This window comes from Castor canadensis, chromosome 5 (genome assembly GCF_047511655.1).
Source record: "Castor canadensis chromosome 5, mCasCan1.hap1v2, whole genome shotgun sequence".
NCBI lineage: Eukaryota > Metazoa > Chordata > Mammalia > Rodentia > Castoridae > Castor > Castor canadensis.
The window spans coordinates 155,562,404-155,634,139 of NC_133390.1; the positions used below are offsets into that span (position 1 = coordinate 155,562,404).

Genomic DNA, 71,736 nt, shown 5'->3' on the forward strand with positions numbered 1-71,736 from the left:
CTGAGTCTATAATCCTTCATCCATCTTAAAATTTTTTTAAATGCAAGATTAAAACAACCAGTTAGGACATCTGGAGAATTCCAAGGATAGCATGCAGAACAGGACAAAACAGGCTAGGAGTATAGCTCAGTAGGAGAGCCCTGCTTAGGGTGTTGAAGGTCCAAGGTTTGATCCCTAACACCCCTCCTCCAAATCTTCATTGTATTACAAATGTATGAACCAACCTCACTGAAAGGGGTAGAGGAGAATGTGCATGGAAATGAATGCACTAAAGGGCCCAAGAAAGCATATGTGAGTCCACTGCCAGTTTCCCACAAGGGTAAGGGTTAACACTTTCAATATTGCTGTGCACGAATACTGAAATTGAATAAGTAAATAGCTGATGAATGATGGGAACCAGGTTTACCACTTTAGATACAGGAGGAGGTGGAGACTAGAATGACTGAGGCCTAATGAATTAGAATTGTAAATATGAATGTGAGCTGAGCACAGAGTTTCCTACCTCTAATCCCAGCACTCTGAGAACCATATGACTGGGCAACATATTGGGAACCTGTCTCAAGTAAATAAATATAAATAAATACTCATGTTCATATGGAATTATAGATATGATGATAGGGCTGGTGACGGCTCAAGTGGCAGAGCACCTACATAGTAAGTGCACGGCTATGAGTTCAAACCCCAGTACTACCAAAATAAATAAATAAATAAAATAAAATCTCTCTCTGTATAGAAATAGATAGATAGATGCATATAGATATAAAGATAGAGCTGGCGCCGCTGGCTCACACCTATAATCCTAGCTACTCAGGAGACAGAGGTCAGGAGGATCAAGGTTCGAAGGCAGCCTGGCCAAATAGTGCATAAGACCCTATCACAAAAACATCCTTCACAAAAAAGGATTGGTGGAGGGGTTCAAGGTGTAGGCCTTGAGGTCAAGCCCCAGCACTGTAAAAAAAAAAAAAAAAAAAAAAAGATAGATAGATAGATGTGGTGCGTGTATGATGCACAGGTTAGTATATATAGATCTATTTCTTTGTTCTGTCAGTGGGGAAGTCTTAAAAGAAACGACACTCCAGTAGCAATGAATACACTTATGTGCCCAAATCTTGGTTTCACTATTATTCTCAAACACAGAATTGGATCTCTTGAGATGACTGGTTCTAAGGGCTGGGTATGAGGCTCAAGCCATAGGAGCACCTGCCTTAGGAAGTGCTAGGCCTTGAGTTCAGATCCCAGCACCACCCAGCTGGTTCTAGGACTGAGGCAGGAAATATTCAAGATGAGCCTGGGTCACTTTATAGTTCCAGAAAATAAGGAAGTGCTTCAAAATACAAGAACCCCCCCCATAAAGATGGAGTATGTAAAGGGACACACAAGCCAACCGCAAGCTCCCAAAGACTAACTCTAAAACAATCTGAGCAACAAAATTAAGTAGTAAAAGCTCACACTTAAAATATGAAACAATGATCTATGAGTCCATATTGACGTAAATGACTGAATAAATGAGAAGAGACAAATCTTCAGTGCAAATAAATTCCAAATCATTATGTAGATACTCCCCTCAAAGAATGGAGCATAACTCCCTACTTGTTAAGTGTAGGCTAAGCATAGTGACTTCCTTCCAGAGGTGCAGTATGACCCTAGGAGCCAGTGACTCACACCTGTAATCTAGCTACTCAGGACACAGAGATCAGGAGGATCAAGGTTCGAAGCCAGACCTATCTCAAAAATACCCATTACAAAAAGGGCTGGCAGAGTGGCTTAAGGTGAAGACTCAGTGTTCAAGCCCCAGTACTGCAAAAAAAAAAAAAAAAAAAAAAGGGGGTGGGGGGAAGCAAAAGAAGAGTCATTTTACATTGGATAAAACCGATAGGCACTAACTACCTCAGCCAGGGGACCGGGGTCAACATCACAGTTGATAAGTCATGTAGATGTCTGTGTCTGAGAACTGCCATCACCAAGAGGAGGTAAATGTAATGTGGTATGCTGGATGGATCCTGGATGAACTTTAATTAATAATGTATCTTTATTGGTTTATTAATTGAGATCAACATGCCATATTAATACCTGGTGTTGGTAACAGGAGAAACAGAGTGAGCAGGGTATATAGGGACTGTGAATTTGCAATTTTCTTGTAAATCTAAAACTGTTCCAAAGAGTGTATTTTTCAAATGGCATGAGGTTTTAAAAACGTATTTGGTTTATTAAGAGTGTCAAAGCAATTATGTGGCCTGCTTCAAAAATAGAATTTCTTCCATGGATTAAGATAATGTATCCTGCAGTTCTAGTATGTTCTGAATTCAGGAGTTAGATTGTTCAATACAAGTCATCTACCAATGAACCAATGTCTTATGAAATCATCAAAAAACCCCTAGGGTCTCTAATTTGTACTTAAAAATAAAGAAGGATGACTAATTCCTTGATCATTTAAAATTAAATGAAAATACCTATAGTCAAAGAAATTCGCAGAGCAGGTTATACCAACCCCGATATCTACATTTTCATCCTCTAAAACTGCTTTAGTAGAGAATGGCATCTATAATTGCATAATTGAAACAGTTTTGCCCTCCTTATATAAAATACCAGCCACGATTATGCAGGCTGCAACTGACGGAGGCGTTACTGCTAGTCCCTTCTAATTTGGAGGATTCCTTAAAAAAAAAAAAAAAAAAAATCGAGTCTTGTTGCTACATACAAGAACGATGGAGGACACTATCGAAGCTCATTGGTGGTGCCCCTGGGCCGAGGGCAGGACTCTAAGCCAAGAGACCTGACGATTGGTTAGCTTTCCGGAGAGCTGGGGATGGAGCTTGAAGCCCATTGGCTGCGCCGCTGGAGGATGGTGTAATGGACCTCCCAGGCCTGCGAGGTCGGTTTCTACGGCAACCGAGGCTTGAAAGAGCCGCTCAGATTTCGGCGCTCGCCCCCAGCTCCTCCTTCCGGAGGGGGCAGGGCGGCCTGGATTTGAGGGCCCGTGGCGGAGGCGTGGGGGCTGGGAGTTAAGGGGACATGGCCCTTTCTGGACCAGATCAACTAACATTGACACATTTGAGGTGGGTTTGACCAACCAAGCCTGTATGTTCACTTGACAAAAATCAGCCAAACTGAAGGCATGAAGAAGAAAGAGAAAAGTGACCTGTAATTCCATCTCCCCCTGACCTCTCCACTGGTAACGCTGCAACACAAAGCCTGGCACAGAGTGGGCGGCAGTACTTCATGGGAAAAAAGAAATGAAGGGAGCAAGGAGGACGAAAGAGGGAGGGACGATCGATCGATGATGCGGGCCACGTGGCGTGGCGTGAGACCAAGCGCCCGCCCTTTTGGGTTGAACCCCTGGAGTTGCGATGTCACAGCCTTGAATGTAGGGAGGTGGAGGAGGAGGGATGGCGCGGAGCATTGGGAGAGGGCGGGACGGCCAGGGTGGCTAGTGGCTCTTGGTGTCTTGGTATTTTGGAGAGACCTGCCTGCCATAAGACCCCTCCCTGGCTTCCCATCCCGCCGGCTCCGCCACTTACTCTATGCCAGTGCTTCAGCTTTGTGCATCTGCGTGTCTTTACTTTTGGGGAATAATATCCAGTACCCACTTCTCGGAGTCGGTGTCAGAAGTAACTTGAGATAATGCATATAAAGTTCTTAACACAGTACTGAAACAGTAAACGTGCATCCAACAAGTAGTTCTGATTGTCTAGGTGGAATGAACCAGGGACTAACTGTGGATAAGGAGGGAGGAGGAAGTGGTCTGGGTGTGTGACTTAGGTGGTGGAGTGCTTGCCTAGGCCTTGAATTCAAACCCAGAACAGCATGAGAGAGAGAGAGAAAATTGTGGGAGGTGATAGCCAGAGGGGATAAAGTAAAGGATACAGGGTGATAGCTGCTATATACTGAGAGCCTGGCCTTCTGTCAAACTCTTTACAAGGCTTATTTTGTTTCATTTTCTCACTAGCCCTGATTAAGTGTAGTTATCAGTGTAACTGGTACTTAAAAGTTGCTTTTCGTGAAAAGCACTGACTCTTTACTTGGACCCATGAATTAACTAAAAGCAGGAGAAAAGCTTGGCATCCCTGCTTCCATTTTGCATGTGTCTTTGTCTAAGCCATTCACCTTGCAGTCACCTTGGAATCCAAGAAGGACAGAATTGACCTATAACATGTTTACAAGGAGGGATGGAGGAACCTGTCCCAAAGGAAAGGAACATCAGAGCCTCCCCAGGCCAGTGATAACAACTTCTCAGAACCTCCCAAAACAGTGACGGACTGTTAAACTGTCCCCAGTTCTTTGTTTAAACCTATAGCTCATGCCTCTACCCCAAAGATGGCTGAGGATGAACTGAAGTACTGTCTTCCCTTTGTCTGCCCTTCACCATGTCTCTATTTGGCATGTAGGGGTTGGCGGCCAGACCTGACGTGTTGAATCCCAGGAATTCGGACCTGAGGTCTAATACTGGTTTAATCAGTAGACCCATTTTCTTTTCCCTTTTTCTTTATTCTGTACTACTGGGGTTTGAATTCAGGGGTACGCACTTAGGTAAGTGCTCTACCTCTTGAGCTATGCCCTGGTCCTTTAGATTTTTTATTTTTCAAATAGGGTCTTGTGCTTTTGCCCAGGCCAGCCCCGATCTGCAGCCCTCCTACTTTTGCCTCCTGAGTAACTGGTACCACAGGAATACCCCACCACACCTGACTTGCTTTTGAGATAGGGTCTCACTACTACCTTTTTCCCAGGTTGGCTTTAAACTGCACTTCTCCTATCTCTACCTCTCAAGTAGCTGGGATTACAGGCCCATGCCACCACATTAGACCCATTTTCTTGCTGAGCAGACTGTGGCCCAACAGAGGTCTGAGCAAAGGAATGACAGAACCAAATGGGCATTTGGGTGGCCCAGGCCAAGGGTACAACTGGAGACTATCTTAGTCCCTTTTTTGTTGTTACCACAGACTGGGAAAATTATAAAGAATCAGTAACAAGTACGAGATCCCGAGTTCAAATTCCAGTACCACCAAAAAAAAAAAAATCAAGGTTTATTTAGCTCCAGGTTCTGGAGGCTGGGAGGTGTCAGGGTGAATCCTCCCCTTGGAAATGCGTTTTACTGGTGGGAACTGTTCAGGGCCCTAAAGCAGCACAGAGCATCACATACAAGGCATAGAGTAAACTGACTTTTACAACAGACCACTCTCAGTAACTCACTAACCCATTAATTAATCCAGAAAGGGATTAATCCATTCATAGGGTAGAGGCCTTCAAACCTAATCACCTCTTAAAGGCCCTACCTCTTAACACCTCACAACAGGGATTAAATGTCAATCTGAGTTTTGGTGAGGACATTCAAACCATAGCAAAGGCCCATATCCATTATGTCTCTACACAGAAGTAAAAAAATTTAGCAAGTGTTAAATGAAACATATTTTATTCCCTCCTTTTGACAGGAATACTTTCCTAACAACCTAGAAGGCCAGGTACAAATTAGAACTCCAGGCTCCTTGGACCTCTGTGCCAAGGAGGGCTATCCTGCAGATCCTGTGTCCAGCCCTGTGTAGCTACTTCCTGTTCCATCAGTGTGGGAGCCAGCATGCATGAGTAGAGTCCGCACATCCACACTGTCTCCTGAAACAGCTGCTGAGAAGCCGAAAGCTTTGGTCTATAAGATGAGCATCAGGTACTGTAGTTTGCCTGCAGGTGAGATAAACCCAGGGATGAGGCCTATGAAGGCTTTTTCGAAGAGAATTCTGGTTTTCAGAGTTCTAGAGGGGATTGGGCACAGACTCTGGGTGGGCAGCTCTTGTGTCTGCAGAATCCTCACCACGAGAGGAAGGGTGTTAGGTCTGATGGGTCACTCAGGGCTGGGCCAGGGGTAAAGAAGTGTGGAAGCAGGGCTTGAAACCCCTGCATTTGGAACCTAGGAGGCTGGTGCTCCTTCCTGTCCTCACAGTGTCATTAGACATGCAGGCTGAACTAAAATGATTTCATGTCTACAGAGAAATAAGTAAGATGGGGCTAGTAAAACTGAGGGTCTGACCCCTCAGGCTGAAGGAAATCCCCCCCCCCCTTTTTTTTTTGCAGTACTGGGGCTTGAATTCAGGACCTACACCTTGAGCCACTCTACCAGCCCTTTTTTGTGATTGGTTTTTTTCGAGATTGGGTATCTCAAGCTATTTTCGTGGACTGGCTTTAAACCAAAATCCTCCTGATCTCTGCCTCCTGAGTAACTAGGATTACAGGTGTGAGCCACAGGCACCTGCCTGGCTGAAGGAAATCCTTATTAAAGATCAGAAAATGCTTAACTTTTTAATTTTTTCCTTAGCAGTACTGGGGTTTGAACTCAGGGCTTCATGCTCGCTAGGCAGGTGCCCTACTGCTTGAGCCACCTCACCTGCCTGATTTCTTAGCTTTCTAAAGACAATTCATTAAGACCTTCTTCAGTATGTGAACCTTTGTTGGTGATGGGTGTGTAAGAAGCATATGCTGAAGGTCCTTAAAGACAGAGGACAAGTAGACACAGGTCTTTTTTTTTTTTTTAAGCTTTGTATTTTATTTTTTTTTCTTTTTTCTTTTATTATTCATATGTGCATACAAGGCTTGGGTCATTTCACCCCCCTGCCCCCACCCCCTCCCTTACCACCCACTCCGCCCCCTCCCTCTCCCCCCCCCACCCCCTCAATACCCAGCAGAAACTATTTTGCCCTTATTTCTAATTTTGTTGTAGAGAGAGTATAAGCCATAATAGGAAGGAACAAGGGTTTTTGCTGGTTGAGATAAGGATAACTATACAGGGCATTGACTCACATTGATTTCCTGTGCGTGGGTGTTACCTTCTAGGTTAATTCTTTTTGATCTAACCTTTTCTCTAGTTCCTGGTCTCCTTTTCCTATTGGCCTCAGTTGCTTTTAAGGTATCTGCTTTAGTTTCTCTGTGTTAAGGGCAACAAATGCTAGCTAATTTTTTAGGTGTCTTACCTATCCTCACCCCTCCCTTGTGTGCTCTCGCTTTTATCATGTGATCAAAGTCCAATCCCCTTGTTGTGTTTGCCCTTGATCTAATGTCCGCATATGAGGGTAGACACAGGTCTTGATCTGTATCCCCAGTCAAGTCATTTCTAGATCGTTCATTCAATAAATACATATTGGGCTTTTACTATGTGCCTGGCACAGTGGTAAATGCTGGAGCTATAGACATGAGCAAAAGAGGCCAGGTCTCTCCCTCAGGGAGCTCAAAGTGGAGAGGCAGAGGTAGATATCAATCAAACCATGGCACAATAAAACCAGCAACTGTTGGATGGAGGGACCAGGTTGCTAGGGGAGAGGGGAGAGAGAGGGTTTGGTCTAGGAGGATATGGAAGACTCTAGTAGGAAGTAGCATAATTGCTGAGCCTCTGGCAGGTAAGGGTTAACCATGGGCAGGAGAGGGAGAGGTCTAATTCAGGGAATGACTCTCAACGATCTCATGTTTTCACTCATATGTAGAATCTAGGCCTAAAAAATATAGATATGTACATGTATGTATAAATATGACTATAATAAGGGACTGTAAGAGGGAGTGGTGGGGAGAAGGGAGAGGGAAAGAGAAGGAGGGGGACATGGCCATTGTGTCTATGTATGAAGGTGGCACAAGGTAACCCATTGAAAGCTGTTGAAAATAGGGGGAGGGGACATAGGAAAAGAGAGAGCAAGGTAGGGGTTAATCTGATCAAAGTACAATATATGCATGTGTGAAATACCACGGTATTATGCATAATTAATATACACTAATAAAAATTTTTATTTGAAAATAAAAAGTTCCCGTTTCTAAAGATAGGGGAAATGAACTCCTGATCCTCCCATGTCCACAGGAATTTCTGCAAGTTCTTTATGTTCTACATTTGTTTTTGTTGTTAAAAGTTTTTTGTTAAAAAAAAAAAAAGTTTTTTGTTGTTGTTAGTAGAGCTAATACATGAAAAAGTTTTAAAAACAAAGAAACAAGGACATACACAGTGGAATATAAGTTTTCTTTTATCCCAAACTCCAAATAATCTAGTTCTCAGAAGCAACAACTGCCATTTCACTGACGTTCTCCCAGCATTGCTGCATACATGAATAAGGATTGAGTCCATCATTTCAAAATGCAGTAGCAACCCCTTCTTCCTTTTTTACTTTATAATGTGCCTTAGAGATTGTTCCATATTAACACATGTAGAACTGATTTTTGTTGTTGCTGTTTGTTTTTTGAGAAGGGATCTCTCTCACTATGTAGCCCAGACTGGTCTTGAATGAACCTTTTTATTTTGGTGGTTCTGGGTGTTGAACTCGAGGCCTCACACTTGCTAGGCAGACCTCTACCACTTGAGCCATGCCCCCAGCCCTTTTTACTTTACTCTGGTTATTTTTGAGGTAGGTTTCCTGTTTTTGCCCAGGTCTGCCTGAACCACAGCCTCTCTATTTATGACAGGCATGCACCACTTTGTCCAGAACTGTGATCCTCCCAATCTCTGCCTCCCAAGTAGCTGAGCCATGGCGCTGGCCTTGAACAAACTCTTGATCCTCCTGCTCAGCCTCCTGAATGCTGAGAATGCAGATAAGCACCATCATGTCTTTTTTTTTTGCGGTATTAGGGCCTTCATCACCCCAATTTTTTGTGATAGGGTTTTTCGAGATAGGGTCTCATGAACTATTTGCCTGGGCTGGCTTCAAACTGTGATCCTCCTTATCTCTGTGTCCTGAGTAGCTGGGATTACAGGTGTGAGCCACTGGTGCTGGGCCCACAATGCGTATCTTTAGAACTGATCTTTTTTTTGGCGGTACTGGGGTTTGAACTGAGGGCTTTGAGCTTGCTAGGCAGGTGCTCTACCACTTAATCCACTCCTCCAGCCCATATTTCTTAACATTTCAAACACTGTTTGGATGTGCCATGGCCTATCCAGCCTATTGACTTACCAGTGTTGTTTCCAGATCTTTGTATTCTGAGTAATACACAGGGAACATCCTGGTACATTCATCTTTGATTTGTTTTGTTTTTGCAGGGCTGGGGATTGAACCCAGGGCCTCAGGCATGGTAGGCAAGTGTCCTACCACTGAGCCACATCCCTCGCCCCATGGCCCATACATCTTGGTACATACAAAAAACTTCAGGTGTTTTGTTTGTTTTTGCTTTTGCTTTTGCTTTTTAGTGTTAGGTGAGAAAGCTACATCAATACACACAAGACTATTTATACATGTGACACCCAGTAATAAAGCATGCATCTGAGAGAAAAAAAAGTGAAGCTTCCTGTCCAGATGCATTTATTATGATATTGCGGTGTGAATTTGGCTCATGCCTATAATCCTAGCTACTCAAGAGCAAAGATCAGGTGGATCACAGTTCAAAGCCAGCCTAGGCAAATATTTTGTGAGATCCTCTCTTGAAAAAAACCCAACACAAAAAAGGGCTGGTGGAATGGATCAAGTGGTAAGAGTGTGAGGTCCTGAGTTCAAATTCCAGTGCTCCAAAAAAAAAAAATCACTTGAATTTAAAATTTTGACAACAGTGCCAAACAGTTTTCCAAAGATGTTAGCCTGTGTTTTATTTTAAACCCTGTAAAGTTTGCATTCTTCTCTCTAAAATATCCGCTTATTTTTGTCTTCCCCTTAGTCTTAACTAAGAAGATGAGGCAGCAGTTGCTGTGTGGATGCAGTGCTTTGCATGAGTCTAGTTTGTTCCTGGAGCTCCACCCTGAACTCGGTGTGATCTGATCTCTGCTCACTCTAAGCTTGGTCTTGCACCACTTACCACTCCCACCATACTCAACCTGTTCTGGGTACAGCTGACATGAAGGCATGGAATGGGTGCTCTGGCTCAGAGTAGGGTTGGAGAGGAGTCCAGGAGTGTCTTGTGAAAGAAATTGGGTGCCAGGCTGAGTTCCAAAAGGAATAGGGGTTCCCACAGGATATTATATAGGGGTAACATGGCTAAAGTGCCAGGTTGATGTTTTAGGAATGCTGTGGGTTGGATGTGATTTGAGAGTCTGTCCTTAAAAGTTCATGTACTGGAAGCTTGGTCCCCTGTGTGGTGGTAGAACCTTCAAGAGATGGGGCCAAGTGGAAGGTGGTTAGGTTATGTGGGCAGTGCCCTCAGAAGGGATTAATGTAGTTCTTGTGTAACCTATGCAGGTTGTTATAAAAAGAGGGAGCTTGGTCCCTGAGTCTTTCTGGCTTCCTGTCTTCTCACCATATGATCTCTCTTTCTCTCTGTTTATCTCTCTCTTTTTCTCTTCCATAGATACACTTCCACCATGATGCCATCTGCCATCCAAAACTAAGAGCTAAATAAACTTCGTTAAAAAGTACCCAGAGTCAGGTATTTTGTTATAGCAACAGAAAATGGGCTAATCAAAGATCATGTGCTCCTTGTAGGCCTCCTGCCCCTGTTATTCTACCTCTAAGAAGCTTTACTGGAAACCTCCTCAATGCTCAGTCCAATGGACACCCTTCAGTTTGGATCTTACCTGACTTTCTCAAAGATAATTTTACACGGCCTTTTGTACAGTTATTAACCCCTCCCACTTAAAACTGTTCTCCCTTGGTTTATGTGTCTCTACATTCTTGTTTTCCTTCTCCCATTCTGGCTGCCCCTTATGTTGTTGTATCCTTTGCTATCAGGGAAAACTCAAGTCAGAATTGCTCAAAGTATGGTCCTAGCTGATATAAGCTTTTTTCCCTCTTCTTTTTGTCATGACCCATTAGAAGACTATGGGACAAAGCTAGCAGGTAGTATGAACATTTATAAAAGACTGAACATTTGCAGGGGCTAGGCAAGATGGTGCATGTCTATAGTACCAGCACTGAGGAGACTGAGGCAGGAAGATTGTGAGTTTTAGGTCAGCCTGGGCTTAGCTTGTTTGGGGCTAGCCTGAGCTATAGAGCAAGACCCTGTCTCAAAAAACAAGGGCTAGCCGGGCACTGGTGGCACACACCTGTAATCCTAGCTACTCAGGAGGCAGTGATCAGGAAGATCATGGTTCTAAACCAGTGTGGAAAAATAGTTTTCGAGACCTTATCTTGAAAAAACCCATCACAAAAAAGGGCTGATGGAGTGGCGAGTCCCAAGTTCAACCATCACAGATGTCCTCTGTAGAGCTGTTTTTTTTTGGGCAGTAGGGCCTCATGCTTGCTAGGTAGGCACTCTACCACTGAGCCACTCCACCAGCAGATATCCTCTGTAGAGACCTTACACTCAACATATCCAAAATCAGTCAAGACCTTTACACACAGACACACCTCTGGGCTTCACCCCTAAACCTGGGCTTTTTCCTCTCTTCCACTCTTAGGCCAAGGCAGTTGAAGAAACTGGAGACCTGGGCATCCCCTTTGGTACTTAGCTTCCTCCCAGTCCATGACAAATACAGCTAAAATTCTCAAATCACTACTATTTTATTTGGCGGTACTGCAGCTTGAACTCAGGGCCTCCTGCTTCGTAGGCAGGCACTCTACTGCTTGAGCCATGCCCTAGCTTTTTTTTTTGCTTTAGCTGTTTTTCAGGTAGGGTCTTGAATGTTTGCTCCAGGGCAAGCCTCAAACCTTGATCTTCCTAACTGTGCTTCCTATGCAGCTGAGATTACAGGTGTGTACCACTTCCTGCAGCTTATTGATTAAGATGGGATCTCTGTTTGCCCATGCTGGCCTCCAACTGTGATCCTTCTAAACTCTGGTTCCCAAGCAGCTAGGATTACAGGTATAAGTGCCTGGCTCCACCCCCTTTCTGCATTATAGTCACTTGTGCTGGATGAGGCCCTTGGGCCAACACCTGCTGTGCATATGCTTTTCCATGTTACAGGCGCTAGAAGGCCAAAGCATTCCCAGACTCCTTTGGAGTTAGGGCTTTAACAATTAGACATATTAGCATGAGGGTTAAAAAGTGAAAGCAGGCAGAAGTGTACTAGACAGTTATGGCTGTTTTGTGTGTGTGTGTGTTTGTGTGTGCGTGCAGGTTTTTTTTTTTTTTTTTTGTAAATATGCTTACACATTGCTTAAGCATGAGGGAGTCCCAAGAAATGTGTCACTAGGTCATACACTGAGCATCATAAACTGTACTCTCATCAACTAAGACAGCTGTGATGTCACTGGGTGATACAATCTAATGGGTCCACCTTGGTATTTATGTGGTCATTATTTGGCATGTCGGTATTACGAAGACACTAGTGCAGCCTGGCCTTGTGGACGCAGGGATAGGTCTCAGCATCTCACCATCATGCAGCGGGACTGCCATTGTCTGTCTGATCCCTGCATCCTGTCCTTGGGTGATGGCTTCAGCAGTGTCCTTCTATTTTACCTTCCAGTGGTGACCTCTGGGCTCTTGTCTTCCCAAGTAAGAGTTAGTATCCCATGGTGGGTTAGTTCTTTGGTGTTCTAGGGTCAGGAATACCCAGTGGAGGACCCATCACTTTCTTCAGTACCCACAGAGGTTTGTATTCACACCTGGACTGATACATTGAGGCCCATTAGGTTCCTAAATTGGCCATGCCTCCTTCCACTAGAGTTGTTTGGCCAACTTATTACTGTCACCATCCCTAAACCCCTCCTTCCACGCTCTCTCAACTAACCTCCCTATAAATTGTTCCCAAACCTTTTCCATGGCAAGTTATCCCTCGCCACAGACTGGACCCATTTTCCTTGTTCAACAGGGGTTTCATCTTGCAATTTTTTTTTTTTTTTGTACTGGGGATTGAACCAGGCCTTCCACATGCTAAGCAGGTGCTCTATCACTTGAGCCATACCCTGCAGGCCCTTTTGTATTTTCTTTTTGAGATAGGGTCTCCCTAACTTTGCCCAGGCTGGCCTGGAACTTGAGATGCAACTACCTCTGCCTCCCTAGTAGCTGGGATCACAGGCTTGTGCCACCACAGCCAGCTGTTTCTTCCAATGCATTATCATAGGCTATGATTATATATTTGTGAGTCTAGAATAAAGGGTGCAGGGACTTGACTGTCCTTGCTCACTGCTGCTTAGAGGACCACGTAGTGTTCACGCTTCACATACATATGTTGAAAACCGAATGGAGGGCTGATGGCAGGCCCTGAAACAAAATCTCCCTTCTTAGATATGGATGCCGGTCCTTCATCACCTTTTCTTCACCCTTCCTTTAACCACATCTGTGACTCTCACTATGTGTTGTCTGTACTGCTATTTCTCCTGCTTGGCTACCTCTTCCCTCTTCCCCTGGCTCTTACTCATCTTGTGGGTTGTCTCTTCTAGGACACGCTTTGCTTCAGACATTTCTAGTGTTGTTTTTTTTTCCCAAAACAAATGCCTTAAATTCTTTATGTTCTTGGAGGAATTGCTTGCTTTGTTAGCTGTCTGTATCTCCCACCACAGTGTTCTGTTATTCATGGCAGCCATGCAGAGCCCCTTGCAGGGGCCTGGCTCAGATGGCCTCAGGATTTGTAGATGTTGATCAATCAGCTAGGGAGCCAGCCTCAGTCTGGGGCCTTCTGCACACTCTCTAGGAGCCCATCCACAGTAAGGAATTGTAACTTGGGGGCAGCTGAACACAGAGAGGAAGCTGGGGGAGGTGTGTCTGCTCCAGCCTCAGGATCGCCTGGCAGGAGGCCCTGGAGAGGATCCTGTGGGGGGATGGGCAGGGAAATATTTCTTCCTTCGCTGCTTGGGAGAGTGGGGGAGGAGCAGGAGAGGGAAGGCTCCTTCCATGGAGGTGCCTTGGCACACAGCCTGCTGGAAGGGGGGTGGCAAGTACAGTGAAAGCAGCTTTCTCCCAGCAGGCCGCAGGCCTTCAGCCCTGCCAGAGGGAGGGAATCCACTGGTGGCTGGGGGACAAGGAAGATGGGAGGGAGGAACCTAGGAAAGGTAGGTCTGGTTGCTTTGGGACAAAGTAAGGAGAGGGGCTGATCTGGATCTGAAAGGCATGAATCCAAAGACCCTACTAGGCGCCAACTCCAGATCACCAAATCAAAGACTCAATACATTGGCAACTTTTAACTCTCAGGACCAGACCATCTGAAGGACCAGAACAAAGGGTGTATCTAGTGTGGGCAGAACACTGGACCCTATTCTGCCCACAGGCCCAATCTTGGCCTCTGGCGTGGTCTAATTGGAATGGTGGTGCGGGCCTGTAATCCAGCATTCAGGAGGTCAAGGTGTGAGGATTTCAAGTTTCAGGTCAGCTAGCAAGAGACCCTAGCTCAAAAAAAAAAAAAAAAAAAAAAAAAAAAAAAATCCAACAACTGGAGTTTTAACAGTGAGTTAAGTGACTGCAATGCACTGAGTTTAGCTAGCAACTCCAGAGGGCCTGGCACAACACAGTAGGTGCTAAATGCTGCCTGCTGGGGAGGGAGAAGTATTTGCAGGGTAAACAAATGGTGTATAGGGAAGTACAGTAAACTAGGAACTGTGTAACTGCATTTAACACTTCAGAAGGAAACAGAGCACTGTTAGCAATACAAAAGATAAATATTTATTCAGAACAAAACTTTTAATAATTTTACATTCTAAGCCACAGGAAATAGCAAAAACATATAGCAAAGGATAGACAAAAACTAAAAGAAAAGCAGTGTACTGTCTTTTCTACTTGAACTTGATAACACTTGGTTGACCCAGGCCGTCTCCCTTGGCCTATTTCCCAAGTACATTTTAGAGTTAACAGCTCATACATAATTCGAGGTTAGACCGCGTTTCTCCTGGGAGTCGGAGGACTCCAGCAGTGCTTCCCTCAGGGCTCCTAGCTAGATAAGAGGTCAAGGTACAATTTGTAAATCTTTGCTAGGCTTCTTTACTCAGGGGCACTTCATTTCTCACTGGTAGCAGTGAATGGGGAAGGGGAGGGCCTCCAGAGGACCTGGCACATTTAATTCAGATGCAGTACCCCAGGGAGCAGTGACTGCACTCTGGAGTTTTTCCAGGGGCCCTTCCTGGGCTCCCAAGTGTTCAGAAGCCCTTGCTGAACCTTCTCTTTCTGCTGCCTCCCCCATGACTTCTCAGCACTGCTCTGGGCTCCTTAAGGGGGAGGGATCAGACTTTCTGGGCCCTCAAGTGTTGAGGAAATTGTTGTGAAGTGTGAGAGGTAGTGGGGTGAGCACCGGGTTTGGGGTCAGGGGACTCTACTATGGACTGGCTCTGGCACCAGACAGCTGTGTGACCTTGACCCAGTCTTTTAAACTCTCTGGGTCTGTTACATCTGCTGGAAACCAAGAGATTGGCATAAACCACCTTTCAAGGTCCTTACCAGCAGGAACAGATTCTAGATTCCATGATTCCAGGAAGAGTGGCTTCTGAGCCACAAGAAGAGCTGTCACAAAGTCCAAGCATTTTTATGCCATAAGAGAGGCCCGTGGCCACCATTCAGAGCTTATTCATCGGATTTATATACACTTCCAACAACACTGGTTTCACAAATTCTCAGACCACGTAGATTAGAAGCAGCAAATTAAAGGGGGACGGGGAAGAGCTGCAAAGGTAGACACTCGGACAGAAGCCACAGTCAACAATGCTTCCAATTCAACAAACACTGATGGAGTGCCTACCACGTGTCAGGCCCGCACCTGGAGCTGGGGCTGGGGCGCGAAGATAAGCAAGGCAGCCCAATGGGTGAAAATCCGGGAAGAAGACAAGGTATGGGAAGAAGGGGTGGGTAGTAAAAACTACGAAGGAAAAAAAAAAATCAAACCAAAAAGTCAAATATAAAAACGAAAAATTAAAAAAGGGAGAGGCGACGTGTTCTGCACTCTACAGTGCTGGAGGGGTAGTCCTTACTGGTGAAGAGCCACCTATTCAGAACAGGCTGAAATGGAGTAAACTCGGTTCAAGAAGGCATAGACAGATGTCTCTGGTAGGTTTTAAAAAGATCTCCTTCAAAAACGATAAAAAATGGTTTAAAAAAAAGTTTTGGCACTTAAGAGGGGTAAGCTGGCTGTGTGTTCACCCTGGCTGGCAGGCAGGCAGGAGTGCGGGCCGGTGGGGCGGGTGTTCAGTGCCCAGCCACTCCGGTTAGCTGAGCTGCCACCGAATTGTGAACTGCTTTGGGACACTGGGCAAAGGCGTGTCCTCGCTTGCCGCAGAGGTTGCACACGATGCCCTTCCGGCAATAAGGGCTCAGGTGCCCCTCTTCCCCGCACCTGAAACACCTGTCCTGCGTGCAGCTGCCGCTCATGTGGGTCCGGGAACCACATTTAAAGCACGTCTTGGGCTGCCCCTTGTACCAGCTGTAGCCCCGCTCGGCCCCCAGGAAGAAGGCGCCCGGCAGGTGCCTGACCCCACCCTCCCCCTGGCGCAGCTCGATCTCGCACTTGTACTCCCCGGTCCAGATCCCAAACCTGTCGGTCACTTTCACGGGCACGGCCAGCACGTCGCAGTGGCGCTTGAGCCAGGTCACGATGTCCTCCACGTCCACAGTCTCGTTCCGGAAGAGGATGAAGAGCGTCTTCAGGCTGGACTTGCTCCGCCCCAGTACCACAAAATTGTCCCAGCAGTCCTCCTGCTCGCGCTTCTCCTCGTACACGCGGAGGAACAGGGCCAGCTTCTCGGCGGAGCGGAAGCTCACGTCGAACTCGCGGCTGCCGGGGATCTGGATGACCGCGTAGATGTCGCTCGGGTCCATGCCGATGGAGCGCAGGATGAGCGCGCCCACCACGAAGTCCCGCGTCGGGCAGGCGCCCTCGTCACCCTGGAAACAGATGCGCACGAGGAAGCGACCCTTACCCGGGCCCGTCGCCGCCGCTGCCGCCACCTGCTCGTCCTGCAGGGGCCGCTCGGCCGCGTCCTCCGGCGCGCCGGGTCTGGCGGGGTTGGCCATGGCCGCCGCTGCCTCGGCCTTCTTCCTCCGGCCCGGCTCGGCGGTGCCTTTCTTCTTACGAGAGTCCACCGCTTCGCCCGCCGGCTCTCTCCGACGGCCCTTCGGGTCCCCGCGGCCGGCCGGGGGGAAATCGCCGAGTGCCGGCGTTGCCAAGGCCGCGGGGACGCCCAGCCCACTTCCCGCGCTGGCTTCTTCGTCCCGCCGCCGCGGCTCGCGGAAGTCGCCTTTCTTTTCGGCCAGGTTCTTCACCACCTGGGCCCAGCCCAGCTTCTCGCGCGGGCCCTCGGCCTCCTCGCCCCGGGCCGCGGGCCGTGCGGGGGGTAGGAGCTGCGGCTGGGCCCGCTTCCTCTCCTCCTCCGCGCCGCTGCCGGTGGCCATTTTACCTCCTTCCCAGCATCCTCCACTCGCTCCCGCAGCCAAAGGGCGCCCATGGCGCGCGCCCGCCCGCTTGGGGCTGCGGGGGCTTGGGGGGTGGGCGTGTGTGCGCGCGGGTTTTCTCTGAAATCCGACGCCTCTCTCGCGGGCCCCGGCGGGAGCGTGGACTGCGGCTCTCGTCGAGCGCTGCCCGCCGCCGCCCCTCCCCGCCCCGTCCTCCCCGGTCTCCGGGATCTGCGTTCCCAACGCCAGCCCTCGGTCATTTCCTCCAAGTCGCCGCTAACGGCCGCAGCCCGAAGGCGGGACAGAGTTCGGGGAGATCGCACTTTTTTTTTTTTTTTTTTTTTAGTGCCTTTTGTATTTAAAAACAAACAAAAAAAAGTTGCACTTGGCGCTGTTCTTCCAAAGCGCACCACAGTGCACTATGTCCCACTCCCAGCCTTGGATTGTGAACACTTTCCAAACATGCAGAAAAGCTGGAAGAATTTTACTGAATGTTTTTACCATCAGCTTTTAGCCATTTAAACTTTTTAAAATCATGAACATTTTACTATGCCTAATCCCACTACACCCCTCTCCATGCATTTTGTTCTTACTTTTTGATACATTCCAAGTAAGTCATGTTGCTTTAAGTTTTAAAAAAAATGTATCGTACTCGTGATGACGACGATAATGTATTGAGTACTTTCTTAGTGGGCCTTGCAGCGCTAAGCAACGTGCTAGGCTTTATGACATGAAATCTTCAAACAAACAAACAAAACGCCCATGCTGTATTCATACAAATAAAGGGATAGGAGTCTGGAGACAGGTTACACATCACATGGCAGTCCCCTGTGTAGGTAGCTTCTATTTTTTAACCACTCTGCTTCTGACGTAGTGGATCAAGAACTACTTGCGTCAGACTCTACAGGAAACCGTGTGACTATACAGGTTCCCTGGCTAAAGTTAGCCATGATCAACGCCTCTATTTCCCCCTTGTCTGTCTGGTTTAACGCCACCTCTTGTAGGTTCCCTCCCCCAGCCCTCCAGTCCTCAGTAACCTTTTTTTTTTTTTTTTTTTTTTTTTTTTTGTATTTTTGAGACAGTCTCACTGTTTTGTCCAGTTTAACCTCAAATTTAGGATCCTCCTGCCTCAGACTCCCGAGTGCTGGCATTACAGATGTGCACCACACCTGGCTTAACCTTTCCATCTTTAGAATAAGAAAAGGTAGTTTGTGGAAACCCTAGTTTGAAACTGACTACTTCATACTGGCCTTGTTACACTGGGCTAGTGACTCCGGGTTTCATAGTCTCTATGTGCTCATCCATAACAAGGCGATATTAGCATCTAATCTCAGAGGACTGATATTAATATACTAATAACTAGCCGGTGCCAGTGGCTTGTGCCAGTTGCCCCAGCTACTCAGGAGGGAGAGATCAGGATTGTCGTGGTTCGAAGACAGCCCACAAAAATAGTTCCCCAGACCCTATCTCGACAATACCCAACACAAGAAAAGGGCTGGTAGAGCACCTGCCTAGCAAACGTGAGGCCCAGAGTTCAAACCCCAGTACCACACACAAAAAACCCTAGTATACTCATATATTAAATGTATTATTAGCTTCTCTTGCAGACTCAAGGAAATAACCTACATCAAAGAGCTTGGTGCAGGCATTCATAGCATAGGAAAGTTTATTTTTCCTTTTCCTGTTTCTCTTCCAAATCTGCTTAATGTGTTGAGTTGTGAGTTCCTAGCTTACCATCTTTCCCTTCACCCCAACAAGGTGAAGTCAACATTCTGGACTCTTGTGCCATTTGTGCCTTCCGTTCCCTCACTTGACCTCAGACACCTGCTCAGCCACCCATTCCCGTGACCATACTCAGAACCTACCATTGTCAGAACATCAAAGACAGGTTCATACCTCCCACTCTCGTTCTTTCTGCTTCCCTGCTCCTCTTCCCATGGCAGGATATTTTCAAAACCAAACAACCTCTGTATTTTCAATAATCACTTATGTTCAGCCCAGGTACATACCACACAACCAAATACCTACAAGGATCAAAGTGGAAACCCACATTGGCTCTTCCAATTTCTTTCTTCCTTTTTTTTTTTTTCCCCGTAGCACTACGGTTTTGAACTCAGGGCTTCATGCTTGCTAGGCAGGCGGTCTACTGCTTGAGCCATCCATCAGCCCTAAAGCTGAACTCTTAAAAAAATTTCCCAGTGGTTTTCGGAATCTCCTTCTTACATTGACAATCATACTGTCTGTGAATAATGAAGGTCTTGTCTTTCTTTTACAGATCTTGCACTTTTTCTTGTCTTACTGCACTAGTAGGGAATTCTCGTACAATCAGCATATTCTGAGCATTTTTGGTTCGACTCTTTTTAATTAATTAATTTATGTATTTATTTTTGCTTTTTAGTTATTTTTTAGGTAGGATCTCCTGTTATTTCGACTGGGGCCAGCCTCAGACCATGATCTTATCTCCTTCTCCAGAGTAGCTGGGATTACAGAAGTGAGCCACCGGACCTGGCCTGCTGTCTGACTTTAAAGATACATACTTGTGTTTTGAAAAGATTTGACTTGTGGATTGGGTTCTGGCTCCATGTCAGATTTCCTAAGTATATCTTCTTCTATTATAAGATTTTTGTCGGAAAGTATATGACCATTTTTTTGATCCATGTCAGTTTTCGCAGGTCAACTTTTGCAGAGATTATTGAACCAGAAGACATGGGGGCTGGGTAGGTGCCCTGAGATCAAAGTAGTCCAGATGGATATCCAGAGCATCTAAAGAAGGCAGCTTGTATTGCTCGCTGATTAATGATAGTGAGGGAGACAAGGCCAGGTGTCCGCTTTTGTGAGAGATTGGAAATCCAGTATTTGGCAGCCCGGATGGGTCTAATCTCAGTGGCTTGGGCACCTGAGGGTCTAGGGTCTCTCGTGTGTGACTTATCTCTGTCCTCAGTGCACCAGCTTCCATACGTGTTAGCATTTTTATCATCTTTTTTTCCCTCAAATCTTTCACCCACCTCTAGACAAATCCTGACGGTAGTGCTTCCAAAATCTACCCCAAATCTGACCGCTTTCACCTTGTCCAAGCCACCACCATGCAAACTGTTTAGAATATGCCTGACTTGGGCATTATATTTAAAAAATAACAGGTTGGCAGTGTGACTCAAGTGGTAGATCACCTGCCTAGCAAGCATGAGGTTCCGGGTTCAAATCCCAGTACCGCAAAAACATAACCCCCCCCCAAAAAAAAAACCTAAACCAAATCAACTAAACAAATAATAACAAGGCAGACTGGGCCTGACCAATAAATTCCCCATTTTTGGCTAAGGTACCGTTAGTTATCTCCACTTTACATAGAAGGCAGCTGGGGCTCAGAGAGTGAAGGGCTACATGGTAAGATCCTATTAACAAAACAAAACAAAAAGAATGAGGCTTCTTTCTCTCCTAAATGTGAAGGCGCTGACCTCAGTGCTGGCGGTGTGGCTTCACAGTCATGGGGATCCAGGTTGTAGCCAAGCAGAATTGGTTGGACTCTGCCAAGCTCATTCCCTAGCGCTTGCAGGAAGGAAAGGCCACTTCATCCTGCCCACCCTTGCTGGGGGTGGGAGGGCCCTTCAGGTGCCCACGAACACAGAAATACCACTCAGGCAGGTGTAGTAAGTGTGGATGGACTCCTCCTTCAATCTCAGCTGCAAGTATTGCTTTGGTTATTACAACTAGTGGTTATCAATGTCCTCTCCAGTAGGAATTGGCCTTGATTATAATAGCAGCAGTTTTGCAAATGTTTAAGTGTATTATTTTTAAAATTAGAAACAGGAGGCAATGATGTTACAGACTAAACAACTCAGATGTGGGGAGCAGGCAACCCTCAATGGGTGTCCATGCTGAGCTAGCATGTCTGATGAGGAAGGCTGTGTGATAGTGGCCAAGGCCCCACTACCTTTTTTTTTTTTTTTGAGACAGGGTTTTGCTGTGTAGCCCAAGTTGGCCTTAGATTAGTGATTTTCTTGCCTTAGGCTCACAAGTGCTTGGAATACAGGTGTGTCTTAGCACACCCTGCTCCCCCCTTTTTAAAAAATTAATCAGGGTATAGGCTAAGCTGCCGTAACAAAAGTATCTTCAAATATAGGTTCTCAAAGACATTGGAAGTTCACTTCGCTGATGACACAGCTCAGAATGTGGCAGGCAGTTAGGACAAGTAGGCAACTCTGTCCTGCAAGATTATCAGAGACCCTTCATAACTTCAGGAAAAGAGTTGCCATTTTGAGTGGGGGAAACAATGCTACTGGAGAAAGAGCACCATATAGGGTCGCCTGCTAGGTACCTAAGTGGAGATGTGTAGTAGCCAGTTGGGTGCATGTGGCTGGATTCCAGGGGAGAGGCCTGGGTGGAGGTGTGACTTGGGAAGCATCTGGGTACAGGTGACATCCAAAGTTATGTGACTGGGAGGGAGCCTGAATAGGGTGAAAGCAGACAGAGAAAGAGAGAGAGGGCCCGGGCTGAGAACAAAGACACTAACAGTAAAGGGAGAAGAGGAGGAATCAGCAAAGGAAAAGGAAAAGCAGGTAGGAACTACCAGAGAGGAGGAGGGGAGGCTTCCTGGAAACCAAATTAAGAAAATGTTTCAAGGTAAGCACCAATGTGCTGTGTCAAATGCTGCAGAGCCCAGTCAGGGCGAGGACCGAGAAGTGACGGTGGTTATGCAGTAAACTGGAGGTCACCGATGACGTTGACAGGGCAGATTCAGTGCAGAACAAGAAAGTGATTAAGTGGGGAAAGGAATGGGAGCCAGGGAACAGATAAACGTCTGGGAGTTTTGCTGCACAGTGAAACAGTCAGCAATGTTAGGGCAGCTGTAGGGGAAGCGGACGGAAGTGATGGAAGTGTGAGGAAAGTGGAGAAATAGAATTCTTTAGGATTTGGGACAGGGCAAACGGAAGGACTTTTGAAACTGACCTGAGAATGTAGGGAGCGCTACCTTTTGCCTCTCGAGATTGGTCCTACTCGGCGCTCCGTAGTCCATGTGCGTTTCCTAGGAGACGGAGACGCGAGAGAAAAGGCGGGGTCTTGTTGCGAAGTTTGAGTGGGTTGGGCTGTTGTGCGGCCCACTGCGAGAAAAGGAAGATGGAGTAGCCGAATCGGCACTTCAGAAAACAGGGGCGCTACGGACTCACGACTTTTCTATTTGCTCTAATGGAGCAAGGCTTTCACAAGTAAGTAGAAAGGAGCGTCGGTGGGGTGGCGAAGTGCGCATGCGTGTCCCCCGCTAACCCGGCGGTCTCCCCGCACCCTCACTGACGTCATCCACTCTTCTGGCCACGCCCTCTCAAGCCACACCTTCGTGGACACGCCTCCCATACGCTCCTAGTTTCCCTGCTCTGGCTAACTCTTGTGCCTGGTAGAGTGGGGTTTAAAGTTCGAGACTCCACGTCCGTTTCAAGTTTGCTGCTGAGATGATGGAAGTTTGGGCTGGGGATGATGGAAGTTCTTTCCTGCCTTAACTCTCTCCAGACCCAACCACCCTGGGACTCGCTCCGCAGTCCACAAGTTTCAGGTGAGTGCAGGAGGGCTTGGGCGAGGTGGGGGCTCGCAGACCCTACAGTCCACCCGCCTTTAACTCCCACGATTGTGCCTGCTCCGCATAATAGAGTCTGAAAACCCAAATTCCAGGCCCACCTATGTCACACTTTTGTAGTGGGACCCGGAGCTAACCTATGAACCTCACTTTTCTCCCCTCAGTGCCCTGTCAGAATGTAAAGGGAACTCAGGGCCTTTTACACCAGCCCTTTTTTTTTTTTTTTTTTTGTGATTGGTTTTTTGGAGAAAAGGTCTCGAGAACTATTTGCGTGGGCTGGCTTCGCACCGCCGTCCCTCTGATCTCTGCCTCCTGAGTAGCTAGGATTACAGGTGTGAGCTACTGGTGCCAGACTGTAAAGTTATATTATGGTGCTCACTTACCGAGCTCTCATTGCTCACAGTTCTTAGCACTTCATAAACTGGACTTCCTTAGTAAATTCTGGCTGGCTGATTAAAAAAAATTGATAGCCAACATTTATGGAGCATTTATGACATACTTTACAAATATCTCTAGGGATTCTTACATTAACCCACAGAGTTAGATTGTGTTACTAGACCCACTTTACAAATGAGAAAATGGAGGCTGAGAGAGCTAAAGTCGCTTGCTCAAGGACACAGGTATTTGAAAAGGTGAGACTGGGTTTTGAACCCACCATACTGTGTAACTGTGTTATGCCTGGTTGCATTATGTTCCCTGGCAGCGGTCCAAGCAGAAAACGAAGACACCTAGTCTGCCTCCGCTGGGACAAGCCCGCAGTGCTAATAAGAGCAAAATGAAGACCTCGACTAGAGTTCAGCCAGGTGGGCAGAGGCACTTGGGGGCCAATGTGGGTGTTGGGGACAAGATAGAGTAGCTGCTCTTGGCCTTTGGTGACACCATTCACATTAAGGTAGGTTTAACTAATGTAACAAACAGCCTCCAAATTTAATATCTATACTATACTATATATATGCTCTATGGATGCTCTCTCTTTGTAGCACTGGGGTTTGAATTCAGGGCTTGGCTGCTTGAGGCACGCCTCCAGCCCTCAAGTATTAATATAGATGATCATTCCTCATTAATGTAAAAGTGTATTTGTAGACCTGTTCCACACGTTATTCTCGGATCCAGGTTGCTTTGACCCTCTAGCTCTGATACTTTGTTAAGACCTTGAAAACCCCTGATGGATCCTTCCGTGTCTTGCTGGCAGAGAGGGAAGAGCATGGATGATTTGTGGGCAGTTTTTTGAAGACCCAGACTTGAAGTGACATCCATTTCTACTCAAGTTCCAGGGGCTGTAACTCAATCACATGACCCCTCCTAACCATAGGGAAGGTGGGAAATGTAGTCCAGCTGTGTCATGGGTTCAAATCTCTCTGCTCTTTCTTCACTTGGGAAAGTTATCATCTCTCTCGGTCTTAGTCTTCTCGTTTGTGAAATGGGATCACGAAAGGGATTATGGTGAGGATTAAATGAGAATATCTATGGAAAGCATTTAAAACATTGTTGCTCAACCATATCAGCCCCAATGGCCCTTTATTTTATTGATTTATTTTTTTGTGCTACTGGGGTTTGAACTCAGGGCCTATACCTTGAGCCACTCCCAACCCATTTTTGTGAAGGGTTTGTTTTTTTTTTTTTTTTTTTGAGATAGGGTCTCAAACTATTTGCCTAGCTGGCTTTGAACCACGATCCTCCTGATCTCTGCTTCCAGAGTAGCTAGGATTATAGGCATGAGCCACTGGCATCCGGCCCAACAGCCCTTTAAATAACAGATGTTTTGAAACATCCTTTAGTATCCTGGATTGAACTTCATAGGTAATACAACTTATCTACATATGTACCTGTGTGTGTAATTCCCCACTCCGCCTCATTGCCCTGGAGTGGGGAATACCCTGGAGTACTCAACCCCACAAGGGGGCAGGAGAGTAGAGTGCCAAGTAGCCAGCATCCCACTATGTTTTACCTCTTGGATGCTCATTGGGGTTGGTGTTCAGGCTCCCACTGGGTTCTGCTCAGTGGGTAGGCAGGGTTGGGAGGGGTGGGGAGGTAAACCCTAGAGGTAAATAGTCTCACTTTATACCTCCTCCCCTGGCTCATTACTGCTGCTCAACCCTGAGACAAAATCCTGGAGAGGAACTCAGGGAGCTGTCTGCTTCTGCCAGGTGGGGATCAGAAGCTGAGTTTCCCACTGAGCCCTACTCCAGCTGAGGAAGCAGAGCAGTACCAGGCCCAGGTGAAGGGTCAGCTCCCTGATCCACATGGCCAACACTGCCCAGCAGGGGAAAGGGAATGTATCTATACACACATGCACACACACAAGGCTAACTCATCTTTGAAACAGGTGCAAAAACAATTCATTGGAGGAAAGAAAAAAGTTCTTTGCACAGAAGGTGCTAGAGCAACTGGAGATACATAGACCAAGACAAACAAACAAACAAAGAACCTCAGCTTTTTTTTCTTTCTCTTCTCTTTTCTTTTTTGCTGAGGATTGAATGAACCCAGGTCCTTACACGTACTAAGCATGTGCTCTACCACTGAGCTATGACTCCTCCCGTCCCCATGACTCTCAATTCAACTGGACAATGGGCAACAGACAGGAAGAGACATTTCACCAGAGAGGATATACAGGTGGTAAACAAGCATGTGAAAAGATGTTTGACATCAGTAGCCATTAGGGACATGCAAATTAAAAACCATGATGAAGTCGAGATGTAGTGGTGCACACCTGTAATCCCAGCACTAAGGAGCTGAGGCAGGAGAATCTCCAGCCTGGGCTACATAGTGCAACTCTGTCTCAAAAAAGCACAACCAAATCAAAAACAAAACCACAATGAGGTATTACTGTGCATCTGTGAGAATGGCTAAAGTGAAAAATAGCAATAGCACCAAGTGCTGGCAGAGGAGAAACTGGGTCATGCTACATTGCTGGTGGGACTATAAAGTGATGTAGCACTCCGGGAATGATAATGGCAGTTTCTAATGAAATTCAGCATGTGATATTTCCTTATGACCCAACAGTTGTACTTTTGGGTACTTAGTCCAGAAAAATGAAAATATGATGTTCACACAAAAGCTGGTACATGGACGTTTGTGTGCATAGCAGCCTTTCATGATCCCCAAACCAGAAACGACTCAGATGTGCAGATGTGCTTGCACAGGTAATGATTAGCAAAACTATGGCTCATCCATACCTCAGACTACCATTCAGCAAGAAACGGGAAGGAGCTATTGACACACTCAACGCTTGAATCTCCAGAGAATTACGCTGAGTAAAAAAAGCCATTCCTAAAAGTTACACGGTGTATGATTCCATTTATATAACATTCTGAGAATGACACGATCGTGGGAATGGAGGACAGATAGTGATTGTCCAGGGTCACGGTCAGCTGGGAGGAGGGTAGTATTGGGGTGGAAGTGGTTGTGGTTACAGAAGATAACGGGAGGGATCCCTGTGTTTGTGCAAATGTCTGACAGTCAGTATCCTGTTTGTGATATTGTACTGTATTTTTACAAGATGTTGCCATTGGGGAAAGTGGGTAAAGAGTACATAGGCTCTCTTCATTTATTAAAACTGCATGTGCATCTGAATGTATCACAAAAAAAAAAAAAAACCCAAAAAACTTAAAGGGTTGGGAATGTGGCTCAAGTGGTAGAGCTCCTGCCTAACAAGTGAGAGGCCCTGAGTTCCAACCCCAGTACCACCCAAAAAAGAAGAAAAAAATTAAAGATAAATCAAGACTGACAATAATGAAACAAGTATTATTAAAGCCACAGATCTTCCCTAAGCATTTAAGTACAACTTAAGACTCTTTACAAAAAACACTTGTAAGGGGGATTTTGGAACTTGGTTTGTTAAATCGCCCCCCCCCCCAAATCTTTTAAGCCTCATTTAAAAGTTTAATATCTTTATTTTCACTTTTTAAATAGTTCCTATTAAAAAGCATTGAATATTTAAATAATTCTTGTACTAGATGTGGTGGTGCATGCTTATAATCCCAGCACTCAGGAGCTGGAAGCGGGGGGGGGGGGGGGTTGAGAATTTGAGGCCTCAGCTACATAGTGAGTTCAAGGCCAGCCTGGGCTACGTAGTGAGACCCTGTCTCAAACCCAAGCCAAATTGGGTGTGGTGGTGCTAACCTGGGCTACATAGTGAGATCCTGTCTCAAAAAACAAGAAAAACACCAAAATCAAAAATAAAATTCTTCTATATCTCTCCCGGACAACCAAACTTCTTTTTTTGGCAGTACTGGGGCTTGAACTCAGGGTCTTATGCTTGTTTAGGTGGGTGCTCTATTACTTGAACCACATCCCCAGTCCTCAACTTAATGTGAGTATCACAGATTAACCTATTAATCATTCTGCCTCTTAAACAATCCTGTTAAATGCCAGATATTTACGAATAATTCACACAGTTAACAGGATTAAGGGCGTTGATCTGCTTGAGAAAGAGCTGAACTGGGGTCTTGGTGGGGTCTGAGAATGGAGCTGCAACCGGCTGGGTGACTTGCGGCATGCTGGTTCAGGACGGGCTGAGCGGAATCTGCCCTCCAAGTGCCTTTACTCCCTGTCTAGCAGGACCTCGGCTTGCATAGTATTTTAGAGACAGCTGACGGGAGTTTTGCATAGCTGTGATGCCTGCCAGGGCTCTGGGCCCAATTCTCAAGTCACTAGAAATTAATAGTAATTAGTACTGCGTATCCAGCACTGAAGATGTGGCAGTCAGTATTCCAAACACCTTGAGGCATGATGACTTCTTTTGAACTCAGGGCTTTGAGCTTGCTAGGCAGGGCTCTACCACTTGAGCCACGCCCCCAGCCCTTTTTGCTTTAGTTATTTTTTCAGATAGGGTCTTGAGCCTTTTGCCCAGGACTGGCCTGGACCCTGATCTTCCTACCTCCAGCTTCTGACTAACTTCTTTTTTACCTTCACGACAAACCTGTGAAGTAGGCATGGTGATTATTTCTATTTTATAGATGGAGGGACTGAGGGACACAGAGGTCATGTGACCTTCCTGGGTGACAGAGCTAGTAGAAGGCTCTGTTTTCTTTAGTTCTCGTTTTATCCCCCTTTCTCAACGGACCTGTCTGTCAGTCAGGTTGGGAGAGCAGTGGTTTGGACTTGGGTCTGCCAAACTGTGGTCCTCTTGCTGTCTCCTGCTGTGTCAGGACATGACTCTCCTGGATGGATGTTTGGGAATGGGGGGTCTGCCTGGTTTATCTTAGCATTTCCACTAAGGATGGGAAGCTTACTGTTAAGGTCGGGGAGGGTCTGCCCCTGGCTGTCTGTCCTTCCTTGCCAGTCTGTCCTCCTTTCTGTCCCTATGGTCACTGCTTTCCCCTGGGCTTGTCCCTCTTTTACAGCAAGGCCTAGAGTGGGGCTGGGAGTCTTTTGGTGGGTGGGGTCTTTTCCTCTGTCCAGTGGCAACTCATAAGGCTGCGAATGGGTGGGGCTGAGGCCTGGGCCCCGTCTTCCATTTTCTGGAACCTGGTCCCAGGCCTGCTGTACCCTCACTCTCTCTCTGCCCTCTCCCATCTGTTCTCAGTGGTGCATTCAAAGACCACTCCTGTAGGGACAAGCCAGCTGAAGAATCCACAAGAACTGCATGGAAGGGAGCAGGTGCAGCCTTGGAAGATGCAGGCCAAACTCCGGTTAATGAGGGTAGGAGCAGCATCTTTCTGCAGCCCCAGGCTTAGGGCAGGGAACAAGGGGTGGCTATATGCACTGAACTCTTCCTGGTTCCTCCTCACAGCAGTCCCATGGGCACACTTAGCATTCCTCTTTTCCAAATGGAGAAACTGAGGTGCAGGGAGAGAAATGACTTATAGGTCACATGGCCAGAGAATGGCAGTACCAGGGGTTGAAGCCAACTTAAACGTTTGCTGTTGTGTTTGGATTCAGGGAAAAAATCAGAATCACTTCACTACATTGGGAACATAGTCTAGTGTATCATTTCACCGTTTCCAGTGTCGCAACCCTTTGTAGAATGCAGCACACTGGGAAGCAGGGCTTAGAAGCTTACTATTAAAATTCTCAACAGTGTGGGGCCGTAGGTGTAATGGATAATGCAACTGACTACAGATCAGAAGATTCTAGAATTCTCACAAAACATTCCACTGGAGATAATTTTCTTATCATGCATTATCATCATTACTATTTTATATATACACATGTATACATATATATATATATATTTTTTTTTTTGGTGAGACTGGGATTTGAACTCAGGGCTTCACCCTTGCAAAGCAGGCACTCTGCTGTGCTTGAGCCACACCTCCAGTCCATTTTTGCTCTGGTTATTTGGAGATAGGGTCTTACAAACTATTTCCCCGGGCTGGCCTCAAACCACAATTCTCCTGATCCAGCCTCCCAAGTAGCTAGGATTACAGGTGTGAGCCACTGGCCCCCAGTTATTATTATTTTTTGAGACAGGGTCTCTGTGTAACCCAGGTTGGCCTGAAACTGGCTCTGGCATCCAGGCTGGTCTCAGACTCATGATCCTCTTGCCTCAGCTTCCTGCGTGCTGGCCAGGCCTTGCATTCTCATGCTGAGTACAGCAGGGATGAGATCTGACTTAGGTTTTCATAGGAGTCCTGGGCTGCTGCCGCCTTGTGGAAAATGGACTGTGGGGGCAAGAGAAGGGAGCAGAAACTGCCCAGTTGGTTCATTCTTGGAGACAGAGTAGGATCCCAACTCTGTTCCTCAGCCTCAGGCTGATGATTTACTTAGTCTGCAATTCACTGGGGTGTGAACTCAGGACCTATGCTTGCTAGGCATGTGCTCTACCACTTGAGCCACTCCACCAGCCGTTTTTTGTGATGGGTATTGTTTGAGATAGGGTCTCGAGAACTATTTGCCCAGGCCTGGTTTCAAACCAAGATCCTTCTGATTTCTGCCTCCTAAGTAGCTAGGATTACAGGTATTACCCACCGGTGCCTGACTCAGTCTGCAATTCTGCACAGAGTGCGTGGTAGGCGCCAGGCAATGTACTGGGCATTGGGGGATTAGCATAAACAAGGCACTCTGAATCACACAGGAATGGAGCTTATACTTGAAGGGAGACACACAATAAATGAATTAAAAAGACCTTACGGAACAGTTACCCATTAATTTATCCATTCCATACTCACAGAGCTCCAGACTGTCCTTTGGTGGTACTGTGATGACACAGATGTAGGCCCTGCCCTCCTGGCTCTGACACAATAGGGGAGGGAGATAAGCAAGACAGTAACAAAATAAAATGTCTTGTTATATTAGGGGAGACGTGACTGTAAGCTGTTAATTGCACGGTTACAAATTGAGGGAAAGGATGAGGAAGGAAACAAAGCAGGCTCCACGTGAGATGTGGTGGTCAGTCGAGATTATTAAATCCTAATATCAGACTCGTCTGCCAGTGGGACGTTGTTAACCATCCATATTCTTGGGCTCAACCATAGCAAGACAGGCACAGCAAGCCCCTGACCTGATAACAGGCATTTTTCACAAGATGTTTCTGGAGATGTGGAGGTGGGGGTGGGAGTGAAGACAGCAGCTCTGCTGTGTGTGACCTTGGATAGGTTACTCAGTCTGATCTTCAGGTTCAGTTGTTTAAAGTGGGGTAATGTAGTGCCCATCACCTAAAAGGGCTGTGAGGTGTGCCACACAGTGTCGGGCACAGGTCAGCACTCAAATCTTTGCAAATAGATGGGGAGTATAAGAACTGCGGGCTAGGAAGTTCTCGGTGAAGGACAGAGAAGTGAAGGGAACAAGAGGAGTAAAGAAGAGAGCAGATGTTTACACCAGGAGCAGAGGGGTGGAGCCAAAGAGACGAGCATCAGTTACTGTTCACCGAGTGCGAAGTGGTGGGTTGTGAATTGATCTTATTTGCTTTTTTTTTATTACAGCTCTCTGAAGCAGGTATTAGTTATTATCAGCTTTAAGTAGGGATAAATGGGTTCTGGAGGTGAATTAACTTGTCCGGATTTCCTGACATGGTAAATGTCAGAGCTGGGACTTGAACTAAGGTGTGTTTAGGCTTCACATCCCAGTAATAATCACTCCACAGTTCAGCCTGGCCTTGTAGCTTTAAGCCCACTCAGTTCTTGTTTTAGCATAATAGACAGACACTGGGGCTCAGAAAGCCCCAACAGCACTACCAGCTGTTGGCTGTGTGTCATTGAGTCAGTCATTTAACCTTCCTGATCCTCCACTTATCAGCTGGAGGATGAATTGACACCATGTGTGTCACCTGCAGAGCACCTGCCTGCTGTGGCGTGCAGCAGTTATTATTGGTGGTGGTGGTGTCAGTTTCTGTACCTGTGGATGTAACCTTAGACAAGGCACTTAACCCTTTGGACCTCCTTCCCACAAGGGTTGTATGATGAGATGGGAAATGGTGGCTTTTCCTGCTTCTCCAGACCTGGCCCTTTACCTCTGCGGCCTTCTTACCTACCTGGGGTGTTTATTTATTTATTTGGCAGTACTGGGGTTTAAAGTCAGGGCCTCACACTTGTTAGGCAGGCACTCTACCACTTGAGTCACTCTGCCAACCCTTTTTGGTGTTGGGTAATTTTGAGATAGGGTTTTGTGAACTGTTTGCCTGGGCGGGCCTTGAACTGCAATCCTCCTGATCTCTGCCTCCTGAATAGTACAGAAATACTGATCATAATATTAAAAACCCTAGACTGTATTTCTGTACTTCACTGATTCTAAGAAGCCATTGAAAATAGGGCACATTTTAATTTTAATTTTATTTACCCTCTGAGGTATTTGTCAATTAGATGGTGACATGGCCATCTTAGAGCTGTGAAATGTGGGGAAAATTGCATTCAGGATGGATGAAAGGGTGACGGGGCACCCTTACTGCAGACAGTGGGGAACCCAGCCCACCTGGGACTGTCTTTACGGGGAGGCTTCAGATGCGGGTGTGGAGGGAGCCATCCCTAACCCTGCTCTGCATCCGCAGTCCATGCTGCGGACCCAGAGGACCTCGCTGCAGGAGCTGAGCAACCACGAGCGCTTCCTCATCAAGCTCAATGAGGAGCTGATCGAGGCCATCCGGTGCATGGAGGACAGCACCGCCCTGACCGTGCGGACGATGGTGCAGCAGCACTACGTCCTCGGGGTGAGCGAGCCAGCCAGATGCGCTGCCTCTGCCCTTCCCCGCGTTCCTGCCCGAGGCCCACGCGCCCTCTCCTGGCCGCTCCCAACACCTGCATGTGCTGCTTCCTCCATCCGGGAGCCACAGCTCTTCACCCTTCCCCCCACCCACTGGGCTTTGGAGCCATATCCAGGTGGGGGCTCACCCCAAAGCACTTACTAGCTCCGAGACTTTGGGCTAACCTTGTCTCTCGAACCTCTGTAAAGTGGGGTGCAATAGCACCCACCCCAGAGAGGGGTGATAGCTGGCACACAGGATACTGGTGCTGGGGTAAGTTGCTGCTGCTGCCACCACTAGGGACGGCCTGGCCAATACTACCAGGAAAGGCTTACACAGTGTAATAGGAAATGCTTTACGTGTATTCCTATAATCCTTATAAAAGCCCTGTGTTCATCCATATCTAATTCTCCTTCCAGTGGGACAACAGGCAGGTAGCCTCGTGTGTGTGCTGTGCTGCACGTGAGGGAAGCAGAGGGGACCACTCACCCACACAAGGGAGCTTCGGGAAGGCTTCCTGGAGAAGGCAATTCTTGGGCTGAAAGCTTCAGGGAAGGCACTGATTGGCAGAGATTGGAAGAGTGCTGCAGGCAGAGGAAAGGACTTAAGCCCTGGGGTGAGAGGCTGTGTGTGGATCAAGGAGCCACGTGTTCTGAGTGTGGCTTGACAGTAAGGTGTGACGAAGGAATCAGAGAAAGATGAGTTTAACCCAGGTCAAATCAAGCAGGACTTTGTCCACCAAGGTGAGGAGTTTGTTGAGGGGGCAGAGTAGGAGCTGACACTTCTCCAGTCTCTGGTTAGAGAAGTTGAATTGGGGACTCTTAGGAGGTGTTGAGTGGCCACAGCCTCTGGTGAACCCTGAAGCCAGTAGAGGCTCAGGTGAGCTGACCCCTCCACTCCTGCAGAACGTCATCGACATCTTGGAATACTCAAACAAGAAGAGGGTGCAGGAGTTGAAGACTGAGCTTCTAGAGTGGGAAGTATTGGAGAAACTCAAGTTGAAACGTAAGAAGCTCTGGTGTGAACTTCTGGGCCCTCATCCTTGACCTTTTGGGGAGGGCACCACAGGGCTTTCACCTCGTATCTGCCTTTCAGAAACCATTAGGCCCATCCTGTCCCTTCTAGGGAGATGGAATTGCTAAGGCACAGAGCTAGCACTTTCAGGCCCTGGGTGTCTGCATGCATTTTTTTTTTTTTTTTGGTGATGGTACTGGGGTTTGAACTCAGGGCCTCATGCATGCTAGGCAGGCACTCTACTATTTGACCCACCCCACCAGTCCTTTTTTTGTGTTGGGTATTTTGGAGATAGGGTCTTGGAGAACTATTTGACTATGCTGACCTTGAACTGTGATCCTCCTGATCTCTGCCTCCCAAGTAGGCAGGCTTACAGGTGTGAACCATCGGGGCCTGGCTGTATGTCTACATTTTTATGGCAGCACTTTCACCCAGTCATTACCATCTGTGATATAGGGAGGAGTTTCCCATTTTATAGAAGAGGAAGCTGAAGCTAAGGAAGGTTAGTATAGGCAGGAGTTAGAATCCAGTCCTAGCCTGACTCTGCTTCCCATCAAGTTCCCTCTGGGGGTCAGAGGCTGGGCCAGGACCCAGGTCTCCTGGTTTCCATTGTGCTGGGCCTGTGGTTTCTTCTCCCTGAGAAGCCTAGATGCTTTCTGAGTATAGGCTTGGTATGCCGGGCAGTCTGAAGCATTGGGGATCCCCTCCACAGAGGAAGGCAGGACAGACTTGGTCTTAATGTCTTAGGAGCCATCTCTCTGATCTCACTTCATTAGAAGTGAGTGCCTGAGGCACCTGAGGTTGGATGAGCTGGTAAGGGCCACAGAGCAGACAGTAGTAGAGTTGGGCTGGACTAGGGATCTTGCACTGATGTCATTTCTGTTTCCTGCCCAGCATTGCCTCTCTGCAGACCTGGGAGACTCTTTAACAGGCTTAACTTTTCACCATCTCCTTCCTTGTGTGAGCTCACCTCAGCCCATATCCCCCAGTCCATTAGCCAAAGAGAGTAGGGCCTCCTGGGCCTCCTGGGAGTGTTCTTTGAGGGAAGGCCCTGTCTCCTGCCTGTCCAATTGCATCTTCCTTCCTCAGGCCTGGAGCAGCAGCTGGAGCAGCTGCATGCAGAGAACAAGATGACCCACGAGGAGGCGCGATTCCTGAGCACATACATGGACCACGAATATCCTGTCAAGTCTGTGCAGATTGCCAGTCACATGCGCCAACTGCAGCAGGCAAAGGACGACCAGAAGGTAGAGCAGCCCCTGACCGTGCTGCACTTGACCATGTGTGAGGCAGGGCCAATGATCAGCCTCCTTCTGCTGGTCCCCAGGACGAGTTGGATAACCTCAGTGAGATGCGTAAAGTGGTCCTTGGGTCTTTGTCTAATATGATTCAGGAGAAGAAGAAAAGCATTCTGAGGTCTCTGATGATGGTGAGTAGCTAGAGGCTGTGGTGGGGTTTCCAGGTCCTGCCTCAGCCTCTCTGTCTTCCCTGTCCATGCCTACCAGGTACTGCTGCCCAGGGAGAGGCACCCAGGGGACAGATCTCTCCTTTTTCCACAGAAAACCCAGAAACCTCATGAGAAGCGTCTTCTGCAGAAGACTCAGAATAGCCAGCACACGCAGAAGTACACAGTCTGGGTCAGAGGCGTGAGTGGAAGAGGGCAGCGAAGGTCTGGTGTGAGGGAGCAGAGGGGAAGGTGGTCCCCAAGGCCTATGGGACACTGGCTTATCCTGATCTGATGCTCAGAAAGTCCCCTTCTCTGGTGCTGGCTTTCCTCCTTGCCACCGCCAATACTATCATTCACCTTTCACCTGGGAAGGGAATTCAAGCTGACTTGGGACTTGCCTCATTGACCACTATCTCTGCCTGGTGCCCAGCATCCCATTAGTAACACCATGGCATTGCCTGCTTGCACTGTTATCCACTGCCCCCTTCACTCCTTAATTCTTGTCAGTACCACCAACCACTATCAGTGTTCCTGAGCATTTACCACCGTCACCCTCTAGAATTGTCACCATCTGCCACCTTCATCAGTTTTCAATGCTAGTGCCTTTCATGATCTCTGCCAGCCTCTCCCACCCATAACTTTCATAATCAAGCCGTCCCAGCCCAGCATAACATGTCTCTGTTCTCCACAGTCCCCTCACCCTTGTCAGCACCATGGAGAGCTTGGTCACTTGCTTAACAAACCCCCGACCTGCACAGAGAGGCCCCCTGTCTGAAGTCCAGCATGTCCTAGTGACATAGCCCATACTATTCCCCCAGGTCTCCTTGCTCCTTGTGTATTTTGCCTTTGTCTTCCCTTCACTGGAGGCCATGGGCTTTCTCTCTCCTCTCCTGTGCCTCTCCCTCAGCTTATTGATCAAATGAGGAAGGAAATACCCACATTAATGGCTGAGGTGGAAGAGCCCCAAGCTGAGATCTTGGAAACCCGAGAGGTCGTTTTTGAGGATGTTCTGCTTCGGAGACCCAAGTATGTGACCTTTTGCAGCTGGCCACGCTCTGAGCTCCAGAAGGCTCTCTGTTTTAAGGGAGGGCAGCCTGGGTGTAGGTGGCAGAACCCTGTCCAGGGAGGGAGGAGGCCTGGGTTCCACCTTGGTTCTGCCACTGGCCATAAGCAGATATGATTTTTCCCATCTCTGGGCCTCGTTGTCCCATTTGTGTCCATGAAGCTAGGTTAGGTGATCTCTAAGGACCATTTTAGTTCCCAGTGTGTCAACTGGATGGGCTGTTGAGGAAGGCAGAGTTGAGTGGGGTGGTTGGTTCCAGAGAAAATACACTACAAGGACAGAAGGATGTTCTCTCTGCTTGGCAGGCTTCTGAGCCCCAAGGGAACAATTTCTTCTAAAACCAATTCTTTGCCTTCTCTCCCTTAGCTCAGGCTCTTTGTGGTTGAACTGGGAGGTACCCAAAGCCAAGTGTCTCCTTGATGGCACTAGAGGACCATGTGTGACAGAGTGTGGCATTTGCAAATTACTGAATTTTCCTGGTCATTGGTCATTTCTTTGTTTGTCTCCTCCTCCCATACTTTCCTTTTCTTTACTAACTCCTTATCTCCCTTTTTTTTTTTAAGTGATGCTGTTGAATTTGTGAAGTGCCAGGGAGCATGTGAATAAAGTAGCCCTTGGCTCTGTCACCAAGGAACCAAGAAGGAACCAAGACGTTAGTGGACAATAAGCTATAAATGTAAAGTTGTGGCCAAGCCAAGAGCTGCTAAGGAGGGGTCCATGGCTGTGAGAGAGCATGTCCCAGGGCAATGAGTCTGTGTGGTCAAGGAAGATTTCCCTGAGAATATGACATTGAACTGAGAGCTGAAGGGTGTATAGAACATTAGGACTGGGTGCCAGTGGCTCATGCCTGTAATCCTAGCTACTCAGGAGGCAGAGATCAAAAGGATTGTGGTTTGAAGCCAGCCTAGGCAAATAGTTCTGGGAGACCTTATGTCAAAAAAACCCTTCACAAGAATAGGGCTGGTGGAGTGGCTCAAGGTGAAGGCCCTGAGTTCAAGCCCCAGTACTGAAAAAAAAAGAGGCAGCTCATTAGGCAAAGAGGCTGGAAGAGAGCTCAAGAAAGAGCAATTCCAGTATTCCAGTGGCAGTGTTGGGGTCTCTGGGGGATATAACGAGTGGCCACCCATTCTCTTTACCTGGGCTCTGAATGTGTTGAAATAAGACTGACAGGGCTGAGGCTAATGTGGGCCAGATTACCACTTTTATTCTGCTAAAGATGACTTTTGAGAATGTGGCTTACATCTCCAGGTATGTTGGCCTCTGAATTCTGACTCAGAATTAGGCAGATTGCACCATAGGGGATCTGGACCCGGCTGGAGCCTGCCCTTGGAGCACAGGAGAGCACCATCCTTGTGGGCTGCTTGGTGCTGAGCCTCCTATGCCCTGTCTTCTCCAGATTCACCATTTGGTATCCCACTGCCTTGGCAGGAGCAAAGGGAAGAAAGGGACAGAGAGAGGCAAGGAACAGTGCGCTCACTGACACCCTTGCCTGCGAAAGGGCACACCAGACATGGTAGCAGCTCTTCCCCCTGAAGAGCAGGAATTACATGTTGCTAAGCAGAGCTTCTTCAACTAGGGCATGCATTGCAAACACCCGGAGATCGTGTTAGAAGCAGATTCCAAATCTGTAGGTCTGCAGTGGGGTCCGGAGCGCTGCATCCTTAAGTTCTTGGGTGTTGCCGTTCTCTGTGGACCACATGCTGAGTGGTGAGACTCTGAGGATCATGATAGGAAGAAGCTTGGTATTTCCACCAGGTGGTGGCTGGAATGTGGAGCAATGGGGAATGCAGTGATGCAGCAATGGGGCGATGTGGAAGGAGCAGGCAGTGCATCCTCTGAGGGCCTCCAGGCAGTGTCCTGTAGGCCAGGGTTTTGTATTTGATCCTAAAAGCAAAGGAAGCCGGGTACTGGTGGCTCATGCCTGTGATCCTAGCTACTCAAGAGGATTGCAGATTCGAAGCCAGCTCTAGCTAAATAGTACATGAGACCCTATCTCGAAAAAACCCCCAATACAACAAAACAGGGCTGGTGGAGTGATAGAGTGCTTGCTTAGCAAAGCCTAGCAAGTGTGAGGCCCTGAGTTCAAGCCCCAGTACGCCACCCCCTCCAAAAAAAAACCAACAACAACTAAAAGCAAAGGATTTTAAGCCAGAGTGATGCCGTGATCAGATCAGTATTCTTAAAAAGTCATTTTGAAAGCAGGATAAGATTGGAGAGAAGCCAGAGTGGGAGCTGGAAGTCCAGTTGGGTATGATGGCAGTGGTCCAAGGGAGTGCTGGGAGTGGCCTGGCCAAGTGGGTAGCAGATACAATGGGACAACTAGGTGGATTGGAGGAGTATTAATGAAGGGAGAAGCTGTAGGTCTCAGTGATGTTTGGATGTCGAAAGCACAGGGCATCACGAACAACCCCTAAGTTCCTGGCTTTTATACCATGTGGGTGGTGGTACCAAGTCCAGAAACGGAGGGCTGGGGAGTGGGTGAGGGGTACATGTGTAGATTCACCCAAGAGCTTAGTTGGACAGTAGGTTTGATTGATGGAGCCATATATTAGCAGTTGAGAAGGTAAGTATAGATCTCAGAGGACGACAGCTCACATGTTGGCAGGAGATAGAAATTTGGGCATTGCCAGTATAGAAATGCAGTTTTTTAAAAAACTATTTTGAAAAATTTCAAATACACACAAAAAAAGAGAGGAAAACATAATGAATACTTTGTGGCCCATCTAGATTTAGAAGTTGTTACATATGTAAATGTATAATATATAATATATATAAAATTTTCTTGGTGGTACTGGGGTTTGAACTCAGGGCCTCATGCTTGCTAGGCAGGTGCTTTACCACTTGAGCCACACTCATAGCCCTTTTGCTTTTAGTTTGTTTTTCAGGCAGGGTCTCATGCTTTTGCCTGGACTGGCTTAGGACCACAATCCTCTTATCTCTGCCTCCTGAGTATAGAAATTGTTATATTTTTGCCATTCTAGCTTCACCTTCATCCTTTCTTTCTTTCTTTTTTTTTTCTGAAGTAGTATAAGTTGTAGATACTCTGATATTTCAGCCTACTTTGTGTATAACAGTAGATTATAGAACCCATGAACATGGATGAGCCCTTGGACAAGAGTGGGCGAGAGTTCAAATCTGCAGCCCTTTTCATGCCTGTGCTGGTCACTGAGATGAAGAGTATTTGCTGATGGGACCCCATCTCTCCTTCTACTTTCATGGGAAGACTAGTACCTGTCATCTATTGAGTACTTACTTCATGCCAGCACTATTGTAGGTCTCATTTAATTCTCCTACCAGGGAATTGGAATCCTCACCCCCATTTTTCAGATGAGGAAGTTGAGGCTTGCTTGCTGTGTGGCACATAGTGGGTGCTGTCACATAGGTGCCACACAAAGGAGAATGGCTCAGAGAGGAGAAATAAATCCCAGTACTTGGGAGGTCGAGGCAGCAGCAGGATTGTGAGTTTGAGGCCAGCCTGGGTTACATAGTGGAGGCCCTGTCTCAAAAGAAATAAAAAAGGAAAAGTGGCTTGCTGAAGGTGACACAGAGCAAGTCACCCTGACTCCAAAGACAGGGGCTTCAGTGTCTGAGGCTTGAGTTCCTGCTCCCTGTTTACCTCCGTCTTCTTTAGGTCAACATTAGTCCTGCCAAAGTCATTTCTTTTCCATTTTTGACATTCGTTTGTATATACTTGTACATGTATGCACCTGTGTGTGTATGCACAGTTGGCCACAGGTTATGTTTTGGGATGGGCCCCTCCAGTATGTACCACTGTTTAAAAGAAACTGGGGGTTCCTCTGAGGGTGTGCTCTCCTACTCCTAATCCCTATTGGCCCTTCACACTCCTCTTTGCTGCTTCCCACCAGGTGCACCCCAGACATGGCCATTGACCTCAACATCCCAGTGGAAGAGCCGCTCCCCTTCTAGATGGCTGTGCTGTGGGTCACCTCCACTCCCTGCTGTCTTCCCAGCACCTGGAACCTTGATTGCTTTCCTTCCAAGACCATGTATCTATTTAGACCCTGATCTGCAGTCCTTCATCACCCTTTCCCCTCCTTTCCTGTCTATAGGGTTTTTTTTTTTCTCTCTCTCTCTTTCTCTCTTCTTTCTTCTGGGTTGGGGCTGCTTTTTGGGCCAGGTAAGAATTCCCAGTCAATTCTGCCATTCTTTTTTGCCAATAAAGCTGAATTTGCATTTGCTTTGTGCTGGTGTGTGTGGTTCCCAGCTAGGCTTTGCGGAACACATGATAGGAATGGATTTTGCCTTAAGATAGGGGGTAGACAGCTGTGCTGACTGCATCTGGGGCTCAGAACTTTTCCAGAAGAGCTGAAGGAACCCCTTTCCCCAGCTCTATGGTTCCCTCCTGGTACATTGGGAACTTAGCTTCCCTTCCAATTTGTGCCCAGGTTTGTTGAGGCAGTGTTAAGGTGGAGGGGAGACTCCTTGAGATTAATTCACCTGGGAACTTGCTGGTCTTTTGTTACTGATGGCTGTCTCTTTTCTTGTCCAGCCATGTGACTGTCCACTGCTTCTATCCCAACTGCATAGGAACATGAACCACACTCACTCATGTACAGAGTTATGCACAGCTCCACACTGCAGACCCTTCTACGGTGGACTTAAGGGTACACTGCCAGGTCTTTCATCAAATGTGGACTTGAAGATGCTTTCCGCAGTCTTCCTTCCAGCAGCCAGACGCTTTGGGTCTACAGAGAGCTACTCACATTAACTGTAATGTGCAAGCATCAAAGGCACAGAGCCTTCTTTCTTTGCTCACTTTCCCTACCCCTCCCTCCTCTTCCCTTTCTGCTTTTTGTGGGACTGAGGTTTAAACTCAGGGCTTCAGGCATGCAAAGCAGGCTCTCTACTGCTTGAGCCATGTCTCCACTCCATTTTGCTCTGGTTATTTTGGAGATGGGGGTCTCACGAACTATTTGCCCAGGCTGATCTTTAACTGCTATCCTCTCAATCTCAGCCTCCATAGTAGCTAGGATTACAGGTGTGAGCCACCGGTGTCTGGCCTTCCTACTCTTCTGATCTTACCTGCCCCCCTTTGTTTTTTGTAGTGCTTGAGACCAAACCTAGGGCCTCAGGCGTGCTAGACAAGTGCTCTAGCACTGAACTACATCCTCAGCTCCAGAGTGGGTTTGTGGAAAGCCCTGTGACTGGGTCAGACTGCTTGCATCCATCGTGGGATTGCACATGAGCGTTTTCACTGCACAGGGGAGGTGCTGAGCAGAAAGGAAGGGTCTGCAGGCAGGCACGTATTCATGGATTAAGTGCAGAAGCCAAAGTATATCTATGTAATGGTCCACGTTATCAGTGTCACTGTTTATCAGAGGCAGCAGGGTTGTGGGTCTTTGTGCCTGGATACTTGTTTTGACGAATATATTTGTGTTGCCCATTGTAAGCCATGTGGGACAAGTCAAGATTGATTTGGAAAAGCCCCCAAGCAATCTAATGGCTATAGTTGTCCCTGAATGTCACTTGGAAGGAACGCTCACCAGGCAGAAGATCCTGGGGGAAAAGAGAGTTTGCACAGGGTGATTGTAATTTGGGCTAAAGTCCCAATTAGGATCCCAGCTCATTGTGGAGGTCCCAAGAGAGGCTGTTTCCTATGGAGACTTCTGGAGGGACAATGCGTCTTAGGTGAAATCCTGTGGATAGGTAGGTGATGCCATCTCAGGTGTGCAGGTGGACAGGTCTCAAGTCTAAGCCATTAGGGTCTGATGAGATCCAGGGGCAGAGATGTAAAGGAGATGGCCTGAAGTATGTTGAGATAGAAAGTCTGGTGAGATAGAGGGTCCCAGACTTGGGCACATTTATTTAACGTGCTAATGATTTTTTCACTTGTTGGGAGGTTGTTCTCTTCAGAATGTCTCATATGGGGATTGTTAGGTATTGCATTCAAGTTTGCCAGGCGATGTGTGGAGTTTCTAGCGTGGGGAGGGGGACCCGTATTTGGTGGAATTGGTTATACAAGGTGATGGCCTAATAAAGTCTGCAGTTGGTGAGGGTGAAAGATGACTCTGGCTTTGGAGTGTAGATGGGAGTGTTCCGTACCCAAGCCAGAAAAGCCAGATGAGCCCCAATAAAGTGAAGCATGTCAGAAGACCATGCAGTGGTATTTTGATGGTCTTGGCATTGTGGTGAAATTCCTCCTCTTCCCACCATCGTTGGGTGCAGAAGAAGGGCAAGTGGCATGTGGCGTTGTCTCTGGGTTAGCAGGAATACAGATCAAGGGGACACTACTTAGTGGGAAGGGTCCAAGGCCATGGTATTTGAGGATATTTCTCATGTGGGTCAGTTTCAGTTACCGTGTCTCTTGCTCACTGTTCCATCTTGTCTCCCCTGCGGGGTATTACTGCCACTTTTTGTGAAAGTTCATCATGGTTGTCAGCTTTGAGTTGGCTTTGCCCTCATGGAATTCATGCAGACCTCTGGCTTGGATAAATTCAAACCATTAGGATTCAAAGTCAGTATACTTGGGACCATTGGGATGGACACTTGAGAATTAAGGATCCTGCCATATTATGGGCTTTGTTTATCCCTCTTTCTTTATTGGAGGATGGAGAACAGTGAGAGTGAGGAAGGACAGGTGTATGGGGACCCAGAAAATCAGTACTCGGGCTGGCCTTTAATGGCAAGAACAGGCAGTTCTCCAGAGCATTTGAGAAGATATAGAGCATCCCCAAAGTGGGGAATTTAGCATAATCAGGACTGCTAGGTGCTATTTAGATGACCAGGCATTTTTGGTTGATTAATACTTTTTTATTAGTGCATATTAATTACACAGAGTAATGGGTTTCATTGGGACAATTTTAATATGCATGTAAGATATTTTGATCATGTCCACCCCTGTTACTCTTCCTTGCTTTCCCCTCCCCTTCCCCATGCTATTCCACTGATAGCCTCCTTCTAGATTTCATGCCCCCACCCCCTCTTACTCCCCCTGTCACTTTCTTTTTTTCAGATTCCACATATGAGAGAAACAAGTGATAATCGTCTTTCTTTATTTTTGTGACACTGAGGTTTGAACTCAAGGTTTGACTCTTGCTAGGCAGGTGCTGTACTGTTTGAGCCCAGCCAATAATCATCTTTCTGATTCTGGCATATTTCATTTGACATGATGATCTCTAATTCCACCTGTTTTCTGCAAATGACATGATTTCATTCTTTATGGCTGAATAATACTCCACTGCGTATTTTTTTAGTGTATATTAATTGTACACAGTGGGTTTCGTTATAACTTTTCTTGTGTCCATATTATATGGCTATGGTGATCATATTTACCCTCCATTACTCTCTCTTGGCCCCCTCCCCCAAGCCCCTTCCTATTTCCTTAATAGCCTCCCTTCTACTATCATGTTCTTTTTTGCCTCTAGGTTCCACATAGCAGGATTATTTTTTAATTTTAATAGGGGTGTTTGAAAAGCCTGTTCTGGGGTACAGTGAGTAAGCTGATTGGGGAAATGGAAGCTTTACAGAACTCCTGAGGCCCATCCCATGGATCTTGTGGATTAAGTGGGAGCTTTGAATTTGGAGGCTACTTAAAAAGCTAAACATTGATCTACCATATGATCCAGCAATACCACTCTTGGGGATAGACCCAAAAGACCGTGACTCAGGTTACTCCAGAGGCACCTGCACACCCATGTTTATTGCAGCACTATTCACAATAGCCAAATTATGGAAACAGCCAAGATGCCCCACTACTGACAAATCGATCAAGAAAATGTGGTATTTATACACAATGGAATTTTATGTAGCCATGAAGAAGAACGAAATGTTATCATTTGCTGGTAAATGGATGGAATTGGAGAACATCATTCTGAGTGAGGTTAGGCTGGTCCAAAAGACCAAAAATCGTATGTTTTCCCTCATATGCGGACTTTAGATCAAGGGCAAACACAACAAGATGATTGGACTTTGAGCACATGATAAAGCGAGAGCACACAAGGGAGGTGTGAGGATAGGTAAGACACCTAAAAAACTAGCTAGCATTTGTTGCCCTCAACATAGAGAAACTAAAGCAGGTACCTTAAAAGCAACCGAGGCCAATAGGAGAAGGGGACCAGGAACTAGAGAAAAGGTTAGATCAGGAAGAATTAACCTAGAAAGTAACACACACGCACAGGAAATCAATGTGACTCAACTCCCTGTGTAGCTATCCTTATATCAACCAGCAAAAACCCTTGTTCCTTCCTATTATTGTTTATACTCTCTCTTCAACAAAGTTAGAGATAAGGGCAAAATAGTTTCTGCTGGGTATAGAGGGGGTGGGGGGGAGAGGGAGGGGGCGGAGTGGGTGGTAAGGGAGGGGGTGGGGACAGGGGGGAGAAATGACCTAAGCCTTGTATGCACATATGAATAATAAAACAATAAAAATTTAAAAAAAGTGGGAGCTTTGATCTGGGCCTGTTGTGTATGGGCTCCCAGTAGGAGTTGGGAAGGTTTTGGTAAGTCCCTGAACAGTGGCTTCCAAAAAGCCTGTCTGGCATGCCCATGTTTAGCCAAGTTTGCATCTATCATGCCATGGGTATATCATATATCGCCGGCAGATGGCGGTAAGGACCAGTGAAAATCAACCTGCCTTTTGGCAGGGTTTTAAGGGTGCTCCCCCTTAAACGGGGTACGCCCAGTTTGTAAAGCACCAAGGAACTCTTTATTGTATTGCAGAGTGCACAACTGGAGATGACCATTGGGGCCCTTAGTGTAGGAGAAAAAGGCCTTTGCCACGCCCGTTGCTATTGCCCAGTCCCTGCCTGCATGAGCTGGCCTCCAGCTCATCTGTCACCGTTCAACTCCAGCCCCCTTTTCTCTCCTTGGAGACCTCTTTCCTCCTGCCATTCAAGATCATTTCTTCCTCCCTTCCTCCCTTCCTTCCAACAGTTTGTTGCCATGTAGCCCAGGCTGGCCTTGAACTTATGATCATCCTACCTCAGCCGTGTGAGTGCATCGCTACACCTAGCTTCACCCATTTTCTTGATGTATTTCAAACTAATTTATAGACTCAGTACTCTCCTTGTTAAATACTGCTATTAATGAGAGGCCACCTTTTTATAGTCTTTTTCTTTTGAAGTGAATTTACGTACAATAAATAAAATGTACAAATCCAAGGATATGTTCACTTTATTTTGACAGATGCATACATCTGTACCAAACGCCTGTCAATACTTCCTCAGAGAAGACAAGCAGATGGTAACTAAGCAACGAGAAGAAGTCCAGCACCATTACTTACCAGGGAAAAGCAACTGAACCGTGAAGACAGGCTGCTGCACACCTGTTAGAATGGCTAAAACAAAACAAAACAAAAATCCCCTACATTATTAAGTCCTAGTGAGGATGCGAAGAACCTGATTGGTACCTCACTGGTGAAAATGTTAAATGGACTGCCACTCTATAGACCAGCTTGGCAGTTTCTTAAAAAGATAAACATACTCTTGCCATGTGACCCAGCAACCATACTCCTGGCATTTATCCTGGAGAAACAAAAAGTTGTATAATCACCCAAAAACCCTATATGCAACATTCACAGCAGCTTTATTTGTAATGGTTCAAATCTGGGAACAGCCCCAATGTCTTTAAATGGTTGAAAAGACAAGATTTTTTTTTTCTTGTGGTGCTGGGGATTGAACCCAGGGCCTTGTCTGTGCTAGGGAAGTGCTTGACCACTGAAGTAGATCCCCAGCTCAAGGTGAGACTTTAAAAGAGTAGCTGGATATGGATATAGCCAAGATGCCCCACTACTGACAAATGGATTGAGAAAATGTGGTCTTTATATATACAATGGAATTTCACTCAGCCACAAAGAAGAGTGAAATTTTGTCATTTGCAAGTAAATGAATGGAACTGGAGAACATAATCTTAAGCAAAGTTAGCCAGTCTTAGAGGGCCAAAAATTGCATCTTCTCCCTCATATGAGGATTATAGCCCTAAAACAAATGCATTAATATTATTGGAGACATGTCACACATTAAGGGGAAAATGTGCATAGAAGGAATAGGGAAAGGGAAGGAAACCTAAAACTTGAATGTGGTTGACTTGTTCACTGTAAGGAGTGAATATATTAATCTTAAACTGACAGAGGCCACTGTGGGAAGGGGATTAGGAAGTAGTGAAGAAGTCCAGTGGGTTGCAATACACAAGTGCATGGATGCAATGCTAGGAATCTCTCTGTATAGCTAGCTGTTTTTATCTCAAACTGGCAAAAACACTATGTTTTTCTTACTATCTCATGTTTTCAACAAAATTGGAGAACAAAGGAACAGGTTCTGCCCAGAAGTGGGGGGGGGGAGTGGGGAGAGGTGGCCCAAATAATGTATACACATGTCAGTAAATGTAAAAACGATAAAAAAAAAAGAAGGGTAGCTGGAGGGATTCCTTTGCAGTGTCAGGACAGTTCTGACTTGAGTGTGGTGGAGGTTATATGAATGTACACAGGTTGAAATGTGTGAAGCTAAACACAAGGAGGTACAAAATGGGTTTGTGCATGAACTGGGGAAGTCTTGGTGAGGTCTGTGAAATCTTATTAGTTGTATTGTGTCCATGTCGGTATCATGGCTTTGATAATGTAGTATGGTTATAGAAGATGTTGCGACGTGATTGTTCTGGTCTAGCTGCTCTCAGAGGGCAGCTAGAGGGCTACATGAAGCTGCCTAAGGTGGCCCTCGGGGCCAAAGCTCTTCTATGATAACACAAGGTGGCAGTGGCCTTTCTTGCTGCGATGAGGTTTGCACTCAAGGGGACAGTCATCAGTGAGGGAGACTACAGCGTGAACCAGGGCAGCAGCAGCATGGGGAACCCTCAGCCGCTTCCCCTTTACTGTGAAAACTCACAGGCAACGAAGAGCATGAGCGAGCAAAGACCCTAATTTTACTCAATGTTCTTGATGAAAGCCATATAGATAAGTTTTAATCAAATTTTATCCCTCACGGATACACATCTTTTAAATATGCCTGCACCATGAAGTGGAAGGTGCCTGGGAAGCAAGGGCTGTCTCCAGGAAAAAGCACTGTGCTGTTTGAATTGGGAGCTAACAAGTCACTCTCTTCGCAAACACAATTTTTACTTGAACAAGTGACTTACAAACAGACTCTGGGTATTTGGGCTTTTTTTTTTTTTCAAGACAGAGTATCATGTATCCTGGCTTGGAACTTGCAATGTAGCTCAGGCTGGCTTTGAACTGTTGATTCTCCTGTCTCCACTTTCTGAATGTTGGGATCACAGCATTCATAAATTCCTGTTGTTTGTAAACCCCGCAGTCTATAGTATTCTATCACAACGTGGCCTATGACACTTTTTTTTGGTATTAGTTGTGACAATACTAGACCATGTAACAAACTACTGAACTCATCAGCTTAGCCTAACAGGGTGTTTCTCACATGCATTTCAATCCATGGTGCAAGGGTTGATTCATGCAGTCACTCAGCGACCCACGCTAACAGAGGCCCTGCCATCTCATCCTTCTGAAGGACACTGGCAAAAGAGAGTTTTACACTGGAGGATTGAGGAAAGGGATATTACACTGAAGGGTTTTATTTTTTGAGATAGGGTCTTGCTGTGTTGTCCAGGTTAATGTCGAATTCTTGGGCTCAAGGGATCCTCTTCAGTCTCCTGAGTATTTGGAACTACAGATGTGTACCACCACACCTGGCTCACACTGGAGGATTTATAGGTTATTGATTAGCGGCATAATCACTGCCACCCACATTCTGTGGACCAGAACTCAGAAACAGGAGCTCCTTAACTGCGAAGAAACCCATGAGGGAAAGAAATTAGTGCCGACAAACAGATACCTGTTCTGTCCCATTTTCCTGTGGAGAACAAGGTAGGATTCCATTATAGGAAAAGGTAATATGTCTCCTGCTGAAGGAGGTGCAGCCTCACACCTGCCCACCCAGGCACTAATCAGAGAAACTGAAGTGTGGAGAGGATGACCTCTCAGATGACCAGAACAGCAGATGGCTGTGGGTGTCCTATATACAAGGGTTGTCATTTTGTCCTTAAAAAAGCCTGGGCTGAGAGTATGGCTCAAGCAGTAGAGCCCTGAGTTCAAATCCCACCAAAATAAAAAGAGACCAAACCAGGTGCAGGTGGCTCACACCTATAACCCTAACTTCTTGGAAGGCTAAGATCAGGAGGATCAAGATTCAAGGATAGTTAAGGCAAATAGTTCAAGAGACCTCATCTTAAAAATAAACAGAGCAAAACAGACTAGAGGTGTGGCTTAAGTGGTAGTGTGCCAAGCAGGAAACTCTGAATTCCAATTTCAGTGCCACAGGAAAAAAAAAAAGAGAGAGACACACACACACACCAGAGAGCTCTTCCTCTGTCCTCCACCTACATTCTTTGCTATGTGAACACACAGCATGAAGGTGGCTGTGTTCAAGCCCAGAGGAAAGCCCTCACCAGAACCCAACCATGTCAGCACCTTCATCTTGAGTGTCCAGCTTCCAGACCTGTGAGGAGTAAGTTTCTGCTGCTTAAGTCATCCACTCTGTGATGTCTGTTATGGCAGCCTGAGCAGACTAATGCTCAGAATGATTGGGCCACGCATTTAAGTATTTCCCTTCAAAACTGGAAATAAGATAACTAGTATAATTTTAGAACAAACCTTAATGGACTTTATTTATTTTGGCAGTACTGGGGTTTGAACCCAAGTTATCACACTTGCAAGGCAAGCACTCTACTGCTTGAGCCATGCCTCCAGTCCTTTCTGCTCTGGTTATTTTGAAGATGGGGGTCTTGCTTTTTACTCAGCCTGGCCTGGACTGCAATCCTCCTAATTTACATTTCCAGTCATAGCTGGGATGACAGGTGTGTACCACCATGCCCAGCTTTTTCCCTTTAGATGGAATCTCAGCCTCCAAGTATAGGGTCATGGACATGAGGCACCACTGCGCCTGCTTTAATTGGCTTTACTGAAAGAGTGATTTATTCTTATCAGCTTGAAAAACAGGACCAAAAAGTGCTTTTATTTTTTGTTATTTTTGAGACAGTGTCTTGCCATGAATCAGCTCAGGCTGTCCTACTCTCAATCCCCCTGCCTCCATCTCCTGAATGCTGTGATTACAGCTGTGTGCTATCACGCCTGGCATGTGGTATGGATTTTGAATGTTTTTGATATGGATTCTGGTTATTTCTTCAAAATATATTCCTAAAACTGGAGTTTCTGAGCCAAAGAACATGAATATTTCTAAAGTTCTTGAAATGTCTTCCAAAATACACACCTTTTGTTCTAAGGAGGAGCATTCATTGGCTAGACTTATTTCTATTTATGCCTTGACAGATCGGGTTTGCTAACCTTTTGAATCTGGCAATCTGATAGGTAAAAATCTTGTAGTTTTCATTTGCAGTTATTTGATTACAGGTCAGACAGATTCCCCCTCCTCCCCACAGTGTGGGTCCGTTTCAGGAGTTAAGTTGTTAGTTCATGTCATCTCTGTTTTTCCCTGGGGATTTCAGATTTTCCTTGTTGCTTTATGTTAACTCACTGTCTTCAATGGGTACTGGTGCTCCATCACACATGTCTAGTTTATTTGTAATTTATTTATCATAGTTTTTATTTTTCTGTTTCACTTTGAGCTTTATTTTATTTTAATAGCTTTTGGGGGAGGTATTTGACATATAATAAACCGTACAAATTTAAAATGAGCGATTTGAAAAGTTTTTGATTTTGTTCATCTCTGCTAACCCATCACCATTATCCAGATAAAGACTATGAATGGCTCGTCAAAGTGTCCGTTCCATTTGGAAGTAATCTCTCGCCCCCTCCTCACATCACAAGTCAACCACAGATCCACATTCTGGGATTAGTTTGTCTTTTGCATTTTTTAGAATTTCATATAAGTGGAAACATACAGAAGATATATGCATGTATATTTTCTGGTAATGAATGATTAAAAGTGCAAATTAAAACCTGTTACACATCTGTTAGGTTAAAATGAAAATGACTGGACTGTACCAAATGCTGGTAAGGGCTGGAATAACTGGTACCTTCATCTTGCCTATGGGATGACCATTTTGGAAAACAGTGTGGTCCTTCCTTAAAAAGTTAAACCTACCTATTATCTGATCTGATCATTCCACTTTTAAGAGAAATGAAAGCAAAACTCCATACAAATGTGTGTGTGTGTGTGCGTGCCTGCATGTTTGTAGATTAATTTGTAGTAGCAAAAACTGGAACAACCAAAATGTCCATCAGCACATGCATGGAAAAATAAATTGTGGTGTATCCACACGATGGAACAGTACTTGTAAACAAAAGGGAATGAAATATCAACACATTTGATAAGATGGATGACTTTCAAAATGATACTGACATACAGAAGTTTAATTTTATATTGCCTCATCAACTTATTCTTCCATGATTTCTGACTTTACTGCCATATTTAGTAGAAACTTTCTTGGTCTTAAATATTTAACTATATAATATTTTACTAGTTTATTTTTCATGCTGTCACTTTTTTTTGGTGGTACTGGGGTTTGAACTCAGGGTCTTGTGCTTTCCAGACATACCTTGTCATTTTTAAACCATCTGGAATTAATTTTGGTGTATGGTATGAGGTAGGGAATTGGCGTTGACATTTTTTTGGTGTGGTTAGCTAGTTTCTAGGACTGTTTCAATTTGTTACTGTTCTGGTGAGTTCTTCTCAAGAGGGAGTTGGTACCTGTCACATAAATGTGCACACTTAACCAGCATCAAATTTAAGCAGAAATGACCCTCTTTCCAGCCAAATCAAAAGTCACTATTGACATGAGTTTTGTTGTCTCATATGAAGTACAGTTTTGACTTAATGGCAATTTTGAAGAATGTTCTTCAAAATTTTATTAGCATTTCCATTTGTGCACAATTATATATGTTACTAGTATGCCATATTTAATTATTTAGGTTTTTCCATTTTTTTAATCATCTAAAAGAACATTGTGCTTGTACCTGTGGCTCACACCTGTAATCCTACTACTTTGGAGGCCGAGGTAGGAAGGATCATGGTTCAAGGCCAACCTGGGCAAATAGTTCATGTGACCCCCACGTCCAAAATAACCAGAGCAAAATGGCTGGAGGTGTGACTCAAGCGGTTGAGTGTTGGCTTTGGAAGCATGAAGCCCTGAGTTCAAACCCCAACCCCATAACCCCCCAACCAAAACAAAAACCAAAAACTATTGCATTGAACATCTTTGTACCCATCCACAACTTTTTGCTTCTTTTGGATAATTTATGACAGATAGATTCCCAGAAGTAATGTCTAGATTAAACAAATAGAAGTTGTTTTTTTGTACACTTGTGTTGTTGACAGCTTTCCAACAGGATTTTGTCCATTTTATCCTGTGGGTTGGCAAGTTTGAGTCTCCAGCATCATTAAGCCTTGTTTTTAGTGCTGGGTCTAGGGACTTTGTCTGTTTGATTATGTAAATGAATAAATGAATTAATACCTTATCAGTTCGTACCTTATATCATACCTGACTAGCCAGCCATCCATGTCAGCATCTGTCTCTCCCTCCTTATACTCTGTGATGGCCACCGGGATACAGCACTCTCATCTCCCATCAAGACAGCCTGCCATGAACAGGAGGCTGGTGGCTGCCTCAGTTGCCTTACTTCCAGATCTCCCATACCATTCACCCATATTCTCCAGGGGCGTTTCTCAGACAATGACTTAAACCAGTGGGCTGTCAGAGCCTACCCGTCCTTGCCCTACATGAAGCTCTTTGAGGGGCAAGCCTTGTTTTGGGCCTCACCGTTTGCCTGGCCAAGTCTCTCTGATAACTGCAATTTTAGGCTCCTATTCAATCTTCCTCAGTCCCTCTCTCACTGGTATCAGTGCAGCATAGTACTAGGAAGGCTCTTCCAGCCTAGTCCTGCTTTCTTTAACTTTTGTCCATCACAGGAATTTTCCCCCAATAAATTTTGGTAAGTCTGATTATGTCTTGGCATTTGCTCTTTGCAAGAGTCCAGATTGATAGATATTCTGGGAATGAGTTCACATGTTGGATGTTCTCCTAGGAGGAACACAAACTCCAAATTCGTTTCAAGATGAAAGGCAGAGTGATGTAGAAGACAGGAATTTGGAGGTTGGTTATCAATAGAAGCTCCAGAAGGAGGAGGTCTTGGCTACTACTTCTCAACAACACATGGACAATGACAACCAAGAGAATGACATTTCTGTCCATCAGTGGAGACCGTGGCTATGGCTATGGCTGCGTTGTGGTCAAATGTTGATTTGTGCCTTGGCTTTTTGTGGTTTTTGTGTCTAAGAACCCAGGTTCGCAGGAATATGGAGACAGGACAGGCACTGGCATGAAGTCCTTTCTGATACAGCATTGTTTGTGCCTGTCACACAGGAACATGATTCGCTTCATTCCAGTAGCACCGCTGCCTGCAGTGTCCCAAGAGATTGTGCCCACATCTTGTCCTGTCCCCACTGGCTGCAGTGAAGAGGAAAGAGCAGAGAAGCCAAGGTTAGAAACAGCTTAACATTGAGGGTGGGGGTCAGGGCCAGCTGGGACATTTGGCTTTTTATTCTCATATGTGTACTTAGGCTATTAGGCAAATAGAAACTACGCAGTCACTGAAAGTGATGACAAAATGTAAAAATATGGTCTGTTTTTCCAGACTTTGGAAAGACAGTAAAGAGGAGACCAAACCTCCCTTCATCCACGGCCTCTGGGAACTCTGAGAGACTCCTGCTCTTTGCTGGTATCTGCATATCCTTGAAGCTAGTTAGTCCTCACATTTCAGTCTATTTGATACCACAGAACAGGATGTGTGGGTGCAAACAGGAATGGGGGCCAGGACTTGATTGTTGGGAAGAGCTTGAACACTTGAAGAGGGGAATTGGGGCAATTCTGACCCCACAGAAATGTTTCCTGCTTTCCTCATGATCAGGGAATCTAGAACTGCAAATGCCAGTCAACCCAGGGCTGAGGGAAGTCAAACCTTCTGAAAGGATTAAAAGGAACCGACAGGGTGGGTTTCACTCCTGTGGTGGAGAGCAAGAGGAACCACCTTCTGGTCAAATCTGAGGTCTTTAGCTTAGCACTCTGCATCCGCCATTAGGTCACGGTCCTGGCCTCTTCTCAGCACCGTCCTCTCTTCCTCCTTAGGCTCTCTGCACTTCCATTGCCTGGCCCTCTACTCTGTCTGCCTCTCTCTTCTGCATCCTCTCCCTGCCCCGGGGTTCAGGCTGGACACCTTCTTACCATCCTGTGCAAACTTGCCCGTTAAGAGGTCTTCTTCCATTGCCCTATCTGCCAGCCTTCAGCTGAGTATGGAAAAGGCTCTCTAAATCTTTTCCTTCTTAGTTTATCATCTCTGAGCTCCAGCTCAGGGCTGATCTCAAAGGATGAAAATGGTGAAGTCCCCCCAAAAAGTGTCTTAGGAACTTAGATATTGGGAGCTTACCTGCCATGCAAGAAAGACCTTTTGGACCAAGTTGAAGCTAACTCTTGCTTTAGAGCAGGAAATAGGCTCTTGTACAAGCCTCTATATGGTATGAGAGTATGGGATGTTGAGACCAGTTGTGAATGCTGGGGAATCTCTACTTTAGGTGGAACTCAGTGGGGTGAATTCTGCCTCCCTCAAACTTGGCTTGTCTGTCACCAGAGCTACCGTAACTGTCAGTGCTCCTGGCTCTTTTTTTCCCCCTCTCCAGCCAGTTTACCTGGGGTCACCCGGACCAATAATCCAAGGGCTGCAAAGACCAGGAGTGGGAAGTTCATGGATGAAGGAATGGCCTTGAGAGCAGGTGGCCTTTCATGGAGTCAGACCCTTCTGTGTAATGCACCTGGAGTTACTGCCTTTATAAGACTTAAGTGAATCATGCCAGGCTACTGAGCAGTGAACCAAAGACAAGGCTGTCTGTCACCTGGGGCAGTCAAGTTAGATCAGATTGTTTACTGGATTGGAGCCTGGGTTGATTTATGGAGTGCCTGTGTTCTAGGCTATTCGGAGGCAGAGAGACAGCACTGTGTGTCAGTTCACAGCACTTTTTTTTGATACCATGCTTTCTAGTGTGTTGGGGAGGGCATAGGAAACTCTCACTCTCTTGCTTTATTGCTGGGAGTGCTAGTTGGGACAGCTTCTCTTTTGCTGAGTAATTTGGCAATATAAAAATATGCCTTCCTTTAGCTCAGAAACCATTTCTTGAACTTTTTTTTTCCAATGGAAATAATTGGAGGAGTACCTAAAGAGGTTTGTTCAGCATTGATTACAATAGCAGAAAACCAAAAGCAACCTGAATGATTTAGCTGGGTGTAGTGGCACTAGTCTGTTATTCCAGAAGTTGGGAGGCTTAGGCAGTTGGATCCCAAGGCCAGCCTGAACTATATAGTTCCAGGACAGACTGGACTACATAGAGAAGCCCTATCTAAAAAAAAGATAAAATATATAAAAATGCAGGTTACAAAATATGCAACTAGTATAATTTTTGAAAAAGAAACATCTGTTTATGTGCTTATGTGTGTATATATGTATATATGTCTATCTGTCTCTGTCTATATAAAATGTTTAAGTTTTGGGGGAAAAGTTATCAATGCTGTATTGTACTTGAGAGTTTTGCTGAAAGAGTAAATTTTATGTGTCTCTGCTGTGAACACAAAAGAAACAGTAACAATGAGATGGTAGACATGTTGGTTTGCTTGACTGTTTCACCATGTATGTGTTTATCAGAACGTCATGCTCTATACCTTAAGTATAAACAATTAATATCATTAAAACTGTTTTAATGAGTAGTAGTTCCCTAATGTTATAAAATATGCACTTAGTATTCAAATATTTCCAGATACCATTTATATGTTTACATATTTTTTAGGATCAATTCGGTTAAGATCTGCAAGTTATAACTGGTAGCTGTGTCTCATGAGTCTCTTAATCTGTTATCCCTTCATCTCTGGTTTTTTTTTTACTTGCTTTGCATCTTATTTGATAAGAAATCTGATCATTTGGATGCCTGGCCTCCAATGTGGTGATGTGAGAGGTGGGGCATGGGGAGAGGTCGTTAGGTTATTGGAAAGGATTAAGGTAGATCTCATGGAACCCCAAGTTTGTTCTCCCAAAAGCACATTTTTCTAAATCTCTGGCTCTTTCCTTGGCTTCCTGTTTGGTGATGTGATCTCTTTCCCTCATATGTGCTCCTGCCATACCCTTCATCAGAGCCCAGCTGACGCCAGTACCATGCCCTTGAACCTTCAGAATTCGTCTTTACTAAGTAGCCTGCCTCAGGTTTTCCACTATAGTAATGAAAACCACATGAATACACACAGTGGTTGTTTTTTTGGTGCCTGGCACTTAATGCCATCTAGGTTCATCCATGTTGTCTAAGTGGCAAGACTTCCTTTTTCTTAAAAGCTGAATAATATTCCATTGTGTGTGTATACAAAAAATCACACATGTATATAAACACATGCACCATATGAGGTGTATTCTCCACACACAGACACTTAGGCTGATTCCTTATCTTGGCTGTTGTGACTGCAGTTATTATTTTTATTGAGGCTACATTTTCACATCTTTGTCAACAGAAAACTTCTTTATATGTGTGTGTGATACTGGATTTGAACTCAGAGCCTTGTGCTTGCTAGACAGGTGCTTTACCACTTGAGCCACACTCCCAGCCAAGAAATCCTCTTTAAGTTGATTCCTTTGTTCCGTTGATATGTCCCCATGGTCTTTGACAGATTGCTGTTTCAGGTATGACAAAATATCCCAGGCTTATTTGCATATTTACATCAGACCCAGAGAAGACAATTTCTTTTTTTTTTATTGTTTTATTATTTATATGTGCATACAAGGCTTGGGTCATTTCTCCCCCCTGCCCCCACCCCCTCCCTTACCACCCACTCCGCCCCCTCCCTCTCCCCTCCACCCCCTCTATACCCAGCAGAAACTATTTTGCCCTTATCTCTAACTTTGTTGTAGAGAGAGTATAAGCAATAATAGGAAGGAACAAGGGGTTTTGCTGGTTGAGATAAGGATAGCTATACAGGGCATTGACTCACATTGATTTCCTGTGCGTGGGTGTTACCTTCTAGGTTAATTCTTTTTGATCTAACCTTTTCTCTAGTACCTGTTCCCCTTTTCCTATTGGCCTCAGTTGCTTTTAAGGTATCTGCTTTAGTTTCTCTGCGTTAAGGGCAACAAATGCTAGCTAGTTTTTTAGGTGTCTTACCTATCCTCACACCTCCCTTGTGTGCTCTCGCTTTTACCATGTGCTCAAAGTCCAATCCCCTTGTTGTGTTTGCCCTTGATCTAATGTCCGCATATGAGGGAGAACATACGATTTTTGGTCTTTTGGGCCAGGCTAACTTCACTCAGAATGATGTTCTCCAATTCTATCCATTTACCGGCGAATGATAACATTTCGTTCTTCTTCATGGCTGCATAAAATTCCATTGTGTACAAGTACCACATTTTCTTAATCCATTCGTCAGTGGTGGGGCATCTTGGCTGTTTCCATAACTTGGCTATTGTGAATAGTGCTGCAATAAACATGGGTGTGCAGGTGCCTCTGTAGTAGCCTGTGTCACAGTCTTTTGGGTCTATCCTCAAGAGTGGTATTGCTGGATCATATGGTAGATCAATGTTTAGCTTTTTAAGTAGCCTCCAAATTTTTTTTCCAGAGTGGTTGTACTAGTTTACATTCCCACTAACAGTGTAAGAGGGTTCCTTTTTCCCCGAATCCTCGCCAACACCTGTTGTTGGTGGTGTTGCTGATGATGGCTATTCTAACAGGGGTGAGGTGAATCTTAGTGTGGTTTTAATTTGCATTTCCTTTATTGCTAGAGATGGTGAGCATTTTTTCATGTGTTCTTTGGCCATTTGAATTTCTTCTTTTGAGACAGTTCTGTTTAGTTCACTTACCCATTTCTTTATTGGTTCATTAGTTTTGGGAGAATTTAGTTTTTTAAGTTCCCTATATATTCTGGTTATCAGTCCTTTGTCTGATGTGTAGCTGGCAAACATTTTCTCCCACTCTGTGGGTGTTCTCTTCAGTTTAGAGACCATTTCTTTTGATGAATAGAAGCTTTTTGGTTTTATGAGGTCCCATGTATCTATGTTATCTCTTAGTTGCTGTGCTGCTGGGGTTTCATTGAGAGAGTTCTTACCTATACCTACTAACTCCAGAGTAGTTCCTACTCTTTCCTGTACCAACTTTAGAGTTTGTGGTGTGATATTAAGATCCTTGATCCATTTTGAGTTAATATTGGTATAGGGTGATATACATGGATCTAGTTTCAGTTTTTTGCAGACTGCTAACCAGTTTTCTCAGCAGTTTTTGTTGAAGAGGCTGCTTTTTCTCCATCGTATATTTTTAGCTCCTTTGTCTAAGACAAGTTGGTTATAGTTGTGTGGCTTCATATCTGGGTCCTCTATTCTGTTCCACTGGTCTTCATGTCTGTTTTTGTGCCAGTACCATGCTGTTTTTATTGTTATTGCTTTGTAATATAGTTTGAAGTCAGGTATCGTGATACCTCCAGCATTGTTCTTTTGACTGAGTATTGCCTTGGCTATTCGTGGCCTCTTGTGTTTCCATATAAATTTCACAGTAGATTTTTCGATCTCTTTAATGAATGTCATTGGAATTTTGAGGGGAACTGCATTAAACATGTAGATTACTTTTGGGAGTATAGACATTTTTACTATGTTGATTCTACCAATCCATGAGCATGGGAGATCTCTCCACTTTCTATAGTCTTCCTCAATCTCTTTCTTCAGAAGTTTATAGTTTTCCTTGTAGAGGTTGTTCACATCCTTTGTTAGGTTTACACCTAGAGAAGGCAATTTCTTGAATAAGACTTTGGACAATTACATTTAGAGGTCACAGGCAGTGTGACAAGGGTAATCATTGCTACTAGAGGGAACCAATTTTTCTATGACTTTTCATTGTACAGAGGGAGAAAGGTTGATGTGCTCACTGTAAAGGAGAGAATACAGTAATCTTAAACTGGCAGAGGCCACTATGGGAAGGGGACCACGAAATAGTGAAGAGGTCTGGTAGAGATGAACCAATGTGGGTTGTAATACACATGTGCATGGAAGCAATGCTAGGAATCTCTCTGTACTCTGTATAGCTATCTTTATCTCAAGCTAGCAAAAACACTATGTCTTTCTTATTATCGCTTATGTTTTCTCTTCAACAAATTCAGAAAAGAAGAGAGCAGAACAGGTTTTGCCTGGAAGTGGTGGGGGTGGGGGGGAGGTGGCCCACACAATGTACACACAGTAAGTAAATGTAAAAAAATTAAAATTAAAAGAGGGAGAGAGAAGAGATAGTAAGAAAAAAAATGCATGGGGCTGGAGGGTGGCTCAAGTGGTAGGGTGCCTGCCAAGCAAGCGCAAGGCCCTGAGTTCAAACCCCAGTACAGCCAAAAAAAAAAAAAAAAAAAAAAGAAGTGCATCATGAGTAGATACTAAAGCTTCCAATTTAAATTTAGGTTTATGGACTTTTTATCTAACTTTATACTTCTTCAGTCTATCAGTAACACTAACATTCATTTTTTAACCCCACAATATATACATTAAAATTTCAACATGATTCATGAGAACAAGTTAATGTTCTGTCCTTAGGCTATATTCTACTAAAGAGGCACATTCAAATTAATTTTTAAAAAGTAATTCCAAATAGTTTCTTTTTGTATGATTATATCACCAATTCAAAGCACAGGCTAATTTGGTTTCTTTTTTGTTTGTCTTTTTAAGATAGGCTTTTAATATGTAGTCCAGGCTGGCCTCAAACTTGTGATCCTCCTGTCTCAGTCTCCAGAGGGCTGGAATTACAGGCATGAGTCACCAGGCTTGGCTAATATTTTTCGTTTAGTTTTTAGGGCTAGCTTTTAAAATTTGATACTTTTGCATTAGACAAAAACAGATATCTCTAAAGTAGAACTACCAAGACAGGGTGCATTCAGAGGAGTCTAGCTTTCATACCTGTCTCCACTCCCTGTTATCCTCCTCCACCTATAAATGTCCACTTAAAATTTTTCCTTCCTTTTAAAGTAGATTTCTCTGATGATGGGTTTCCATGTCTCCTCCTCTTTATCATTCGCTTCCCAATATGGAAGATTCTGAGTTACCCAAGGTCATCGAAGACAAGAACAAGAGAGAAGCACAAAAGCCAGAGGCAAGAACTTCATGCCTGAAGGATGGGGACATGCCTCGTGAGAGTGCAGTCAGGCGGGTGGAACAGAGCTGCCTGTGCCCTTGCCTGGAACCTCAGGCTTTGTTAGACTTCAGATTAGATCAAAAGTTGGCAGAAAACCAAGGAGGCCCAGGGTTCAATCACCAGCACTGGGGGAAAAAAGTAAAAGAAAATATATTTTCTAGCTACTCCTGGCAAGGATGAGGCAAAACAAGGACAACTATGTTCTGTATCTGTCTAAACTTATACAATATATTTTGGAGAACAATTGTCAATACATATTCCATGTCTAAAACAAAATTAAACAAAACCATGCTTGTCTTTTGACCCAGAAACAACACACATACAATAAAAGGATGGGTTCATGAAGGTGTAAGTACTGCATTTCCTTCTCACCATTACTCGCAGTGAGCTATTAAAAAGCTTTATGGTCCATAACGTAAGAATTCCATGGCAAAGATAATTGAGGACTGGGCTGGGGGCCTGGATCAGGTGCTAGAGCACCCTCCTAGCAAGTGGGAGGCCCTGAGTTCAAACCCCAGAACTGCCAGTCCCTCCCAAAAGGCTAATTGACTATATTTATGACATAAAAGTCTATCAGTTAGATATTAAGTAAAAAAAGAAAATTATGAGAAAGTATGTGTGGTGTGAGCTAGTTTTTATTATATCTGTGTCTACATATAATATGTATATATAAATTATATATAATTTGGAAGAATACATAAAATACTGATTCTTACTTTATCTTTCATTGTTTTCTGCTTTTCTGAATGCAATATGCTACCTCATAATCAGAAAAAAAATTAATCTATTTCCATGTAAGGAAAACACTTTTATATGAGATGAATATAGTCATATTGAAATGTTTGCTTTATTTTTGGTGGGGGCGAGTACTGGGATTTGAACTCAGCCTCATGCTTGCTAAGCAAGCACTCTACCACTTGTGCCACACCTCCAGCCCTTTTTGCTTTAGTTATTTTAGTTATTTTTCAAGTTGGGACTTGCATTTTTGTCTGGGCTGGCTTTGACCACAGTCCTCCTATTTACACCTCTCACACAGCTGGGATGACAGGCCCATGCCAGTTTATTGGTTGAGATAGAGCTCCCTCTCCAACTTTCTGTCTGGTTTGGCCTCTAACCACAATCTTCCTGATCTCTACCTCCTGAGTAACTGGGGTTGGATATGTGAGCCACGGCACCTGGCCTGCTTTATTTCTTGATTAACATAAAGTATTGATTGGACTGCCAAATCAGATTCAGAGGTGTCTGAATCAGTATTAAGCTTTAACAATACTTTGAAGGATACAAGTAATTGTGATGCTCAGGTGGAACATGTAGATGTCTGAGATTCTCTCTCTCTCTCTCTCTCTCTCTCTCTCTCTCTCTCTCCCTGTGCTGGGACTCAAACTCAGGGCTTCACACCTGGAGGGGAAGTGTTCTACCTCTGGGACCTGTAAGTGATGTCTAAGTGGTGCATGTGAGCACACCACTTACACGAAGGCACCTGTTTTAGTCACCTGTTTAGTCTATTTCATTCTGTGGTAACTGCACAGCATGATGAATTCGTGACAGTTTCAAGGAGTCATGCCTTGTAAAGCCGTAGATTTCATGTTTATTTACCAGATGCATTCCATGTGACTCTTCTGCTAGTGACTTTCAATCATTACTGTGTCTGCCATGAGGTCTGTCACTAGCATGTTTATGTGGGGAACTGATGGAATCAGCTTTCTTTTTTTTATCTCTCTTTTTATTAGTTTATATTATATTATACAAAGGGGTTTCATACCTCCATCCAAGCATATAATGTAGTTAGATCAAACTCACCCCATCTATTACTCTTTCTTATCCTCCCCAAGTCAACTTTCTTTTTTTTTCTTTCCTTCAAGGAGCATACCTTGGTAAAGGGAGAGAATTGATTTCAGGACTGTTACTAACCCTTTCCTTTCCATTTCTCAAAATGAAAGCATCAGCAAGTATTATCACTGAGTTTGTGACTTACAGAATGTATGTGTTACTTAATGGGATTTTTCAGTACTTTCATTAACATGGCTTTTGCTCTGTTAGTTCCATTTCTCCTATTTTTTTATAGTATGGTAACTGGAAATAAAGACATTAATCCAAGCATGAACTAGGTCACATAAATTTGTCAATTGTAGGCACAACAAATCCTTTAGGATTAAGAGTAATTTAAGATAGGCACATTCACTCCTTCTTACTCTGGGCCACCAGCAAAGACTTCTATAGCTTCTTCTCAACCATTGCTAAAAGTTTGAAATGAGGTTATTTGTGTGGCTCTTTTATTATACAACTGGCACCATGTACATGTAAGTATGTATGCCAACAAATTGAATAACTTAGAAGAAATAGGTAAATTCCTAGATACCTATCAAGAGTGAATCAAGAAGAAACAGAAAATTAAATAGGCCAATATTGAGTGAGGAGGTTGAGTCAAGAGTGAAAAATTTCCCATCTAAGAAAAGCTCAAGGTCTGGTAGCTTCACTGCCAAATCCTACCAAGCATTAAAGGGATTAATACCTGACTAATCTCATGCTCCTTAAAAAATGGAGGGGAGGGAATACTTCCAAACTCATTCTATGATGCCAGCATTATCCTGACACCAAAGCCAAATGAGGACCCTATACAATAAAGAAAATTATAGGCAAATATCTCCAGTGAACATAGATTTTAAAAGCCCTGATAAAATACTGACAAACTAAATTGAACAGCACATTAAAAAGATCTTTCAGGCTGGGACCATGGCTCAAGTGGTAGAGCGCTTGCCTAGCATGCATTGGACCCTGGGTTCAACCCCTAGCACTGAAAAGCAAATAAACAACCTCCCTCAAAGTATTCACCATGATCAAATAGGATTTATCCCAGGGATGCAAATCTATAAATGTGTTATGTCACAAAAACTGTATGATCATTTCAACAAATTCAGAAAAAAATTTGACTAAATTAGCATCCCTTCATAATAAAAACTCTCACAAAACAGATATTAAAAGAATATATCTCAAGATTCCAAGATGGCACCTAGAGGGAGGAAGCAGAAAGCATGCCTCCTAAAGTAAAATCTTGGAGAGACACTGGAGATACATGTTACAGGAAAAACCACTGAGAAGAGGCGAATGGAGAAAACAGGAGGGCTCCTGTGCTGCCGCCAGACTGCAGCACCCAGATGACTTGGGAAGACACGGACCACAAGGTGAGCTAAGCGGTACATGGTACTCCCACAGACAACCCTGGGCCATATCGGCATAGCCCCCTGGACAGACTGACCCCCACCCAGGGAAAAAAGAAAAAACTGAGTAATAAGCAATAACAACAAAAAAGACACATAGCAAAAAGGGTGGGGCACCCTGAGCTCGGAAGGGTAGGGGGAGGGGAATCCCTCACAGAACTGTAAATAAACAAGCCGAACCAGAGAAGGCAGGAGCGGTGGCACATGCCCAGCAACCAAGAGTGGGAAAACTTGTAAAAGTGGCGGTGGGAGGAAAACTCCACAGGAGAGGGGGGAAGGTCCATTTCCCACATGAGCTGTAAATAAACACGCAGGCCTGAGAAAGCGAGTGCAGTGTCTCCTCCCCCAGTGTGCTTGGAAAGGGGAAAGCTTGTAGCAGTGGCATTTGCGCCCAGGAGAACTCTAAGTAAACAAAGCCTGCGGGGCTAGGTGAGTGTTAAACTCAGTCCAGAGATCTGCATAAATAAAGCCTCCAGCAACAGCAGGCTGACAGCAGAGGGCAGGTGAGCTGCAGCCTCAGATAGCCATTCACAGACCTGTCTCCAGACTCTTTATTTTTCTCTCTTCCTTTGATGAGACAACAACTGAACTACACCTGAATGCTGAAAAACTTACTGAAACTGTATTGCATTGGAACTTGGGACACTTTGTGGTGTTTTTTTTGTTTTGTGTTGTTTTGGTTTGGTTTGGTTTTTTCCCCTTTGATGAGACAATGGCAGAACTACATCAGAGACATCATATCCAGGACTGGAGACTGAATTATTAAGAATGAAACTTTATTGCATTTGAACTTGGAGATTTTTTTTTTCATTTATTTATTTTTAAACTTTTTTTTCAGTCCTCTCTCTGTCTCTCCAATGCCTGTTCAGCTTACTGTTGATTAGTACACTATCTCTCCCTGTTTATATCTTTGAAACTTTTTTGTTTGTTTCTTTGTTTTGTTTTTTCCTACTTGTTTGTTTTTCCTTTTCCTTTAACTTCTTTGCTTTCCATCTCCTCTCATCCTTCCATTCTAAATATCACCAGTGTTATTATTACAAGCTAGAAAATACTTAATTGCACACAGTACAGGGACAATAACAACACCAAGGGCAATGATGGGAAGACAGAAAAAACAGGGAAACCAGTTTCCCCACAGCAAAAATTAGTACAGGAACCAGAGGGAAATGAAGAAAACAGATACTCAGGTCCAGATTCCAAAAAATGAAGATAAACTATGCCAAAAAACCCAATGAAGCCCACAAGAATAATCTAAAAGAAGAAATACTACAGGTAATCAATGAGAATTTTATAGAGATGATACTGCATATGGTCAACCAAAATGTACAGGAGAGGCTCAAGAAATTCCAAGGCAACAAAAATAGAGAATTTGAGAAAGCACAAGAAGAAATAAAAGAAACCATGGAAGCACTGTATAAACACCAAAGTGAAACAAAGAACACGATTAATAAAGAGATAAATGAAATCAGGACAAAAATAGACAACATTAAAGAGGAAGAAACTCAAGATATGGAAAACCTCAGAAAAAAGAAGGAAACAGAATAGCAAAACAAAATGGAAGGCCAATCCAGCAGAACAGAACAAACAGAAGACAGAATCTCAGAACTCGAAGATGAAATGGTAATTAAAGGAAAAACCAAAGAACTATTAGTTAAACAACTCAAGACCTGTGAATAGAAAATGCAAGAAATCACTGACTCCATCAAAAGACCAAACCTGAGAATCAAGGGCATTGAAGAAGGAAAAGAGGTGCAAGCAAAGGGAATGCGTAATATATTCAACAAAATAATAACAGAAAATTTCCCAAATATAGAGAAAGATATTCTCATACAGATGCAAGAGGCCTCCAGAACACCAAACAGACCAGACCAAAATAGATCTACCCCACAGCATATTATAATTAAAAAAACAAATACAGAGTCCCAAGAAAGAATACAGAAGGCTGTAAGAGAGAAAAAAGCAAATAGCATACAAAGGTAAACCCATCAAAATCACAGCAGACTTCTCAACAGAAACATTAAAAGCAAGAAGAGCTTGGGGTGAGATCTTCCAGGCATTGAATGAAAATAACTTCAACCCCAGGATAGTCTACCCAGCAAAACTATCATTCAAACCAGATGGAGCAATAAAAGTCTTCCAGGATAAGCAGAAATTAAAACAATGTGGGACCACAAAGACACCACTACAAAAGATTCAAGGGATTATGCACACAGAAAGTAAAACCCAACATAATCATGAAAAGGCAGGCAGCACCAAACTACAGGAAAAGAAAAAGCAAGAAAGTAGAGAGTAACCTCAATTTAGGTACACACAATCAAACCTTCAAACAACTAAGACAACTAAATGACAGGAATCACCACATACCTATCAGTACTAACACTTAAGGTTAATGGACTTTATTCCCCCATCAAAAGGCACCGTTTGACGAAATGGATTAAATAGGAAGATCCAACAATTTCTTGCTTACAGGAGACCCATATCCCCGATAGAAATAAGCTTAGGCTTAGGATGAAAGGCTGGAAGAAGATTTACCAAGCCAATGGCCCCCGAAAACAGGCAGGAGTAGCAATACTTATCTCTGACAAAGTAGACTTCAAACCTACATTGAGCAAACGAGATAAAGAAGGACATTCCATACTAATAAAAGGGGAAATAGACCAAAAGGAAATAATAATTATCAATCTGTATGCACCCAATGTCAATGCACCCAATTTCATCAAACATACCCTGAAAGACCTAAAAGCATATATAAACGCCAACACAGTGGTTGTGGGAGACTTTAACACCCCATTATCATCAATAGATAGGTCATCCAAACAAAAAATCAATAAAGAAATCCAAGATCTAAAATATACAATATATCAAATGGACCTACTTGATGTCTACAGAACATTTCATCCAACTTCTACACAATATACATTCTTCTCAGCAGCCCATGGAACCTTCCCCAAAATAGATCATATCCTAGGGCACAAAGCAAGCCTCAGCAAATATAAGAAAATAGAAATTATACCATGCATTCTATCTGATCACAATGCAATAAAACTAGAACTCAACAAGAAAAGTGAAGACAAAAAACATGCAAACAGCTGGAAACTGAATAACTCATTGCTTAATGAACAATGTGTCATTGATGAAATAAAAGAGGAAATTAAAAAGTTCCTGGAAATCAATGAAAATGAAAACACAACCTACCGGAACCTATGGGACACAGCAAAGGCAGTCCTGAGAGGAAAGTTTATAGACATGAGTGCATATATTAAAAAGACTGAAAAAATCCCAAATCAATGACCTAATGATACATCTCAAACTACTAGAAGAACAAGAACAATCAAATCCCAAAACAAATAGAAGGAGAGAAATAATAAAAATAAGAGCTGAAATCAACAAAATAGAAACCAAAAAAAAAAAAAACATACAAATAACTAATGAAACAAAAAGTTGGTTCTTTGAAAAAATAAACAAGATCGACAGACCACTGGCAAACCTGACTAAAATGAGGAGAGAAAAAACCCAAATTAGTAGAATCAGGAATGCAAAAGGGGAGATAACAACAAACACCATGGAAGTCCAGAAAATCATCAGAGACTACTTCGAGAACCTACATCCAAATAAATTCGAAAATCTTAAAGAAATGGACAGATTTCTAGATACATATGATCATCCAAAACTGAACCAAGAGGATATTAATCACCTGAATAGATCTATAACACAAAATGAAATTGAAGCAGCAATCAAGAGTCTCCCCAAAAAGGAAAGTCCAGGACCTGATGGATTCTCTGCTGAATTCTATCAGACCTTTAAAGAAGAACTGATACCAACCCTCTAAACTGTTCCTCGAAATAGAAAGGGAAGTAAAACTGCCTAACACATTTCATGAAGTCAGTACTACACTTATCCCAAAACCAAAGACACCTCCAAAAAGGAAAACTATAGACCCATCTCTTTAATGAACATTGATGCAAAAATCCTCAATAAAATAATGGCAAACCGAATTCAACAGCACATCAAAAAGATCATTCACCACAACCAAGTAGGCTTCATCCCAGGGATGCGGGGCGGTTCAACATATGAAAATCAATAAATATAATAAACCACATTAACAGAAGCAAAGACAAAAACCACTTGATCATCTCAATAGATGCAGAAAAAGCCTTTGATAAGATCCAACACCATTTCATGAAAAAAGCTCTAAGAAAACTAGGAATAGAAGGAAAGTACCTCAACATTATAGAAGCTATATATGACAAACCTACAGCCAGCATTATACTTAATGGAGAAAAACTGAAATCATTCCCTCTAAAATCAGGAACTAGACGAGGATGCCCACTATCTCCACTCCTATTCAACATAGTACTGGAATTCCTAGCCAGAGCAATTAGGCAAGAAGAAGGAATAAAAGGAACACAAATAAGTATAGAAACTGTCAAAATATCCCTATTTGCAGACGACATGATCCTATACCTTAAAGACCCAAAAAACTCTACTCAGAAGCTTCTAGACATCATCAGTAGCTACAGCAAGGTAGCAGGATATAAAAACAACAAAGAAAAATCATTAGCATTTCTATACACTAATAATGAACAAACTGAGAAAGAATATATGAAAACAATTCCATTTACAATAGCCTCAAAAAAACCCAAATACCTAGGTGTAAACCTAACAAACGATGTGGACGACCTCTACAAGGAAAACTATAAACTTCTGAAGAAAGAGATTGAGGAAGACTATAGAAAGTGGAGAGATCTCCCATGCTCATGGATTGGTAGAATCAACATAGTGAAAATGTCTATACTCCCAAAAGTAATCTACATGTTTAATGCAATTCCCATCAAAATTCTAATGACATTCTTTAAAGAGATTGAAAAATCTACTGTGAAATTTATATGGAAACACAAGAGGCCACGAATAGCCAAGGCAATACTCAGTCAAAAGAACAATGCTGGAGGTATCACAATACCTGACTTCAAACTATATTACAAAGCAATAACAATAAAAACAGCATGGTCCTGGCACAAAAAGAGACATGAAAACCAGTGGAACAGAATAGAGGACCCAGATATGAAGCCACACAACTATAACCAACTTGTCTTAGACAAAGGAGCTAAAAATATATGATGGAGAAAAAGCAGCCTCTTCAACAAAAACTGCTGGGAAAACTGGTTAGCAGTCTGCAAAAAACTGAAACTAGATCCATGTATATCACCCCATACCAATATTAACTCAAAATGGATCAAGGATCTTAATATCAGACCCCAAACTCTTAAGTTGATACAGGAAAGAGTAGGAAATACTCTGGAACTAATAGGTTTAAGCAAGAACTTTCTCAATGGAACCCCAGCAGCACAGCAACTAAGAGATAGCATAGATAAATGGGACTTCATAAAACTAAAAAGTTTCTGCTCAACAAAAGAAATGGTCTCTAAACTGAAAAGAACACCCACAGAGTGGGAGAAAATATTTGCCAGCTACACATCAGACAAAGGACTGATAATCAGAGTATACAGGGAACTTAAAAAACTAAATTCTCCCAAAATTAATGAACCAATAAAGAAATGGGCACGTGAACTAAACAGAACTGTCTCAAAAGAAGAAATTCAAATGGCCAAAAAACACATGAAAAAATGCTCACCATCTCTAGCAATAAAGGAAATGCAAATAAAACCACGCTAAGATTCCACCTCACCCCTGTTAGAATAGCCATCATTAGCAACACCACCAACAACAGGTGTTGGCGAGGATGTGGGGAAAAAGGAACCCTCTTACACTGCTGGTGGGAATGTAAACTAGTACAACCACTCTGGAAAAAAAATTTGGAGGCTACTTAAAAAGCTAAACATTGGTCTACCATATGATCCAGCAATACCACTCTTGGGGATATACCCAAAAGACTGTGACACAGGTTACTCCAGAGGCACCTGCACACCCATGTTTATTGCGGCACTATTCACAATAGCCAAGTTATGGAAACAGCCAAGATGCCCCACTACTGACGAATGGATTAAGAAATGTGGTATTTATACACAATGGAATTTCATGCAGCCATGAAGAAGAATGAAATGTTATCATTCGCTGGTAAAAGGATGGAACTGGAGAACATCATTCTGAGTGAGGTTAGCTGGGCCCAAAAGACCAAAAATCATATGTTCTCCCTCATATGTGGACATTAGATCAAGGGCAAACACAACAAGGGGATTGGACTTTGATCATATGATAAAGTGAGAGCACAGTATGAGGATAGGTAAGACACCTAAAAAACTAGATAGCATTTGTTGCCCTCAATGCAGAGAAAGTAAAGCAGATACCTTAAAAGCAACTGAGGCCAATAGGAGAAGGGGACCAGGAACTAGAGAAAAGGTTGGATCAAAAAGAATTAACTTAGAAGGTAACACACATGCACAGGAAATCAATGTCAGTCAATGCCCTGTATAGCTATCCTTATCTCAACCAGCAAAACCCCTTGTTCCTTCCTATTATTGCTTATACTCTCTCTTCAACAAAATTAGAGAAAAGGGCAAAATAGTTTCTGCCGGGTAGCGAGGGGGTGGGGAGGAGAGGGAGGGGAGGTGGGGGAGTTAAGGGAGGGGGGGCATGGGGGAGTAATGACCCAAACATTGTATGCACATATGAATAAAGAAAAAGAATATGTCTCAACACAATAACAAAGTCCATATATGACAAATCTACAGGTAACATTGTACGCAATGGTGAAAAAGTTGAAAGCTTTTCTCTAAAATCCAGAATAAAGCAAGGATGCTCACTGTCATCACTTTTACTCAGTATAGTGCTGAAGATTCTAGTAATAGCAATTAAGTAAGAAAGAAAAGAAAAGGCATCCAAATTGGAAAGGAAGCTATTGAATTGTTCCTATTTGTAGATGATACAAATAGAAAACCTTAAAGATTCCACAGAGAACTGTCATACCAAACGAACTTAGTAAAGTTACAGAATACAAACCAACATACAAATCCCTGAAGTTTCTGTACACTAAAAGTGATTTATCTTTTGGCAAAAGAATCAAGAAAAAGTCAGCGCCAGTGGCTCACGCCTGTAATCCTAGCTACTTGGGAGACTTGAGATCAGGTGAGGTGTGGCGCAAGTGGTAGAGTGCCTGCTTTGTAAGCACAAAGCCATGAGTTCAAACCCCAATCCCACCAAAACAAAAACAAGACAAATCAAGAAAATAATTCCATTTTTAGTGGATACAGAATAATAAAGTAGTTAGGAGTAAATTCAACCAGAAGGTTATATATAATAAAATATCTGTACAATGAAAATCTATGTAACATTGAAGAGAATGGACATGAACAAATGAAAGATATCCTTTGTTCACAGAATGGAAACAACACAGAGAATGGAAAAATTGGTATTGTCCATACTACTTAATTCAATTGTCAGAGTTAATGCAACCCCTACCATAACACCAATGACATTTATCTCAGAAATAGAAAAAACATTTCTCAAATTTATATGAAACCACAAATACTTTCACTGTCAAAGCAATCTTGAACAAAATGAAAGAAATTATCGATCAAAAAATTGAAAAAATGCTAAGCAAAATCAAAACTGGCGAAATCACACAACCTGACATCAAAATATACTGCAAAGGGACAATAACCAAGACAGCATGGTACTGCTCATAGACCAATGTAACAAACTAGAGAGCACACAAATAAGCCCACATACGTACAGCTAACTGTCAACAAAGTGCCAGGAGCACACAATGGAAAAAGACATCGTTTATCTTCAATCCATAATGCGGGAAAACTGAATTGCCACATGTCCAAGACTGAAACTAGATCCCTGTCTCTCACTCTGTGCAAAAACGAACTTAAAATGGATCAAATACTTAAATGTAGGACCTGAAACTCTGACACTGCCAGAGGAAAATGTAGGGGAAACACTTCAAGCCATTGATATAGGCAATAATTTTCTGGACAGGATCCCAAAAGTACCAGAAACAAAAGCAAAAACTGATAAATGGAATGGCATCAAATTAAAAAGCTTTTGCACAGCCAAGGAAATAATCAACAGAGTGAAGAGACAACTTTCACAATGGGAGAAAATATTTGCAGTCTATACATCTGATAAGGGATAATATCCAACTAAAAAAACTCCTCAATAGCAAGAAAATAACCTGATTTAAAAACAGGCAAAGAGGACTGGTGGAGTGGCTCAAGTTGTAGAACACCTGCCTCGGAAGCATGAGGCCTGGAGTTCAAATCCCAGTACTGCAAAACAAACAAAAAACCCAAAAACCAAAGCCAACTAACCAACCAAACAAAAAAACAGGCAAAAATCCAAAGAGACATTGTTCAAAAGAAAACATGCAAATGACCAATAAATGTGTGAAAAAATTCTCATCATCAGGGAAAAGCAAATCAAAAGCATGATGAAATATCATCTAATATTTGTTAGAATTGTTAAAAACCCAACAACAACAACAACAAAAAAACAAAACAAAAGATAAGAGTGCTCGCAAGGATGTGAAGGAAAGGGAACCCACGTACACTGTTGTGGGAAAGTAAATTAGTACAGTTATTATGGAAAATAGTATGGAAGGTCCTCAAAAATTAAAAAAAAATAGAGCTATGATCTATTAATCACACTATGAGGTATTACCTATAAATTCAACATACAAGGGAAAACATGATAATTGTCTTTGTGACACTGGCTTGTTTCACTTAACATGATGATCTCAATTTCCATCTATCATTCCTAAAGATGACACATAATTTATTTCATCTTTATGGTTCAATAAAAATCCATTTTGTAGACATAACTCATTTTCTTTATCCATTAATCTGTTGATGGGCACCTAAACTGGTTCCATAACTCAGCTATTATGAGTGGGTGTGCAGGTATCTCTGTTGTATGCTGACTTTGGTTCTTATGGACCTATACCAGGGAGTGGTATAACTGGATCACATGGTAATTCTAGTTTTAGTTTTCTGAATAGCAGTCATACTGGTTTCCATAGTGGCTGGACTAATTTACAGTCGAGTGTATCAGGGTTCATTTCCTTCCACATTCTCACCAGCCATTTGCTGTTATTTATTTTCTTGATGGTCACCATTTTGACTGGGGTGAGATGGAATCTCAATGTGGTTTTGATTTGCATTTTCCTGATGGCTAAAGATGGTCAACATTTTTTCATGTATTTAGTGGCATTTGCATTTCTTCATTTAAAAGTGTGTTCAATTCATCTGCCCATTTATTATTTGGATCATTTGTTCATTTGGTACTTAATTTTTAAGTTCTTTATATATTCTGGATATTAATCCCCTGTCAGATGAATAGCTGACAAGAATTTTTCTTATTTGTTTCTTTTTGCTTCGCAGAAGCTTTTAAATTTGATGCTATCTTGTTTGTCAATTCTTGCTATTATTATTTTTTGTGCTATTGGAGTTCTATTCAGAAAGTCATTACCTATGTCTGGAAGTGTTTTCCTGTTGTAGTTTCAAAGTTTAGAACTTACATTAATGTCTTTGATCCATTTTGAATTGATTTTTGTACAGAGTAAGAGGGAGAGATATAGTTTCATTCTTCTAAATGTTTTTCCCATAACACTTATTGACGAAGCTGTCTTTTTCCAGTGCTAAGTATTTTTGGCACCTTTGCCAATAATCAGATGGCTATAGTTGTGTGGGCTTATTTTTGGGCCTTTCATTCAATTCCATTGATCTACATTTTTGGATTTGTGCCAGTACCGTGCTGTATTTGTTACCATGGCTTTGTAGTATACTTTAAAATCTGGTATTATGACACCTCCAGCATTGCTTTTTCTTCAGTATTGCTTTGGCTGTTCAAGGTTTTTTTGTGCTTCCATATGAATTTTAGGATTGATTTTTCTATTTCTGTAAAGAATGTTATTGGAATTTTGATAGGAATTGCATTGAGTCTGTATATTATTTTTAGTTATTTGATCATTTTCACAATATTAATTCTGCTGATCTGTGAACATGGGAGGTCTTTTCATCTTCTAGTATCTTCTTCAATTTCTTTCTTCAGTGCTTTATAGATT

General features: G+C 44.1%; 2 protein-coding genes across 3 annotated transcripts; one reads left to right on the forward strand and one right to left on the reverse strand.

Moving 5' to 3' along the window:
- Window positions 1–14,392: 14,392 nt before the first annotated feature.
- Window positions 14,393–18,152, reverse strand: Zcchc3 (zinc finger CCHC-type containing 3). Its single transcript, XM_020164580.2, has one exon. The coding sequence runs from the start codon at window positions 17,125–17,127 to the stop codon at window positions 15,925–15,927; it is 1,203 nt and encodes a 400-aa protein (XP_020020169.1). The 5' UTR covers window positions 17,128–18,152; the 3' UTR covers window positions 14,393–15,924.
- Window positions 18,153–18,175: 23 nt separating this feature from the next.
- On the forward strand, window positions 18,176–40,196 carry C5H20orf96 (chromosome 5 C20orf96 homolog). Of its 2 annotated transcripts, XM_074074504.1 has the most exons (11): window positions 18,176–22,328; window positions 22,627–22,669; window positions 23,394–23,493; window positions 28,218–28,333; window positions 31,617–31,775; window positions 32,714–32,813; window positions 33,912–34,069; window positions 34,150–34,251; window positions 34,382–34,468; window positions 35,177–35,295; window positions 39,199–40,196. In XM_074074504.1, exons 1-11 carry the CDS (start codon window positions 22,309–22,311, stop codon window positions 39,257–39,259), a joined length of 1,065 nt encoding a protein of 354 aa, XP_073930605.1. In that variant the 5' UTR covers window positions 18,176–22,308; the 3' UTR covers window positions 39,260–40,196. The 2 variants fall into 2 exon arrangements, with proteins under 2 accessions (XP_073930605.1, XP_073930606.1); XM_074074505.1 differs by lacking the exon at window positions 39,199–40,196 and having other exon boundaries at window positions 34,382–34,491; window positions 35,177–35,277.
- Window positions 40,197–71,736: the final 31,540 nt, after the last annotated feature.

Bases quoted from the DNA above. Each gene is read 5' to 3' on its own strand.
- Zcchc3 (XM_020164580.2), bottom strand. From the start codon at position 17,127: ATGGCCACCGGCAGCGGCGCGGAGGAGGAGAGGAAGCGGGCCCAGCCG.
- C5H20orf96 (XM_074074504.1), top strand. From the start codon at position 22,309: ATGGAGCAAGGCTTTCACAA. The intron at 28,334-31,616 runs GTAGGAGCAGCA...CTGCATCCGCAG, and splicing joins CCAAACTCCGGTTAATGAGG to TCCATGCTGCGGACCCAGAG. The intron at 34,252-34,381 runs GTGAGTAGCTAG...CTTTTTCCACAG, and splicing joins TTCTGAGGTCTCTGATGATG to AAAACCCAGAAACCTCATGA.